The 72,089-nt window shown below is 34.6% G+C and overlaps 1 long non-coding RNA gene across 1 annotated transcript; it reads left to right on the top strand.

Moving 5' to 3' along the window:
• The first annotated feature begins 44,854 nt into the window (after positions 1-44,854).
• On the top strand, positions 44,855-70,313 carry LOC129227659 (uncharacterized). Its single transcript, XR_008580863.1, has 5 exons — positions 44,855-45,079; positions 50,297-50,329; positions 62,946-62,969; positions 67,180-67,200; positions 70,149-70,313. It is a non-coding gene; the product is annotated as an uncharacterized LOC129227659 (long non-coding RNA).
• Positions 70,314-72,089: the final 1,776 nt, after the last annotated feature.

Below are 72,089 nucleotides of genomic sequence, written 5' to 3'. Positions count from 1 at the left end.
ATTGAAAAGGACAGGTGTGGATGTGGCGATGTTCTCGTTTGGGGAGGCATCATGCTTGGTAGTCCTACAGACCTTCACGTCTTCGACGCAGGTTCAGTCAACGGGAACCGTTTTTGTAACGAGATTCTTCTTCCATATGTGCGTCTTTTTAGAGGCGCTATGAGTCCGCAGTTTCTTTTCATGGACGACAATGCACCATGTTATCGCACAGTAGCTGCCGAACAGCTCTTAGAGAGTGAGGATATTGAACGTATGGATTGGCCGGCACGATCTCCGGATCTCAATCCCATCGAGCATGTATGGGATTTTCTAGGCAGACGCTTGGCAGCTCGTACGTTACCACCAGTAACGATTCGGGAGCTTCGATTGGCGCTGCAAGACGAATGGGCAGCAATGCCTCAACAACTCATTGATACCGTCATTCTCAGCATGGGCAGACGCTGTGAAACCTGCCTAGCAGTCGGGGGAGATCATATCCCCTACTAAAGACCGGTTATTTCTTGCTAGACACCCATCACAGGGATGTTTCGGCCTTCAGTCGCATTGCGCTTCATGCTACTTTTTTAATAAAGATTATTTTTATCCCTCTGATTTCTCTTTTAGTAAGTGTTGCTTACATTACACATGTCCTTACGTATTGGGGATCTTACGGTATTAAATGTGTTGATTTGGAATGCTTTTGTACAAAGTTATATTGAAAAAAACCGTCTCGTCCTTAATTTTTGCACACCAGTGTAGATACGAAATGGCCTTTAGCGTATTAATGACCTTCAAGAATGCAATGTGTAAGAGCAATAAAAATTAACTCTATAATAGTTGTATAGATTCTAAATAAACTATCATCGGAATTCTATCAAATGCATATTAACAATCAAAATACATTTGTATATTAACATATACAAATATATTCAACAGCACTTACATGTGACCAGCGATACTAAATGTATCTCCATTGCATCTGGATACAACTAATCCAATAGGCTTTATTTTAAATTGATAACACGAGATCCTAAAATGTTAGTTAGGGAACCTGGGGCCCGTGTAAAAAGTTAAATTTTGTATTTTTTGACTCATTTTTATTTTTGCTTCAAACTGTCAATATCTTAACTCTTCATCTGATTTTGAACATTTTTGCAACTGGAAGTATACATCTAGGACTAACGGTTGCAAAAATAAAGGTCTTGCTGGTTAAAGCGGAACACCCTGTATATTCTTTGATTATACTTGCAAATATGTTTACTTTATGTAAAAGTTTTCTTTTTTCCTGGTTTTTGGTTTGTTAGGGGTCATTAAGTCCAACTTCCGGAAGTAGCAATGCATAAGATCGTATTGTTGGACATAAGGGTGACTGACGGGGCCTCGGTAGCGCAGTGGGGTGCGCGTCGTTCTAATAATGGCGAGGTGGCAGGCTCTAGCTTCAATCTGCATGTGGGTGGTAAGAAATAAACAAAAAAACATTCTCTAGAAATAGTTATAGAGCATTGAATTTAGCGTCAGGTGTAAGAAGGAAACAAATCCCGTTTTTACTCTAAGTTAACCAATAGAGAAAACTAGTTTGAATGTAATAAACTCTGATCGTTCGTTGTTGGTTTACAAAACGTTTATTTTTTTCAGTGCGTCAAAGTCTATATCGTTATTTCCATCGAAGCATGATCAATTTATTATTTATTATTAACTTATTTACTACTTTTAGTCACTGAAATTGATAGAACAAGCAAAAAAAAAAAAAAAAAACATGGACCCAGAAAATACTTTTATAGCGTTGTAAGCTGGTTCCGTGGGAAATTTTACATCAGTTCTTGTCTTTTGCAAAGAGGTAACTTATTTTGACAGGGCCATCAATGAACTCACAAGTAGGTACATATCCTGCAGTTGAAGATTCATATATTAAATGTCTGTATTTCGAAATTGCTAATGTCTCCGTTTCATCAACATTACGAACACCTCTGTTTCGTTGTGGAAAACCTCTAACATCAATGTCATCGGGAGATTCCGATAAAGTGCCTGTTGTAGTAAATAAGTTAATAATAAATAATAAATTGATCATGCTTCGATGGAAATAACGATATAGACTTTGACGCACTGAAAAAAACAAACGTTTTGTAAACCAACAACGAACGATCACAGTTTATTACATTCAAACTAGTTTTCTCTATTGGTTAACTTGGAGTAAAAACGGGATTTGTTTCCTTCTTACACCTGACGCTAAATTCAATGCTCTATAACTATTTCTAGAGAATGTTTTTTTGTTTATTTCTTACCACCCACGTGCAGATTGAAGCTAGGAGATATTTTAGATTGCAAAAAAAATATTTGACATTATTACCTTTTTATACCTGCCGATTCAATTAAGGATTAAGGTAACCGAAAACGTTAAAGTTCTTCTTTAGAAAACTATTTTAAGACGATACTTGTGTTTTTTGATGTAATTTCATTCAAAAGGGGAAAAACTAGTAGTAAAAAAGATATTTCTACGTTTTGTGAAAAGGAAAGAAGAAAAATGTTTGAGCTTTTATTATTTGCTTTTCTAAATCTTATAAAATGAGATAGAAAAATTGCCAGTCATACCATTATAAAAGAAAATTCAAATTAAGCCTTATATTTGTTATTACGAAAAGTGCACAGAACTTGAGCATGTGCTGAAAATTAAAAATTATAGAGAACAGTCGATAAACTATCTGCATTAGGATCACACTATTTCCCAACATATATATATATATATATATATATATATATATATATATATATATATATATATATATATATATATATATATATATACACATACACTGGTGTGCAAAAATTAAGGACGATGTCGAAAAATTAGCATATCAGCTGAACGAAGAGGCAGAGCGGACAGAAAGACCAATCAGGAGATAAAGTAAGGTGATGTACGGTAGCACATGCGCAGATATGCAGGCAGACGTAATGGAGGAGTGTCTGAGTAGTATAAAGCATGTTGTCGGTGTAAGATCAGTATTTCTGGCAAAGAGATTGCACGCCGTATAGCAGTTAAAATCACACCGAGTTGCTGCCTCAGCGAGAAATGGCGAATAATCAATCTGTTAGACGACATCTGGATGCTTTTACCCCAGGTCGAATCATTGGGAAGTTGGAGGAAGGCCGCAGTGTGACAAGTGTGGCTGCAGAGTTCGGAATTGCTCACAGCATCGTTTCACGACTTTGGAGACAATTTCAAACTACAGGAACAGCTATCCGGGGGTTCAGTAGTGGTCGTCCACGAGGAACCACACCCGCAGATGACCGGTATATTGTCTTACAGGCCAGAAGAAACAGGCGGTAGACAGCGGGAGAAATCGCTAGACACACGACACAGGCGACTGGACGACCGATATCGCGTTTTGCCGTGGCCAGAAGACTGCACGGTGGTGGTCTGTTTGCACGACGCCCTATACGGTGTGTACCTCTAACGCCTGTCCATCGGAGAAGGCGTTGTCTGTGGTGCCGGGAACACCGGAATCGGAGAGACAATGAATGGGGACGAGTACTCTTTACAGATGAGAGCAGATTCAGTCTGAGTAACGATTCTCATCGCGTACTCATCTGGAGAGAGCGGGGAAGCCGCAATCATCCCTCGAACATCATTGAAAGGGACAGGTATGGAGGTCGCGGTGTTCTCGTTTGGGGAGGCATCATGCTTGGTAGTCGTACAGACCTTCACATCTTCATTCATTTGGGTAAATTTCTTTGTGTAAATTGTGAAAATCATTGTTATTAAAAATAATAATGTCATCAATATATCTAAATGCTTCTATATTGTTGTTTATTAAAAAAATATATTCATAAAAATGCAAAAATAGGTTTGCAAATGCACTAGAAAAAGATGTGCCCATCGGTATTACATTGATCTGTCTGTAGAAATTGGAATCATTGTATAAGTAATTCTCAAAAATACAAAATTTAACAAGGGTATTTTGCGATTTTTTCATTTTTTCCTTCTTTTAAAAGAAATTTTCGTTCTTGTTCAATCCTTATATTGCTATCAAATATATATATATATATATATATATATATATATATATATATATATATATATATATATATATATATATATATATATATATATATATATACTTACAAGGTATGTGCAAATACAAGAAAATTTAAGATTCTTATCTTGTAGTATAACAAACACAATATGAATTTTATTATTACAAAGTGATAACATTATTTTTAAAAACATTTTAGATAGAATTTGAGATGTACTGATGTTTAACACAGTATTTATTTATTTAATCTTTCACATATTATGATTTTAAATGTTGAATTTAATTTGCGAAGTGCATGCGTAGAAAACTAATTGTACAAAACGAACTATTTTTTAAAAATTTCCTTGTTGATTCACTCACTTATTTTGTTGTTCATTCGCTATTTTCAAATACATTGTTCTTTGGTTATGTATTGTAATTTTCAAAACAAATTACCAATTTGTTCATTTTGAGAGATGTAAGCTATCTAAACTATTTCACTTTGTCTCCACATTAATCAGGCTCCGACGATACTCGTTAAGGCAAACGTGAGTTGTGACACTGAACACGTTTTAGCATAACTCCAATATATTGACTCTAAATATTAATCAAGCTTAGGCAAAGAAACACGTCATATGTTTCCTTCATTCATCAATAAAACATGCTGAGAGCTTTTTAAACCTAGAGTACTTCGTTTCGAACTCAATGGTTGTCATGGAATTTTTATTAGGGGTTCTTGGAAAAGTGAAATTTTTCCACTCCTGCGTATTGTGATTCTTTATTTTTTACTCCCCCCTGAAGTACAGGTGGACCAAGAATATTTATTGAGCGCATTTTATGCTTTGATGAAGAAACTATGAATTAAAAAACGACCAGTTTTTTTTTTTGGATTGTAAATACAGAAAAAAATAATTCTTTACAACTCAACTTTACTTATTAAAAAGCTCTCATATTAACCTGTACATTGCGTTCTAGCATTTATAGCGGAAATTTTCTGGATGACCCAATCTGCTAATGACTACTGTACAAGAAAAGGCCATGCGCGTTCATGGTGTCATGAAGGCTAATCTATTGTAACCAAATGTAGGCAACTCCAGTGTTGGAAATCGATCAGTTAAATACAATGAATCATTCAAGACTTTGGAGGAATACCCCTGAAATTCAGCAAAACACTTGGCGAGGGAATTGAATTTCGACTTTATATTTCGCGTGCCACTTCATAATCTTTAAAATTTCGTTACATAAAACTATTCGATGTTGTCTTTCCAATAAAGAACGAAACATGATCGTACCTCAGCTTTTTCCTTTTTAGAATACTTTTCCGTAAAAGTAGAAGAAAGGAGAATCAAATTAGTTTGAATTTTTAGATCTTAAATTTAAATTATGTTTTTCGCAATCATGAATTGCGATAGGACCGTACTCGTTTTTTTTTCTTGTTTCTACCAATGGTTTTTATCGCAACCCTAGTTTGAATTCAAGGCGTCAAAATTCAAATGAATGCCAGGGGCAGGATGTTGTGTGCTAGATACTGTTTTCGCATAAAAAGGATTGTGTACAGTCGAGAAAGGTCGTTTATAAATAATTCGATTCAGAGACACATGGATACCTGCATCTACAGTGGCTCCCAAAAGTGTTCGTACACCTACGACTTTCAATGAAATATGCCCTTATCGATTGGTTAGAATTAATATTTCCGAATAGGTATTTTATTATAAGATCTATGATCTATTTTTAACAAAACTACATGAAAATTTTTAATAAAACATTAAAACTTAATTTTTAAAAAATCAAAAACCAAAAAGTGCCGGAAATTTTATCTCACAAAAGTCTTCGTACACTTTGAAAAAACGTCAAAAAATTAGTAAATAATCTAACTTTTTAGTAAGTTATTATTTAGTAGAATATCATGCAGTAACAGCAACAGCTTTTAAACGTCTGGGAATAGATTTCATTGTTTTTTCTTTCTTTTTTTTGCGCAATGTCTGAGTAAGTGTTCAGCCGCACTACGAGTCTTACTGTTTCTAGTTCGCTTTTCGTTTCAACGGTGTATTTTCATAATCTAGCCATCAGATATCTCCAAATATGTTCCATTTAGTTTAAATTTGGTGATTGAGGAGATATTTCTAAGCTTAAAGACAAATTTTGAGGCACCAAATGCGAACGTGTACTTCTTATCGTTATTTTGACAAAAAACAAAGTTGTTTCCGATTACCAAATTTTGGGCTAATAGTTTAAAATTGCTTTTTAAAATATTTAAATGAACAGCATAATTCATTATTTCGCCAAAAAATTCCAAATTTCCAAGTCCTGATGCTGAGATGCACCCTCACACAAGAACACCTTCACCATCCTGGTTAACTGATCCAACTAAGTTCTTAAGATTAAATTCCTCATTTTTTTCTTCCATTTACAATTATACAACAATTTAACCCAAAATGTTGAATTTATTTTCATCTATAATTAAGACGTTGTTCGAAAACGTTTTGAGCTTATTTATCATTGATTTTACGACGGAAAGCGTAAGCTTACTGTTTTTCGCACGAACAAGAATATTTCTGCGGTAAGAGCTCTCATTTAATCCAGCTAATCAGAAACCATGGCGAACAATTTTAGGTAAAAATTAAACGTAAAATGTTTCATTCAATTCTGCAGAAACTTTTTCTGTTCTGAAATGTGTATTTTTCATGTTTTTTTTAACTGTAAACCTCCGATCACGCTTTGTTAACTTTGCCAGTTGACCTTTTCTTACCTTGTTTTCGATCCGATTTCTATCTCAAAAGCATTTTATCAAGCACTTCACTATAGAATGGTATAAATTACCAATTTAGAGACATTTCAAACCAATTTACCGCTACTGTGAGGGAAAAAATCAAATTTCCAATCGTGTTTGTTGTTTTCTACGCATACTTGCCATTTTTAAATAATAAGCAGAATATTAGGGAATAAATACACAAAAGATTAAAGGCAAATGACTTTATAGTATCATTACAATGCAAAAATAATAAAAAAACACATATGATAATTTTAATTATGAATTTATTTGAAAATATTTCAGTGTACGATGACTTTTGTGGCGTATCTCTTCTCTGTCTCTTCGTTTTTTGACAAATTTCAAAAATAAAATCTGGTAATATTTTGAAAAAAACTACTGGGTTTTATTAAGAATGGCATAGGAATGGTGTGAAAAAAAATTGGACTTCATATTCGAATTCATTTTTGCGTTATTTTGGTTTTACTACAAAATTTCAAGGTGTACGAACACTTTTGGGAGCCACTGTATATATATAAAAATAAACGTTTGTCTGTATGTCATCCATGAACTCAAAAACTACCCGGCAGATTTGGCTGAAACTTTCACCGTTTGTTATTCTTGGTACTGGGAATGTTTATAGACCAGTTCGAAAAAAATCCGATCGATAGTTTCTTTTTTATTCCAATTTAAGTCACAATCCATTGGATAAATACGAATAAAATTATCGGCTGCAGAAATTAATTCGCGTGAAAGATCTCATTGATAAGAAGTTAGCTGTTGCCATTTTTCTTGAGTTTGAACAAATAAATTCTTTCTTTATTGTTTTATGGCTTTTCATGCAACGGGGGGATTTAAAACTTTTTCTATTTGATATTTTTAGCGATTGATTGATCTTGCAAACTGCGTGAGTACAAAATTTGAGTATAGTCACGGCTTCACTTGATACCTGGACCGATTATAATGAAAATTGCTATATATATGTATTTTTCCATGGAGAAGGTGCATAATATGCTCATTGAAGCCACTCGCCACCAGGTGGCACTGCAGAGTAGCAACTTCTGCCCCGTTCAACCGATTGTCATGAAAATCAGTGTAATGATGTTTTTTTTTTTGTTGGCGTAGCAACGCGCGTCAGGTACAGCTAGTTATACATAAAAAATAAAATCAATGGACGCGGAAGTCATTCAACGGTCAAGTGAAAACAATAAGCAATTCGCGATTGCTCAAAAACCATGGAAGAAGGCTTAATGCATCATCATCTTCATTTTATAAGTTATAAATATAGAGACTGCATCTACTGTAGAGTACTAGTATTATAGTGCAGAATTTGTTTATTCTGTAGACTACTCATATCGTACTGCTGTATTTTTTTCTGTTTCCCATTGATCATTGATTTTGTGCATCTTGACAGTATTTTCTTTAGTTGAATAATACTGTTTTTTTTTTTTTTTTTGAATAAGCATTGAAAAAATTTAATCTGCGCGAGGTGTCGTCTAAAGCATCCCGTGCGTAAGTCGAAAACCGACTCTACTAAATTTCTTGATATAGACACTTATTTTTCCGAGACAGCCATTATTTCAGCATTGTTAAATCTGTACCTCAGAGTGAGACTAGTGTAAGTGACATTATTGCTTCTTTGCAGGAGAGTGAAAAACTTTCTTCTGGTGCATACCTTATACCATTAATTAGTAACTGGAGGGAGCAAGGCCAATCAGTGGCTTAGGAAGTATTGAACCAAAAATGCTCAAGTCACGTGGTTTAACTTCGACTAATTAGAGATGCGCTTTACGTGAAACGAGTGGGAGAAACCTGATTTCTTCCCCCCAATACTTCACTTTCAAATATATCACGTGACTTAGGATCAAGAATTGAAATTTCATTCTCTCCACTTTTTATTCTTTCTCAATGATGCATACGAATGATAGGGCTTGGACAAATTTACACTTGTAAATAATTATAAAAAAAGTTTTTTTTCGCAGAATTACAATGTGATGACTCGATGCGGAATGAGATTCTACATATTGTCGCTTGAAAAGAAAGTGACCCAACTAAAAAAATACCGAAAATGAGATTTTTAATGGATACCACTATTAAAAAAAATTGCTTTTTTTATATGGATTAAAGACAAAAGTCGTAGATAGCGAAGTTGCCGGTCGATGGCAACTTTGATTAAAACCTAATTTTACCGAAATTTGATTACGACTTCTAAGAACCAGAAAAGGCTAGTCCAAAAACTGCCTGAAATAAACAAAAATAATAGTATTAACCCTCTTTAAAGGGCGTTACAATAATTAGGAATTGTTACGAATAAAACAACAATAAATTACAAACCACAACAATTTCAAAAATGGTCTAGTGAAAAAATTGCTTTTTTGAGTTGTGTTGCTATTTTTTTCATATACAGTCTGTTATAAAAAGCAGTAATAACCTAAAAATTGCCATTTTTAAACTTAGGTTAGTCTGGTTGTGAGGCGCAGGAATATGCGCTGCACTTACTATATTTAATTTAAAATACAATTTATTGTGAAAAAACTTATGCAGCAACTATATAAAAATATCATTAATTTCGTACGCTCAGAGTTAGCAATAGTATAAAAGTAAAAATGAGGCAAAATTGAGGAATAGCTGCAATCTGGAATATAATCCGCACAAAAAGAGAACTAATTTTATTCCCAATAAAATGAGATATTTCATTAATTCTTAACTATTCACTTCAGAAATATAAAATAAGTCAAATGACTTATCATTGACTTATTTTAAAAGCTTTTTAGAAACAAATTTAGTTATAGCGACTTATGATTCGTTTTTAAGCATAAAAAAATTGACATTGTAAGTAATTTCATTTCAAATACGCTTAGATCCAATCTAATTTGAGCGACTGCTGTTTACAGTAGAAAAAATAGGCATATGCTTTCCAACAGACGGAAGGTGATAAAAATAGCTGAACGCTATTTTAGAGAATACATTTCATTAAAAAGAAAAATCTTTACGATTTGATTTATTTTTTAAAATCTTTCATCCTTTAGGTAACTATATTCCTGAAGATATGTCTTTTAAAGATAAATTCAATTTTTAGTTTTATCAAGGAAAGCTAAAGAATATATGCCATTAAATTGAATCTTTATTTATCTGAGAAAAAATAGGCAACTGCCAAAAAGTGATTTTTGCTGATACAAGTGAACTAAACGGAATGCATACACATGTAGCGACACCCCGGATAGAAATATAGAGAGAAAATGTTTTCCTCAAATCAATAGAAGGAATAAATTTCTAAATTTACACATATAAGTTGAAAAATAGATGGATACAGAGAAAAAGATTGATCGAGAGAGAGAGGGAGATAAATAGATATACAGATGGAAAGACAAAAAATGTTTTTTTTTCTTTTTTAAATTAATATATCATACAGTAGACCCTCGTTTTACGCGGGGGTTACGCTCCACGGAAATGGCGCGTAAATCGAAACCGCGTAAATTGGGACTTAATAGTAGTGTTAAAATAGGGGTTAGGTTCCGTAGATAAAAAAACTACTTCATTCTAGTGATGACTAATTGTATAATAAGTTTAATGTGTAATTATATCTATTTTTATGCACAACATGCATAAAGAAAACATAAATTAATTTCGTGTTCTGTTTATAAAGAGGAGTTGGGCAATGATAGTCTTTTGGCAGTCATTAAGAATTTTTCTCTGTAGAGCTCTGCAAAGCATAACCACATCCATTATCACTTGCGTCATTTCCATGATAAAATCTTCCTTCACTAACAAATCAGAAAGATCATTTCTATTGTCTAGGAATGGCAAAAAAATTTCAGTTTGAACGTTTTTGGTTGTGTGTCAACGATGTCGGTATCCTCGTTGGTTTTGGACGCCTTTGTCACTCCTAAATGCTCTTCTTCCAGTGATATCTGAACTGTGTTAGTTAAATAACTTTTCTTTTCGAAAGAGCTTTGGAACCAATTACATGAAATGTCTCCGGTAGCCCAAGCTCGATTATTAGCACCCCAAAATGCAGTTTATTACGTGTAACCTACAATCTTTAGGAGTTTGGATTTTGAAAGAGGGGAAATTTTTGTCTGTTCGCATTGCCGCATCCGCGTAAAACCGAAACTCATCCGCGTAAAATAAAATAAAGGTGTCAAATCTTAAACCGCGTATAATAGAAACCGCGTAAAATAAATCCGCGTAAAACTAGGGTCTACTATTAATTTATACAGAACAGTAGAAAAATAGATAGATACAGAAAAAGAGATAGACCGATAGCTAGATAAATAAATAGGGAAAAGGGGGGCACACATGCGAACATTTCGTTTTATTTGTTAATTTCTCAAAAAAATATTATAAATTTCTCAGAGAAAAAACGTCTCCATGATTGAATAGTCATTTCTTTGAGCCCTGGAATGTTTTCAGAGTGTCCTGGATCTCATATGGACACGATTGAAAACTGCCGGAGAGGCATCATCTTTCAACGAAAAATTCTTTAATTTGAAACATATGTATAGAAGCTGTTCCGTTTTAACCTACAATACCTCTATTTTCGCGACTGTTAATCCTAGATGCATACTTTCAATTGTAAAAATGTTCTAAATCTGATGCGGAATTAAGATATTGAAAGTTTGAAGCAAAATCAAAATGAGTCAAAAATACAAAATTTAACTTTTTATACGGGCCCTAGGTCTCCTTACTTATATTTAGAGAAATAATCTCCATTGAACACTGTTACTGACACAAAAAAACTTGACATTTTTCCGACCAAACCTCAAGGAGATATTCCAGTTCAACGTTTTAAGGGACCATACAGAAGATGAGATTGGAACTTTTCGCCCTTTCAGAAGAATGAAAGGTTGTCAAAGTAAAAAAAAAAAAGTCAAGTTACCTTGACTATTTATAGTATCCTTATTAATATTGCCTTTATTTCTATGATTAATATAATGTCTTGACAATTGCACGCCAACATAAAAATATCTACGTCCTCTTGGAAATCTGAGCGAACACTTAGTGCTTGTATGAGCATTGCATAAATAGAACCTGTCAGTATTACGTTCCATTAGGAGTATTCTAAATCGTAGATTATTTCGTACGAATCCAATTTGCCTGCGCTAATCGGCCAGCAGATTTCATAGGCGATAATAGTACACAGGATAACAATTATATATAATTTAAAAAAAAAAAAGAAGTTGACTTAAGCATTTCTAAGTAAAGGGTTAGCAGTGTAAATGTTCCATTTTTCATTGGTTATATCATTTTTGGCGACTTAAATGCCTGAAATAGGAAAATGTTCTTAATTCTTCTGTCGTAATGTAACCGTGCGAATGCCAAGTCATTATATTAATTATAAGAATAAAGGAATTCAAAATTAATACGGATACTATAAATGGTCAAAGTAACTTGTTAGGAAACAGTTTAGACGAAATTGTTAAATAGGTGCTTTCCCAAAGTACTAACTAAAACGACTGACTTGGTTTTATATGAGATCTTACAACCTTTTACGGTAGAAGCGAGACTTGTACATTTTATGTGTTTGATGGCATTTTATTAGCAAAATTTCAGAAGGTATGTACAAAGTTAAACGCTATCTTTATTTACAGCGAGAATAAATTGTTTTCGGTTTTAGAACAGAGGTCAAAAACGCATTTTAACGGTTATTTCAAAATAGTTTTTTTTTTTTAATTTATTTTATTTTTTATTTTACGTCATTCTTATTACATAACTTCTGGATTTTCTTTGAATTCATTTAATTTTAAGGGTGCACTAAACATTTAAATAATTTTTAGTCAAGAACATTTCGACGAAACATTCTAAGCTACGTTTAGCAATTTATGTTTAAAGTTACATTTAGAGCAGCTTTTATATTTATTACTGCCTGTTTTACATTTCGTCCTTAAGTTTCAGAAGAGAAATACCTAGTTCTTATATGCATATATCTTCACACTACGGTATTTGAACCGCTAAGAGATTTTGAAATAGCAAACATTTTCATGAACAAATATTTCATTAAAAACAGGCAAATTTGCGGACCAGAACTAAACCGATTATTTCCACGAAACAAACATCTAGGGATGTGAAACAGAAAATCATTTCAAAAGAGCGTGCATCCGTAAAATTACGGAAAATGTAATTTCTATTTTATGCCACACATTTTGCATGCCTTGTTAAATCGATATTTTTAGCATTCCTTTTTCCACATTTTATTGTAAAATTTTTCATTTGTATGCATGATGTTTCCGAGTAAATGAAAAAAGAATCAGTTTTACTGCTTTATTTATTTTTATAAGCACAACAAACGAATTGCTTTCAACTGATTAACTAGGAAGTTTTAAAATTCTGCTGTAAAGATAAGTCAAATTTAACGCATTTCAACCATTTGGAATTAAGTTAGTGTGAAATCGTCTCGCTTCAAATAAAAAATTTTTTTGCTCTTTGAAGTATCACACTGCGCCTTAGCACATCGTATTAAGCCATACAGTTATTAAGCAAACAAAGCACACATAAGGGATCATAAAATATCATGCCTTAGTGAAAATTGGTTAAAACTGAAATTGTTGTAATAGTTTTTGCGTTATTAATAATGTAATAACTTCGATGTCAATTTAGGCTAAACCTATAATTTATAATAAATGGTTGGGGCCAAAATGTGAAGTTGTTTCATTATGGTGGAAAACTTTTATAGGAAAAAGTATCATAATGTATTTTACATCATATTACATACATTATACATTAAAGAAAAACTCTTCAATGTGAACCATATACATATGTTACCAATTACACTGAAGGATTTGTTATCTAAACTGCGTCAATGTAAAACTTTATTTTTATTAAAATGAAAATTGTCTGTGTCTTTTAATTTCCTGTAAGTATTATAACACCAAATTGTTAATCAATTATTTAGCAATAAAAGGATTTAAAATAAAAAATATAATTTAAATAATATTTAGGTATATTAATAATAATTAACAGTAACTTTGCTAACTGATTATGGAAAAAAAATGATACAAATTTTTACACATTTTTTAACATTCTGGCAGCACAAATACTGGAACTACTTCTTTCTCTGCCATTAGTCTCTCTTCACTGGGTCAAGGGGCATTCGGGTAATGTTGGGAACGTTCGAGATGATGATTTAGACCGAACGGCAGCCAACAATCCTCAGCATGATAACATCTTGCATCTTCCCTTTCCTTAAGCCACTTTACATACTTATCTCCGCTGTCAACTACTGAAAGACTGGCAGTACCGCTGGAATGAATGGACAACAGGTCGTCGAGTTAATAAGTTTTGTCCCTCGGGTTTATCCGACCGGGAACATGTCGTCGTGTTTATAAGTTTTTTCCCTCGTATTTGGCTAACCGGAAACATGTCGTCGTGTTTATAAGTTTTTTCCCCCGTGTTTGTCTAACCGGAAACAGGTCGTCGTGCTTATAAGTTTTATCCCTCGTATTTGTCTATCCGGAAACAGGTCGTCGTGTTTATAAGTTTTTCCCTCGTGTTTGTCTAACCGGAAAGAGGTCGTCGTGTTTATGAGTTTTCCCCCGTGTTTATCTAACCGGAAACAGGTCGTCGTGTTTATAAGTTTTGTCCCTCGTATTTGTCTAACCGGAAACAGGTCGTCGTGTTTATAAGTTTTGTCCCTCGTATTTGTCTAACCGGAAACAGGTCGTCGTGTTTATAAGTTTTTCCCCCGTGTTTGTCTAACCGGAAACAGGTCGTCGTGCTTATAAGTTTTATCCCTCGTATTTATCTAACCGGAAACAGGTCGTCGTGTTTATAAGTTTTTCCCTCGTGTTTGTCTAACCAGAAAGAGGTCGTCGTGTTTATAAGTTTTGTCCCTCGTATTTGTCTAACCGAAAACAGGTCGTCGTGTTGATAAGTTTTTCCCTCGTGTTTGTCTAACCGGAAACAGGTCCTCGTGTTTATAAGTTTCCCACGTGTTTGTCTAACCGGAAACAGGTTGTCGTGCTTATAAGTTTTATCCCTCGTGTTTGTCTAACCAGAAAGAGGTCGTCGTGTTTATAAGTTTTAACTCGTGTTTGTCAAATCTGAAACAGGTCGTCGTGTTTATAAGTTTTTCCCTCGTGTTTGTCTAACCAGAAAGAGGTCGTCGTGTTTATAAGTTTTGTCCCTCGTATTTGTCTAACCGAAAACAGGTCGTCGTGTTGATAAGTTTTTCCCTCGTGTTTATCTAACCGGAAACAGGTCGTCGTGTTTATAAGTTTTGTCCCTCGTATTTGTCTAACCGGAAACAGGTCGTCGTGTTTATAAGTTTTTCCCCCGTGTTTGTCTAACCAGAAAGAGGTCGTCGTGTTTATAAGTTTTGTCCCTCGTATTTGTCTAACCGAAAACAGGTCGTCGTGTTGATAAGTTTTTCCCTCGTGTTTGTCTAACCGGAAACAGGTCCTCGTGTTTATAAGTTTCCCACGTGTTTGTCTAACCGGAAACAGGTTGTCGTGCTTATAAGTTTTATCCCTCGTGTTTGTCTAACCAGAAAGAGGTTGTGGTGTTTATAAGTTTTGTCCCTCGTATTTGTCTAACCGAAAACAGGTCGTCGTGTTGATAAGTTTTTCCCTCGTGTTTGTCTAACCGGAAACAGGTCGTCGAGTTTGTCAGTTTTTCCCTCGTGTTTGTCTAACCCCAATAATTAAGAATAGATAGGAAATTATTTTCCTCTCTGGTGATGGACTTTTCCCTCACTATTTACCTTGCTTTTTACTAGCAGATTCTCCTCTTTGTTCTTGGAGAGAAATGGGTTATCCCGAACATCTTCTCTTTTATCATATGTATTAAATAACATCACTCATTCACGTACGGAGATATCCTTTTAATAAATTCTGTCTAGACAAATTTAAAAGCTTTATCTCAAAAGTTCACGAGTTCTTTAATTGAAAATCTGTTTTTTAAACTTTCTAATAAGGGTTTCCTTTTTCACATAACACAATAAAATTCCTTATACCTTTGCATATTTTCATTAATAATTAATACGAATTAAATATGTTCTCCTTCATTTTTGCGTATCTTCTTTTAATTAACAATTCTAAGTTTTGTTTGCATTATGTTTTTATTATGTATGGTATATGTTGAACAATAATTTATTTCATGTATCATATGTTTTATAGCTGTGTTTTTGTTTGTGTGTACCCTGTTAGAATCACAATTCTTCATTGCAAAGAAAAAATTATAATTTGTTGTAAAATTGTTTTATGTAAATACATATTTCAGAGACCCATTTTAAACTGGTAACTTCAAGCAATATGGAAGGTTTAGGGGTCCCTGAGAAGGTACTAAAGCTAATTTTTAAATTGAAAAACTAGCATTTATACAGGTTTATACAGTCAAAGTTTGATTTCAAGATTTAAAGTATTTACAAATTTCAGAAAGTTAAAGTTTTTATTCATAGAAATTACTGGTTTCTTCCGCTTGAACTTTTTTATTTACGTAAAGTTAGTCCACTTTGTCTTCAGAGACACAACGTTTTTAAAACTTTCCATTTTGTTTTCTTATTTTATAACTTAAAAGTAGTAACACTTTTCTCCCTCTTGTCTGCTTGTCTTAATAGGAAAACAAGTAAAGTATAATTAGACGTGGAATTTAAAAAAAAAAAAAGCGCAGTAGAAGAAATGCTTAAAGAAAAAACTAACCGGTACGTTTAAAGACAATTATCACTGCTTTTTTTCTTACTCATTCACTATGTTATTCACTCATTGATTTTTTCACATACATTAATTTATTTATTCGCTTATTGCTTCTATATTTCATTATTTATCCATTTATTTGTTTCTTTAGTCATTCTTTCGCTGAAAAATAATTTTAGTAATCAAATAAAAATATTTTATTAGAAAAATATTATATTTTTCACTTTACTTCATGAAAAAAAAGAGTGAAAATGTCAAATTATTTTAAGGTACAAATTTACTGCCAAAAAATCAGAATATTTCAATATCAGTTTTTGTACAAAACAAAATTTTCTTTCTTTGTGTACTGTATTTTTCAGAAAAAAATCATAATTTGTTCGTTTTGAAAAAGTTATGTTATCTTCACCATCACCCTTTGCGATTTTAATTCGATTTTTAAAAATTTATTGTTATTTCTTTTTGAGCAATCACGATTGCTTATTGCTTTCATTTGACTGTTTTTGGCGTCCTATCATTTTATTTTCCCACCGCCACCCTCCGCACCATCACCGTCGACCTCACGATGCTGCTCCTATAGCGAAAGCCGTCTTCAGTTTGCATCCATCACACACGCGCATACATACACAACTGCACACACACACACATACACACACAAACACATGCACACACATACACCTACACACATGCACAAACACATACACACGCGCATACATACAGACACCTACACATACACACACATAAAAACATACACACACACATAAACACAACTACCCACACATTCATGCCTGCACACTGACACAAACACATAAACCCACCCCCACACACATTCATACACACAACTACCCACACACTTATGCCAGCACACAGACACAAACACCCATGCCTACACACACATACACATACCACATACCCCCGACACACATACACATATCCCCTGCACACAAACACACATACCCCCACACACAAACATACACACATGATTGCGAAAAACATAATTTGAATTCAAGATGTCAAAATTCAAATTATTATTAATTTTTTTGTGTGTGTATGGTTATCGTAAATAAAGTCTGTGTGGGCAGGATTAAACACAGTTGCTAAGCACAAACATTTATTGATAGTTACACATCACAATTACACATAGATGAAAACTACAGACTACTCTGATCTACATACTACAGCCATCACTACATATACAAGAAGAGACATCTCCGCGCTTGATGAAGCACAAAGGTTTCTGGGAGGAGATATGACGCAATATTGACATGCGCATTTAGAACAGAAATAAGGATTGAATCCTAACAGTCTGTTTGGCGATATTACTTCGCATGACAGTGAAAAGTACTGAATAATTTGCTATTTAGGGTATTCCATATGTTATATATAGTATACCGATCGACCTGGAAAATAAAAATTGTGTCAAGTGACGTATATTCGACAATCAGGCTTAAATAAAAGAAAAAAAAATATCATGCAAAATTTCCCTTCCAAACAATGGCAACACATATTTAAATACTTTTAAGAAATTAAATGAGAAAGGGAGAAATAAACGATGGATTTAAAAAGCGTAAACATGGAAACATAAAATAAAATAAGTTTAAGTAATTAAAATGAAACAATGGATTCAAAAAGCGAAAATAAAACGTTAAACAACTTGAATGGAGATGATATTTTTAGAACTTGTTTTAAAACGGCTTGTAACTCCCCCCCCCCCCTTTGGAGATAGAAGCTTTGTTTTTCGACCACAGGTCAAGAGAAATCTGCAGTAAAAAAGGACGCTTCTTTCAATGATATATAATATTAATATATGTGCAAGTAATTTTTCCCCCCTGTGCCCGGCTAGTGGAGTCGAGACGGCCTGTGGAGAAATGTTCCCTCTTTTTTCCTGCTAACCAGTTCTCTCTCCATTTGGGGTGTGCTCGTACCTCAACAGTCGGTTCGCGCTTGCGGCCGAACCGGTTTTAGTCGCTTTTTTCGGTGTTCTCCCATTTGGTTCAAAAATTCATATACGGGGGCTTCCGCCCAACTGACCGGAAACACGATTGACCAATCTACGTCTTCCAACTCTACGTAGGGTTTGAAGGGAGGGGCTTAGGTGCTCGGACATTCAAGGCTGTTTTGAAGAGTAAATTTCTAAGCTTAACAATCTGGCGCCCTAGCTTGGCGCAATTTTTAGCACCATTCGGAGTTCAGGGCGTGGGTTGCCATTGAAAAGTTCAACGTGGTATAGAAGAGAGCAACCGGGATAGCACCATTTGGGAATTGGGGGGGGGGGGGGGGAGAGGGGGTCCTTTTGAAAAGTTCCACGTGGTGAAACTAGTTGCACGTGCCTATGCAAAATGGGAAAGTTCATTGAGAGCAACCGTCAGGGTAGCAGACTAGAAATAACATTCGGCTCAGGCATCCAGTTCCAGGGAAAACCGGCGTCTTCAATTAATTAAAAAACCACCCTAGTAATAAAATATTAATTAATTCTAAGGGAAATAATAAATATTTATAGCTTATTTTCAATTGAAAAATTAAATATAATGACTTTATTAATGATTTGTTCAAACTAAAAAATCAAATGCTAATTTAAATAATAATCTACTTTATTAAAACCGATAAATAATATTTTGTTAAAAAAGAGCAAATAATCGCTTTTTTAAAATAGCTAATTTTAGCGTTCATTGAATGATTGATCAGGAACTAGAAAGCTATTTTCTCTAAATTTTTCTGTATAACAGTTGTAAATAATTGATAATTAGTTTGTAATAATTGATAATTAGTATTATGCAAATAATCAGTTGTGCATTTAAGTCAAATTCAGCGGGGGAGGAGGGGGGTGAGTCGTATTTGACGACTTTGCCAACTAACTTTAAAATATATTTTCATCTCGAAAACCGCGTTTCTCATCTCATATGCTTCTAAGTTCCAAATAAAGTTCAGTATTATTAGCCGATCGGATCAAAATATTCACTTTTGAATGTAGCAGAGAATACTTGTGCGTTTAGCGATGAACACCCCTGCAAAAGTCCCTCATTTGTGTTTGACTTTTTTTAAAAATTCAGTAAAAAGAAAAAATGATCTTAAAAAAAATTGTATTGTACTTTTTGTAGAATGTGCAGAAAGAAGTTTACAACTCGTATTAATTTATAAACACAAGCGTTTAGCAAGCCGCACTTACATTGTATGAATCTCAATAATTTTATTTATATTTTTGCACAAGGGCAAAAATTGGTGGGGTGCATGGGTTCAAATCCCATTTTTTTTTTCAAACATATAGTAACTTTTTTCAAACAAAACACTCTCTCTCCCACTCATCAAAGCAGCTCCAGCTTCCACTTTCGGAGAGGTCATTATTAGCATATGACAAAATAAAAATGGAAAAATCAGGAGAATTGCGTTACATTAAATGACTAACTATGGGCATGGTTTAGGGGTTTTTTTTAAACTTAGATTGTTTTTGAACTGTGATGTTACAGTTCTGGTTCTTGGTAAAAACTAATTCTCATGGTATTAGAGCTTTGCACTCTTAGAGCTGTGAAATTTTCATTAATTTTCAACAACGATTCATACATTTTTCTGATATAAATTGAAATGCACTGGTTCGACCAGTTACCAGTTATGGTCACTTTAGCTTAGTAATGGTTACGCCATACACAGAAATTTTTGGGTCCGTCACACATAACTTTTACGGTCCCCCCTTCCATATTGTTAACTCTTATGGTGCTAAATATATCTCAACCCCCTTTTAAAAATCTCGAGCCCCCCCCCCCGCCCTGTGCACGCTCCTGAGTTACGGGCCAGGGCCATTCTAAAAACTAAAACTGGTCATGCTCGCTGAGTTCAATTATTTTCAGGAAATACACAAAAAGTATGTTAAAACTTATTTTTTAGCAACATCATCAAATTTCAAGCAACTAATTCCAGCGTATTTAAATTAAAAATTGGATAAATAACCCCCATTTTTATTAAGCACTTTTATTACTTGGCCTGGTTGCCACGGAAAAATCTGAGGCCTGCTTTCGCTTATATCTCAGCAACTAAACCACTGTGGGATTTTGGGATTTCACTTAATGATTTGCTTAATTTAAAGGTACAGCTTGACGCTGAAAAATTAAAATTCTAAAATAAAATTATTTTTTCGGTGACTATACAAAACAGCAAATTTCGTGCACTTTCCCCCATTAAATATTTGAATATAAAATCCATTCTCACAAATTTTGTTGCCTTGCAACAGTATTGTTAATAGTAATCATAAAGACTATTTTGAATCAAGGCTTCACTGGAGCAAGAATGAAATTTATTCACTGTCGTTGCTTTTTTAGAGTTTTTATCCTCATCTATGCCAATAATCGATAACAGGGAGAAGTAAAGAGATACTAGGTTCTTTATCACAAAACGTATGTTATGAACCATTCTTTTGCTTATGTCTCAGCAACTAGACCACTTCGAGACTTCGGAATTTCACTAAATGATTTGTTTAATCTTGAGGTACAACTTAACGCTAAATAAAAATTTTATTTAAAAACGAAAATCTTCAAAATAACGGATTTAAAAAAAAAAATACTAAGTACTTCACATGATGCACTCAAAAGGACAAAAAAACTTTTTTGGTTCAGAAAGGCAATTATATAAGAAAGGACAAAGTATAAAGACTTTACTAACGAAGAAAAGCGCGCTCAAGTCATTACAAATCAAACTTTCCCATTAAGAAAAATATGCATGTTTCAACCCTCAAATTTATGATTGAAAGCTAGAAAATGATAAAACAATCTCTACAGGACTTGAGTCGTACTTCTCTTCGTTTGTGAAGCCTTTTTCTTAGAATAACGGAAAACTACACGGATACTTAAATTGTATTTTCTGACCCGGAAAAGTTATTTTGTCCTTTTGAGTGCATTATGAAAAGTGCTTAGCATTTAAAAAAAAATCTGTTATTAATCGCATTTTTCAAAAGCGATTTTTGACAAATCGCTTTCAAAAGGTTCGCTTGAACCAGGGCTGCAGAGTCGGAGGGAAAATGGCCGACTCCGACTCCTAGATTTTTTTAAATCTATTTATTTATTATTATTTTTTCTTCAATCCACTCCCCCTAATGGGAAGAGGGAAAACCTCAAAACATAGATTGAAATACTAATTCCTTTTTATGAAAATTTAGCTTGTATTTCATTGCTAACCTAAGATGCATAACAACGTTGGAAACTAAACTTGAATATCAAGTTTTCCAATGGTTCGGATTTTATAAGTAAGAATACTTTAAAATCCCATGCTTTAAAATAATTGAAAAGAATTAATTTGCTGTCTCATAATATATATTTGTGTCATAAATAATCCTGCATTTATCTTACTCACAAATACAAACCCCAGTTGCTTAAAATATCATTACAAATTAGAATTTATTGAGGTGATTTGCTGCTACTCATCGGTAACTTATAAGCAATTCTATCGATAAAATTGTGAAATGAAGTTTGAAACATTGTCAAATTGCTTTCATTTTTTGTTATTAAGTTCAAATTAAACTTTGATTACAAAGACTAATTCTTAATAGGTTGTGTTTTTAATCAACATTTAATATTTCATAAGATGTAAAAATTAGAAATTAAAATGCTACAAAATTTAAAACGCAAGTGCTTTTCTTTTTACATTACATCCATGATTTTATGTAAAAAAAGTAGCAGTTAATGTAAACTAGCAATAAATTAATGTTTTACATTTATTACTAATTAACATTATGGATTTTTTTTCTCTTTATAGTGTCATATTTGTTTACAATAGTAAAACTAATGTAATGTGTCAGAAGATTTAATAAACATTGAAAAGCAACAAGATTTAAATTTAAGGTCTAAGCATTTTTTTAAAACATTTAAATTAATTTAAATGAGAAAAAAATAATAAGTAAGAATTTTATTTAATACTAGTGGTACCCGCACGGCTTTGCCCGTAATAGAAAAATTAAAAAGTCTTTTGGTTCGCCTGTATATTTACAAATAATGTATGGTGAATCTTCTCTCCAATTGGCTTGTGCCCATGTTACGGTTCCACGTTATGATAATTTCGCAATTCACTCGTCCATCTTATATTTTTGTTCTTAAAATTGGAATAGAAAACGAACCACATCGAATTTTCGAAAAATCGCTTCGAGGTGCACACCCCCATGCTACAAACTAACTTTGTGCCAAATTTCATGAAAATCGGCCGAACGGTCTAGGCGCCATGCGCGTCACAGACATCCTACAGACATCCAGACATCCTCCGGACAGAAAGACTTTCAGCTTTATTATTAGTAAAGAAGATAAAAATAAAGATTCTTTCCCATTTTATTAAATTTCTGTGAAAAATGGGCTTAAAATTGGAATAGAAAAAGAACAAAATCGAATTTTCGAAAAATCGCTTCGAGGTGCACACCCCCATGCTACAAACTAACTTTGTGCCAAATTTCATGAAAATCGGCCGAACGGTCTAGACGCTATGCGCGTCACAGACATCCTACAGACATCCTCCGGACAGAGAGACTTTCAGCTTTATTATTAGTAAAGATTGTGACATGGCAATATACTGATACTTTCATTCATTGCATAAAAAATTTTTCTTTGGGAATTTTCGAAGTTTTAAATTTGTTCACTATGCGGTTGTCGAATGTTGAAGTAGGGGAATGTGGGACAAAGTGAATAAGCGGGGAAAAGTGAAATGGTGAAATATTTACTATGCTGTTAGCGCCACCTATCTAGTAATATTTTAACTATGTAGTAAAAAACGTAGCCTATTCTAGCTAAGAAAAAAATAACTCTGAAAATCATAGAATGTGATAACACTAGCAATTTTCGAAAAATGATTCTCATATTGTAATATTTTATTGTAAGTCGAAAATTAGGCTAGGTATTATTAAATGATAAATTTCTTGTAATTATCATTTGAAATATTAATTGAGACCTAATATTCGATGCAACATTTATTTAGTTAATATTAAGCCTATTAATATTTTAATTATTTTGCACTGTCAGACAAGTACATGCGGGAAAAGTGAAAAAATAATTTCGTTTAATTATTCAATCATTTATTAAATCTTTTACGCATTTTATTAATTACTTTATAAACATACCTTAATTTGGTGATTCAATTATTTATTCATTCATAGACTTATTTTCTTATTCATTCACTGTTTTACTCACTCGTTTATTTGTCCCCATACATTAATTAATTTATATAATTCATTATTCGTTTATTTCTTTTAGCATCTTTTCATTTATTCATTCAACCTTTTATTTACTGATTCCTTTGATCAAAAATATTTTTTATAATCCAGCAGAAAATATTTTATTTCAAACATATTTCATTTTTCACTTTGAATTGCAGTTACAACTCCAGTTGGATTATTTGAGTTTTTCTTTTCTCCCTTTTGTTTGTATAATGCAAAGCAAACTCATCCAAGATACTTACATATACATCAACTGTTAAATGAACTTGAGTCTCCTACATACCCTATCTAGACGACATGATGACATTATCATCGAATCATTCGATGAGGGTAAGAGAATCGACTAAGGCAGTTGCTTGATCGGTCATGGAACACGAGTTAAAACTAAATTCAACTAAATGTGTCCTTGAAAAAACTTCTCATTTTTAGAATGTCTCATAACTTCTTTCGATTTGAAAAAAATTCCTCAAAAACACCAAAGCAAAGCCAAAGTCCCCAAAACCCAAAGCTACTGCGGAATTAAGTCGTTTTTTCTTTTTTTTTTTTTTTTTTTTGTCTATGACCAATTTTTATCAGCTGTGCATTAAACACACTGAAAAAAATCAAGCTTCATTTAATGATTTGCTTAAACATGTCTTAAAATATGATAAGCAACTCGTTCCTTGAGATGATATAACAAGCATTTAAATCCTTTAGCAAGATCTTAACAATGCGGCAACTTCAGCTTATCACATTATTCGTGCGACTATTAGTTGTTCTTATTGCTTTTGAAATGGCTATCGGGTCTGTATTGAACGTCATAAATAAATGCAATGTAGTGTCTCTTCGCCTTTGTTTCACTCAAATTTATTATTATTCAGTGAAACTACAGCGTTTATGGCGAGCAATTGTTCAGAATACGCACGGCACATACGGCACGGTAAAACTCGTCAAAGTGGACTCAGTGATGGCGAAAATGCGTATTTTGGTTTTCCACACCTTCGTCATACGCACAGATGTCATGAAAGAACTTATCCAACAGTTATTCATTGGTAAACAAAGTGGGAATGAAGGTTGAAATTTGAGTGAGAAATTTCTCATGAACAGGGCTTTTTTTTTTTTTTTTGCTTCGTGCACAGAATTAAAAATAGTTAACTTCACAACAATAATAACATTTTCACATATAATTATTCGAATTTTTATAAAACGAGCTGATGTGTGCATCACATGACTTCCTTTTACTATAATTTAATGTCATTTTCTTATTATTGGCAGTTTTAATCTGATTCAATTGTTTACTTTCTAAATATCATCAACAGTAGCCAAATTGAAACCAGATTTAAAAAAAAAAAAATTAAATCGCCAAATTTGTTGCCATGCTGGCGACAAAACTTGGCGACCAAAAGACTGGCGATATTTCGCCAACTGTTCGCCAAATTGTAACACTACTTGAGTTCACATCGAAGTTAACAATGATTTCCACCCAGAAAGGGGCAAAAGACCCCCTTTGGAGCATCGAAATGCAACCACAAAAGGAGGTGCACAACTAGACCCTACTAGGAGTCTAAGTACCAAATTTCAGCTTTCTAGGACATTCCGTTCTTGAGTTATGCGACATACATACACACATACACACATACGCACATACACACATACGTACATACAGACGTCACGAGAAAACTCGTTGTAATTAACTCGGGGATCTTTAAAATAGATATTTCGGGTGTCTGTACGTTCCTAGGCATATATCCACGTGTGTTCGGGTTGAAAAATAAACTCAACATGGGGGGTGAGCAAAATGGAAATTAAGGCCGATTTTTGAGTGAAATTTTTTTCGCGAATGCAATACTTCCTTTTTTTGTAAAAGGAAGTGAAAAGGAAAAAAAAACTATCCAAGTTATTGTATGCCCCTGAGAGTGGTTACTCTGGTGGAGGGTCGGAGTGGAGGACGTCACTAGGTGGAAACCGGACTATACAAATTCCAAACTTTCTAGAAAATGCCACGTGCGACTAACCTGGTGACCGAAAACGTGTTTTTCTTTTTGAAGTCTCTTGTATACACAAAAACAGCTCTCTGGATCACACAAATTGAGGTTGCCCCAAAATAACTTTTTACGATGCAGACGAGTTCTAACTAAACAGATTAATCCTGTGCTTGCGCAGGTACCCGGTGGCGATATCTCTGATCTATTCTGTTCCATATGCATGACAACGAAGAAGATTCCTTCCCCCCCCCCCTCACGGAGAGGGAATGCACTTCCAGAAACGTTCTCTTCCAAGAATCTGATTAGCACGGCAATCGAATGATGACGACATCAACACTAGGGTGGAGTGAAAGTATAGGCAAAAAAATTTTTTTTTCGAAATTAAACTTCTAATAGCGCGGAAAAGTTGTGGTTTGGTTCTACAAAGAAAGGGCTAAAATATTTTTGCTCTACCTTTCCATCTTGAGGGTCCGCTTTGACCTTGAAGTTTACAAAATTTACACTTTTTTCCTAAAATTCCACTTTTAATGCAAGTAATTTTTATTTTAGATGCTCAATTTTTGGTGGAGGGAAAGAATTGTGACTGGGTATCATAAAGAATACGGAAAAAATATTTTAATTTTACTTTTTAGTTCTGTGGGTCGCTTTGACCTTGCATTTCAAAAACTTGCTTTTGTTTTATAGTGAATTAATCGCAACTTCGTTTTTTCTGTACTTAATTTAATAAGTTAAAAAATTGTTATTTGATACTATAAACTTAGAATTCATATATTTATACCCTAGATTTCATTTTAAATATCTGCTTTTACTTTTTTTTCCTTGAAAAATCTTACTTTTTCAACTACGGTTTTCATAAGTCATTTCTCTCTTCCGTAAATCAACTGTAAATGTCACGAAAGAATTCCAATATCACTATATGAGGGAAAACACTTTTATCTTACCTATTTATTTACTTCAAGGGAGGCCCTTGAAAGCCTTTACTTTTAGTCTCTGCGTATAGGGGTACTTCGCCTCCCTCTCATTCTTAGCTTGAGGAATGAATTCGTCCAAAGCCATGTGGCAACTGTTTCGCATGTCATCTGAGAAAAAATAAGCAATCACATTGCTTAGCTAAGATTATGCCTTGCTTACATAGTCGAACATTTGTTTTTCTCGAATGAGTGTATGTGAGCAGTTGAGTGTCGAATTGTTAGTAACGAGAACTAAATTAAAGTGTCCTGTGTTTGGAATACCCAAAGAGTTGAGTAAGCTAGTTTTGCCCACGTATGAAGACATGATAAAATACTATTTGCATGTTAGGAACCATTTAAAGACAGATGAAACAACGAAAGAAGCCACGGTAGCTGATGTCTCAGAGGCAGTAGCTTTACAAATCGAAGAACTGTGGAGGAAATCTTTAACACCTACAGTTACTCACACTCGTGTTCTTCAACTCATTCGTTCATACAATACCAAGTACAAAGAATTATTAAAATCTATACGAAAACAGAAAAATGAACATCATCTGGTCAAAATAAAAGCATTTGCTAAGGATGCAAAGCAAAAATTGTTTGATATCTCGTCTTGTAAATGTAAATTTTCCTCTTGTGGTTGTGAAAAGTCCCGCAAAGTTCCTGTGGAAGAACAGGCGTTTCTTCATGACCAGAGAACTGAAAGAAAAATGATCATGAGCACTGTTGACTTAACTGCAACAAAAAGACTTCGACGGAAGGCAGAGAGAAAATCAAAAGACTGCTCGCCTTTCTAAAGTTGCAAAACAAACTGAAAGTGAAACACCTATGATTTTAGAATCAACTTCAAGTTCATCAGAAATGGACATAAATGACGAAATTTGCTAGGCTTCTACTTCAAATTTTAGAGCAAAAGTAAAGGAGACACCATGTTCCACGAAGCAAGCTACCACCCAACTCTCAGCAAATGCGAGTTCCTTTACCAGCATTGGCAAGGGAATGTGAACGATATGGTGTATCAGATAGAGCTGCAGCATCAATAGCAAGTGCTGTTCTTCAAGATGTGGGTTTGATTACAGAACAAGATTCTTCATGCGTGATTGATTGCAGCAAAATCATTCGAGAGAAACAGAAGAAAAGGAGAAAGGTACTGGTACAAGAGACGGAAACTTCGAGAAGTCTTCGTGCTTTGTATTTCGATAGCAGAAAGGATAAAACGTTACAACTTGCAAGCTTAGATGGCAAAAAATACCGTAAAACTGTAGTTGAAGAACATGTTACTTTGCTTCGAGAACCTGGATCTAAGTACCTTAGCCATGTGATTCCAGCCAGTGGCACAGCGATAAACATCACCAGAAGTATAACTGACTATATAACATGCAATAACATTTTAGTTGATAACTGTGTAGCTGTTGGATGTGATGGAACCAGCGTAAACACTGGAAGAAAGGGAGGTGTAATACGGCTTCTCGAAGTTCATTTCAAGAAACCGTTGCAATGGTTAGTATGCCAACTTCATTCTAACGAACTTCCCTTACGACATCTTTTGAAACACTTAGATGGTAAAACAGAAGGTCCACGTGCATTCTGTGGAATCATTGGTAAGCATGGATGTGAACAGTTGCCAGTTGTAACGTTTCGACCGATTCAGGTTAATCTTCCGAATATAAACAGAAATGAGTTGAGCACTGATCAACAGTACTTATTTGATGTTTGTAAAGCTGTACCTAGCGGTCAGTGCTCTGAAAATTTGTCTAAACGAGAACCTGGAACATTAGTACACTCACGGTGGTTAACGACGGCAAATAGAATTTTACGACTGCACATGACAACTGACAGTCCGCCGCAGAACTTATACACATTAGCAGAATATGTTATGAAAGTGTATGCACCAATGTGGTTTACCATTAAGATTAACCACTCTTGCAAAGATGGTTCTAAAAACCTCTTTGAAACAATCAAAAAATCACGTTATCTCTCTTCTGAATTAAAAGCTGTAATCGATCCTGTGATTCAGCGCAATGGTTACTTTGGGAGCCGGAAAACATATTGATAGCGATGATCACAGATGATCGACACTGTGTCAGAGAACTTGGTTTGCGTCGAATTATGAATGCAAGATCTATGACACCGATTGAATTGCGAAAATTTACAATTCCAGAGTTTAATTTTGATGCTGAAGACTACCATGAACTCATCGATTGGCAAAATTGGGAACACAAGAGCCGCCACTTACAAGTAGAATTCTAGACAAGAATTTGAAAGAAATGGTGCTTGATGGCATACCTTCTGAATTATTTGATTTCCATAGCCTCCCATGTCACACTCAAGCAGTGGAACGATGCGTTAAATTAGTCACAGAAGCATCGTCTACGGTTTGTGGTGTAAGCAAGACAGAAGGATTAATTAGAGTAAGATTAGAATCCAGAAAACTTATGCCGCAATATAACACTAAGTCTGAATATTGTCAGTCATAAAACTGATCTCCAAGCCAACTTTTCCGCCAAACTATGCTTCATTGTTTGTAGTGTGCGGATTATAGTTTGAATTTGAAGGAACAACAATTTGAGAGTTCATTTAGCAACTTCTTTAGTTTTGCTGTGTTATTTCTGTGATTGTAAAAAAATGGATTGATAATTTCATACTTTTATGTTTAAATTTTGTAATCAATCATATGTAAAAATCACATTTTGGTGCAAAGTCAGATTTGTCAAGCAGAGAATCTTTTACGCCAAAAATGCTTTTACTTGTTAGTTTTTTATAATTTTTAGTTTTATATAAATAATAATTGATGCATATTAAAGCTAATTTTTTTAAAGGAATAACATTTTTCTCAGTGTGCTAAGTATTGTTATGTTACTTAATTTTAACTCGATATTGGGTGATTTTAAGGTATATAATATTTAGTATATTTTATTCTTTAAATATTTGAGTTTGGTATGTAAGTTACACAAACGGTCAACTTTGAAGTGCTTTTTCATCATATAGGAAAAATTTTGGCTTTAATGGAATCATTAGACTTTGTATCATCAGTTTTGATGCAATAATGGCCAATTTCAAGGTCCAAGTTGACCCTCAAAATATTTTTTGTTATAAAAATGCTTTTGCATGACAAAATATCTATACAAGAGGAAACTTTTCAGCACTATTACTTAGCTTTAATCAAATTTTGATTTTTTATGAAACTATTACAACTTTTGTCAGTTTAGATGAAATAATGATCAATTTCAAGACGCGAGCGGACCCTCAAAATATTATTTGTCATAAAACTGTTTTTGCATGACCGAATATCTATACAAAAGGCAAATTTTCCGCGGTATTGCTTAGCTTTTAAAAAGTTTTGATTTTTGAGGAAATTTTTATAACTTTTGTCAGTTTTGATGCAATAATGGTCAATTTCAAAGCAAAAGCGGACCCTCAAGATATTTTTTGCTTTAAAAATGCTTTTGCATGACTAAATATCTGTACAAAACACAACTTTTTCGCACTATTACTTAGCTTTTATCCAATTTTAATTTTTTCTCTCCACCCTAATCAACACGTCCCGACCTTTTGTCACAGTATTGAAACGGAAAAATCAGCAGCAACTTGAATGACAAGATGATCGACTAACTACTTTTCGCTTAGTTAAGCGACCAAAAAGAAAAAAAAGTTAAACTTCTCAAACGATATTTGCTAAAAAATTGAATATGCCATTTCTGGAAATTTTCTTCAAAATGACCTCTTTTTATATTAAGCCTTAAGTTCATTTAACCAGAATTTACCTCAAAGATATCTCACATTTCTATTCCATTTCAATAATTTTAATAAATTGCTTATCTAAAATTTATAATAAGCCTAGCAAATTAAGGCTGTTCCAGTAGAAAACCATGCTAAACTTGACTCTCTGGAAACAGCGATAAAAAAAAAAATCTAATCACCGGATCGCAATGAAACTTTTTACTATGTCAGATGAATGTGTAAGGAACAACGTGCATCAAGTAAATTGGTGCTGAGTTACCTACATTTATTACAAAATGATATTAAAAAGTACTTTTTGTCAAATATGAAATATTTCTCTTACACACATTCATGAAACATCAGCTAAACACAGAGATTCGAGATTTTTCCCCCTGAACCATAGAAACAATGTAGACGCATTGTAATTGAAATATTTTGTAAATATCATTAAAAAAAATTTTAATGCTCACGTGTTTTGAAACTTACTCAATTCTGTTCAGTAATCTTATAGTTGCTTAAAGTGCTAATAGATGGCGTCAAAAACTCGAATAAGTTAGGATAAGTGAAATTAAGGTCTATTTTAATAATAGCTCGGCTTTTTTTCTCATTTTTATGCTAATAAATGATTCCATATGAACCATAAACTTTCTGTAACAAGTTTCATTCCTTCGTATTCATCATAAAGCAGTCTAGATTTTTTTTTTCTCTAAAACCAATTGTTCGTGATCACGTGGGGATCCCGCCGGACAAATATCGCTATCCGTCAGTTTTGCAGAAGGAATTAGATTTTTGCGAAAAATTGAGATTTTCCATGCGTGTGCCTGAAGTGATGGCCAGTGGTATCGGATGTCAGTGCTTGTAGTTGTACTCGAGGCGGCGGCAGTGAGTGTCGTCGAGGAAAGAGAAAGGGGGGAGGGAGGACGTCCCTGTGTGTATTTTTCGTATTGTTAGAAATGGGTGGGTGAACAAGGAGGGTTGGCCAACAAGTGCTCGCCGAGGAGTGAATCTTTCCTAATCCGGAATGAATATCTTTCTAAATTGACGCAACAAAGATCAATTAAATTTCGCGATATTTTATTTCAACAACGATTTTAACTATTTTTCAAGAAGTAATTAATATTTCCTAATGTTAACGAAGGACAAAGATCATCTGAATAAAAAACCTTGCTCAATCCATTTGCGCAGGTGTGACATTTTTGTGCATATATTTGCCCTTTATATCAAAGAGCAAATGTATTATGCATGATAATTTTATATGAACTTTCTAAAAAAAATTTTGAACTTGAAATATAAAGATTTTTTACATATTGTGTGTGTACCCGCAATACGCTCAAATCATTACCTTTTAGACACAAAACTTTTTTTAGAAAGTAATTACTTCGTATATTATATAACGTTGAAAGGTTTTTATATCTGAATGTATCGAAATTTAAAGACAAAGCTTAAAATTCTGGGAATAAATTCCAAATATAAGCGTAAAAATGTCAAATTTGTGCAAATGGATTAAGTAAATCTGCATTTCAATTTTATACTTTAAAGTTTTAGACTTGGAAAAGTAACAGATTAAGTAAACAGATTAAGTTGCAAAGTGTGATCTGCGAGCTACTGACCATCAGCCAGTATCTAGAACTAACTTGTAACAAAGGTTTTGATTGCACATTATGAAGCTTACGTACGATACATCATTACAGATTACAGAGACATCTAGAAATTTTCAAGAAAGTCACTTTTCTTACTTGGTGCAAATTGTTATCAGATAAAAAGCTGAATCGCATTTTTCTTTTCTAGGTTAAATTTAATTTTACAGGTTCATTTATTGAGATATGCTGATCATCCATGCGTATTCTAAGTGAAGAAAAAAAATGCATTCAATAACTACCCATTTATGCTGTTATTAAAGGTTGGTCAATAACATGCATTGATCTAAAATGCTCTCAACGCCAGTAATTGACAAAAACGATCTGGTAATGAACATATGGTTAAATGTTAGTTTTAAAGCTTTTTTCTTTATACCAAAGTAATTACAAACATTTTTATGCTGAAGATATATATGTGTATAGTACAACTTTTGTTCAGAAAAAAAAATATTTTAACCATTAATTGACTAGTTTGGTTAATTACTAATGCTCTATATCAGTGGTTCACAACCTGTGGGTTGCGACCTCCAAGGTAGTCGCGAAGAATTTGTTATAAGGGAACACATTCAAAAACATATCATTGCACAGTTTAAAAACCAAAACATGTAGAGAAAAATTGCATCATTTTAGAGAAGCATCAATACTTGAGCGTAGTGGCGAATTTAAGAGAAGGGCGGCTATATGGGGTTGCTGTAACCACCCGCCCCGTCATAACAGGGTACCTGATCCCTCAGCATTATTACATTTTGGTTTATGGACTTGCATTTCTACAAATTGCCGCGAAAGAATCTCGAAAAAACCTCCCTGTAACATCATCTAAAACTGTCTAAAAGTTCGTTTGGAGCTTCAATATCAAGTATTTTTTGTGGGAGATTCTTTTAACCCCAACCCTCATACTGAAAGATGTCTTGTAATTGCGTTTTCAGGACTTAATTTTCAAATATTTCGAGAAGTGCCTAGAACCTTATCCCATTCCCTAAAAATAGCAAAGAAATGGATTTTTAAGTTTTCAATTTCGAAAATATTTCACAAAAGTGCCTTTTGATCCTTTCGCATAATTAAAGACCGTAAAAACATTCATTTTCAAACTTAAATTTAAAAAAAATTCTGAGTGAGGGTCTCCGATTGTTTTGCCTTGCCATCAAAGATAATCTGCTATTCTATTTTCGAAACTTAAATTTCCAAAAATTTCCTTCATAGTACCCCCAATCATCCCCCCCCCCAAATCACTAAAACTTGTTTAAAATTCGTTTTTAGAACTTCAATTCCGGGAAAATTCCGGGGGAGAGGCTACCTATCCAAACATTTACCTAATATTTACGAAGATGGTTTAGCATTTTTAGAACCTCAAATTCAAAAACTCTCCGGGGAAACGTTATCCGAACCCAGGGGCACACCCAGAATTATTTTGTGGAAGGGGATAGAAGTTACGCGAGAAATTTCGATAAGTGAAGAGAAGGGTAAGATCATTTAAGTTTCAAAAGCCCCCCCCCCCCCTTCCGAAAAAAATACAATTTACTGCACTTCATTCCTGCACTTCATCGTTGACATTTAAAATATGAAAAACAAAACAGAAAAAAAAGATATGATTCTTTTTTTCCCTCAATGCACCGGTGGGAATCGAACCCACGACCTCCGGCAAAAGGAAGCGAAGTTTCTACCACAGAGCCACGAGGGCACTAATGAGTGAAACATCATTGCTTATTGTGGTCACGTTTCTCAATGTCTTACGTGAGATCTACATTCTTTGCGATTGGTAAATAGCAAAGTAACGTGATTCTTTGCTACGTTCAAAATTCATTCGTTCGAATTATTTGCATGCACAAATATAGGGATTATTTTTATTAATTATTTTTACTGTGTTTATTAATATATTTTTAGACGATAAATCTAAATAGATCTAAGTTTAGTGATTTATTTCTTTGCTTTTTTTTATTGGCAGTTTCTTTCAGATTGAAGAGTTACAAGTTATTATCATAATTTTTAACTTTCAACGCTTTTCTACGGTGATTTTGAATGATTCTAAGCGTATTTAAACTAGATGCTATTTTCTTTGAAACAGTAGTCATTATGTCAGGTTTTTTTAAAAATTACTTTATGGAATATGCTTGGAACTTAGACAAAACTACGTGTGCACATTTCAATTAACGAAACAGAATCTTTCTTCTAATTTCGGAGTGGGAATGGAAATTTACATTGGCCCTAAGAGCTTTTTAATAAATTTTATAGCCAGGGCGGATACAAAAAAATATTTTGGAGAGGGCACGGGAAGTTTACCCTCCCCCCCCCCTCCAGTCTTCGATATTTCATAACAAAGTTTTGACGACTTTATTTTTAAATGTGCGTGTTTTTTATTTATTTATTTATTTTTTTTTAGGATTCCTTAAGGTCAATGAATCTACTTCTAAGTACATGAATATTATGCACTAATATACTTTGAATGTGTACGGAATACATCTTTAACGTTTCAAGCCATTTAAATACTAAACCCAATATAATGTCACCATGATGCTAGACCATGAGCGGCGGCTTTACCTAGGAACATTGTCATAATGATTATAACACGATAGGGCAAGGTTATTAAATAAACCCATACCTCTCTTGAGTTTTTTAAAATTAATTTAATCAAAACCTCATAACATATATAAGTTTCACTAAAGAATTCAGAAACTATTTCTGTGTGAATTTCAAAACAATAGCTGATTTGTTCTTAAAGCCATGATACAGTTGAGATAACATATTGATACTACATGCCGTTTCTATTAAAAATCATGGTTTTTCTAAGAAACTACCACATGATTTCTTTCATTTCGCATCTTTTATTGCCTGTAAAAGAAATCTATTATTTCACAAGTAGGTTCCTAGATCAAAATGACTCTTTTAGGTGCGCCTACACATTTAAAAAAAATTTTAATTATTGATTCCATCAAAGAAGAATTCATGGACGAATCGCGATAATGCGGTCTCTTAAATTTGAGGCCAATGAGTTAAATGTATTCTGCAACTCTGGGCTTCTGACTCCAGTAATACTTCTTTCGCAAATACAAAGGCTTTTATTCAAAATATGCTGTGTGCGTGTGTTTTGTGTTCTTTTTAAATAGTTACGTAAAAAAGTGCAAAGGAAAGGTCAGTTAAAAAGTAATAACAGTGAAAGTAATTAATCCTTTTGGGGGGGGGGCACGTGCCCCCTCTAAAATCCACTACTGTTTATAGCCCGAGCAGAGCCGTGCGGGTACAGCTAGTAAAGCAATAAATGAGCACTCAACACACAATTCTTCATGTTGCGTCGTAAAATGTATAGAGAATCAAAAGTGATAACATTTGACTGTCATATTATATAGATCTCTTTTCGTAGGAAATTTTTCAGTCAATGAAATAACCTTAATAAGGCAACCAGATACAGATAAGACATAATAGATGAAAATAGTAATCCCTAATCCCGCCCCCATTTTCTTTTCTAAAAAAATAAATAAATAAATAATAAGTAGGAGTTCGGGTTTAAATCGAAGGTGCACCCGATTTTGTGACCATTTTATGTAGGCTACAGAATTGTACGCAATGGGGGCGGTATTTCTACAGAACATATTAAATACAAAATAAAATACATGTTAAATTTCATTTGCTATCTTAGTTATCTTTCTGAGTGTAACGTGAATAAATATGAATAATTCGCAAAGTTTCTTTACTGAAGATCTGCAATGCAACATGAGATGCTTCCAAGATTTTTTAAACTTTTTTTTAACAACGTGATTTTTTTTTCGGATACTGGTCGCATAGGAATGTAATTTTTACATCGAAAAATTAGAGAAAAAGCTTAGGCCCGTTATTTCAAAATTTTCCAGGGGAGGGGGAAGGGAGGGTAGTGTTTTTGTTCACCACATTTTATAGGGAACAACCAACAAAATACGAACAAAAAGACTTTTTTTTATATTTCTAAAGCGGCCGAGTCACACCTCATGATTCAATCAGGCCGGATGCTTCATTTAATCCCTTCTTTGTAGTGCGGTTTTTACTACAGAGAAAAAAAACCCCAAAAGATTTGTGAACCATTTTTAATTTATCATGAATTAGGAATTACAACCAAACTTCGAGTTTTCAGTATTTATGCCAGAAACGTCTCCCTTCAGTAATGTACGCATTCATTTAAATGCAAATTTTACTGATGTTTATAACAATGAAATTTTGAAAATTTTTGCTACAAGAAACAAGAAAAATTTTGAATTTTAAGAACTTAAATTATTAAATTTTAGTGCATTTTTGGTCACTATTCTTGCAAGCCAAAAGATAATCAAAGAACGAAATTAAGATATTTCTTCTATGGTGGAGAGAGATAGAGAATCCAGAATCCTCTCTCTTCAGTTGTCATATATCTTAGACGTTATGTAATGCATTAGAAAAATATGGATAAAATATTGTATGTTGTGAACTGTTAATAAATAGTAAAATACTTTTATTTTCATGTTGTAGTCGAAAATTTATACTATTAATAGCGCAATATCATTATTTTCGTCTGAAATGTTCTTCTATTAACTTAGATCGTAGAAATTTGATGAAAACTATGAAAAATAAAAATGAAATACCGAAAACTTTCTTATAATATTCGCTTTTTCGACAAAGGCTTATGGTTCATGTTTAGGCTAAGAGAAAACATAAGAAAAAAATATCCGATGCCAATTTGGACCCTAGTAGCGATGGCGCTAAAAGAATCGAAGCCCCCCCCCCTAAAGGGAAAAGAAATTTGAGAGGTATTTTTCTAATGAGGGCGTCTTCAAATATTTTTTGAGAGAACCTCCAATAGCTGTACATAGTTATGTCTTTTTCAACGAAAAAAAGAGAACAATACTTACCATAAAAAAATTAAAATTTGCCTTGAATTTTTGGAGAAGTTGAAAATGATGGTTAATTCGAATTACAGAATTTTTTGGTTTGAAGTTTGCTGTTCACACAGCTGCGTTTGGATAGAAAATAACATACACTTTTTGCAGGGGACACATTAGACCTTGATCTCAATTCTAAGAAAACATTTTCTTCTAAGACCATGTGATCAAGGGAAGGAAACACGAAAAAATGGTCGGAAAGATGGTGGGGGGATTCGATTGTTGGATCGTCGTTTTAATGAGTTTTGTTAGTAGGAGGTGGGGAGTAATAAGATACAGGAAATAAGAACAAGAAGTAGAGGACAAAAAAGGCAAGTAAGCGGACAGCGAACAGTGTGGGAATCAACTGACTTTCAAATGGTTCCTCAAATGTTATAGACAAGGCAGTTTTTGCTGGACAAGGGGTGTCATTTTCTGTTCGTTTTCGTGGTAGATCAGCAGCTCTATTTTGGTCCCAAATCCTTTCTTCTTCTTCTTTTTTTTTTGTCACAAATGAGTAAAACCGGATTTTTTTTGTAAGCGCATTTATTATTTTCAAATATTGAGGGGGACTTTTGGCGAGTTCAAAATATTGAGGGGGACTTTTGGCGAGTTCAAAATATTGAGGGGGACTTTTGGCGAGTTCAAAATATTGAGGGGGACGTGTCCCCCCGTCCCCCGTGCCAACGACGCCCGTGCCCCTCCCCTTCACCCTGATTTCCCAAACGACGGACCTGAAATAAACTCTGAAACGAAATCCAGGAAGGATAGATCGTTTTACTGATTTTTAAAATATTTTTGGGTGAATACCCCCTTGGATCTCCCTTCTTGCACACATATTTTCTTGCTTTTCAAGTTTTCACCTCTCCAGCTCTTCAGAAGAATGCTCGTAGTCATAGTTAATATAATATTCCATTCTCCTCCAAATAAAAATGATGACAATCAAATGACTACTCATCATCGAAGGGGGGGGGGGAGTTCACTAATCTTGCTAAAACAAAAGAAAACGAGCTGATGTGTGCATCACATGACTTCCTTTTACTCCAATTTAATGTAATTTCCTCATTATTGGCAGTTTTAATGTGATTCAATAGTTTACTCTCTAAATATCACCAACAGTGGCCAAATTGAAAACAGATTAAAATAAATAAATAAATAAATAAAATAAAATAAAATCGCCAAATTTGTCGCCATACTGGCGACAAAACTTAGCGACCAAAAGACAGGCGATATATCGCCAAGTGTCCGCCAAACTATAACACCACTTGAGTTTACATCGAAATTAACAATGATTTCCCCCCAAAAAGGGGCAAAAGACCCCCTTTGGAGCATTCGAATGCAACCAAAAAGGGAGGTGCACAACTAGACCCCACTACGAGTCTAAGTGCCAAATTTCAACTTTCTACGACATTCCGTTCTTGAGTTATGCGACATACATACACACATATACACATACGCACATACGCACATACATACGTACATACAGACGTCACGAGAAAACTCGTTGTAATTAATTTGGGGATCGTTAAAATGGATATTTCGGGTGTCTGTATGTTCCTAGACATATATCCACGTGTGGTCGGGTTGAAAAAACTCAACATTCATTCGGGGGTGAGCAAAATGGAAATTAAGGCCGATTTTTGAGTGAAATTTTTTTCGCGAATACAATACTTCCTTTTTTGTAAAGGTAAGTAAAAAAAAAACAGTATTTAGTTAAAATTTCATTACGTTTGGGACGCAGAGAAGTGCTTGAACTAAATCCAATAAGTTACTTTGCTAACTTGGTTGTCTGTTTTCTGCTCAAGTCATTGTGGCAAAACAAGACGCATGTTTTATTCTGATCAATGTTCTGAATACAACCAACTTAAACTATAATACTCGAAAATATACTGTCGTGAATTGTATGATAAATTTAGTTTTTTCGGAATCAAAATTGAACACTTATATCTCTTATACACAGTTGGCTCCCGCTCCAACGCGATTCATCTTACGCCAAATGCCTATAACGCGAGTTTTTCTCGAGTAACGAATGTTAGAGCTAACGCGAATTCCTCACCCACAACACGAAAACTTTTGGAAAGGAATCGTGGCGCAAAGTGACGGCTTCGCTATTTACTACTAAATATTAGTTTCGTGAATATACTTTCATCCTTTTAGCATCACTGACTGCTCTAGTTCCCATTCATCACTAGTCAAAACATCACTTTGTTAGTGTGTATAAATCACAACGTCACAATTTTCTTTTAGTATTTTAAATTCTAAATATGAAAGGTGATGAAATATTCTGCACCAAAGCACGCTGTTTCATGCTAAGTTTTTGAACATGGAAGGAAAAAGTGAAAGGTTGTGACAAGATAACGAATTCTTGAATGCTTGAAACACTAAAAAATGGATCGAAGGCAGTGACGAATTTACTAGGAAGGGGGGGGGGGGGACCGCCCCCTCCATAACCGTCATTTTCTAAAACCAATAATATAGAATTGAAGGAATTACTAGCTTTCGCTTTTTATTTCAATTAAGTACATTCCACAAATTTGCTTTAAATTAAGTTTAGACAGTATAGTAAAGGATGGACAGCATTACCCACTTTTTAATTTGAACCGAAGCTCCCCCCTTCTCCTTTTTTTGAACTTTAATAATTTTTATATTTCTGTATGTATCTTCCAACCTTTTTCTTCCATGGACTATACTACATATACTGGTATGATGATACATTTTGCTATTACTTAGAACAGTGGTTTCTAACCCTCGGGGTTTTCAACCGCCACCCCCTTGAAAAGAATGTAAATCCCTCCCTTGATCGAAGGTAGCACAACAATACTAGTAGTATATACTGTATAGTACTATTAGAGAGTGTAGTGCTTTATTATTACTGCATACTGTATGTACCGTACTGGTTTTTTTCATGTCTCTCTCTCCCATTGATAATTGATTTTGTGCATCGTAACAATATTTGTTGAATACTGCTGTTTTTTTTTTGAAGTACGGTAAAAATTCAGCCGTTTATGTAAGAAACGGTAATATGTTGTTAAGAAATGGTCTGAAACAGTTTGAGGGGTGTTTAAAAATGTCTAAAATAATTGAGTATGTTAATAAAAAAATCGTATATTGTCCGTTTTCCACGAGAAGGCACTTGACTCCTCCTTCGTCACGTGGTATCCGATGATTCTAATTCGCTGTTTTCGACAGAAGGTGTATTCGGATCATAGCATTTTGTTGTAAACGCAGCAGCTTTTAAAATGCAAGGACAACTAAAATGACAATAGACAAGTGATGTAAAGGACACTAAGACATTTTTACACATTAAAATGCACGTCAATTTAAAATCCCCAGTGAGGATCAATGGCCCTCTTAAAACTACTTACTCCCTTGCTCATTACCACCTCTTCCGGTAAGCTGTTCCAAGGTTATACTACCCTGCTAAAATAATAATTTTTCCTAATATCCGTGTCAGCCTGAGATTTAAATAGCTTAAAACAATGACCCTTTGTCCTGTTTTTCAGTGCTAAACTTTAGCCTCGTAACATCTTTCATTCTAATAAATTTAAACAACTGAATCATGTCCCCTTGGTCTCTTCTTTGCTCAAGACTGTACATTTTTAGCATTCTAAGCCTGGAATCGTAGTCTAAATGAGAAAGTCCATTTATTAGCCTTGTAGCCCGCCTTTGAATCTTTTCCAATACATTAATATCTTTCTTAAGATAAGGAGACCAAAACTGAACAGCACACTCCAAATGAGGTCTTACCAAGCTTCTATATAAGGGCAGAAGAACTTCTTTAGATTTGTTTGAAATAGATCTATTGATAAATCCAAGCATCTAATTGGCTTTGTTACTATCTATGCTGCACTGTTGATTAAACTTTAAATCCTGACTTATTAATTGAAAATCGTCTAAATCATCTTCGAACTAAGAACTGTACACTCGTAGAAGTATATAAACTTTTTGAGATAAAATTAAAAGTAATTTCTAAAAAATTTTTTTAATCTGCAGTTTTTCTTTTTTTTATGATATTTCAATTTAAATCAGCTCAAGACTTTTTTTCTTATGTCTAACCCTTACAAGAACCCTAAAGGGAAAAACGAGAAAGGAAACACAACTAAAGTTCTATAAGGTTATGGTGGTACCAACCTTACTATACGGCTCTGAAACATGTACTTTGAACAGTCAAGAAACTAGTAGAATTCAAGCAGCAGAGATGAAATATTTGCGATCAATGAAGAACTGCACTATCCTAGACAAAATAAGGAATTAATCTATTCGTAGGGAATTAACAGATATTCAGCCTCAATGAAAAAATTACGGAACATCGCAACGATTGGAAAAACCATGTTCGACGTATGGCACGAGGGAGACTTCCAAGAGCTGCCTTTTATTATAGACCAAGGCGCAAACGAGACCGTGGTAGGCCCAGGAAGCGGTGGGGCGACCAAGAAGCCGGAACAGGCTATATGCCTAATCCTTGAGGGAGAAGAAGAAGAAGAAGACAAGACTTTATAAACACTAGGGGTGCCCGTCATCACCTCCCAAAATTTTCTTTATCCGGCAAATCTTGTCTAACGATTCGGCAAATTTTGCGACATAATTATAACAATGCAATTTTAGAATACCCGAATGCCCCTATTAATTAGATGTATTTTTAGAGCAAACTAGTATTTTATCATTCGGCAAATTAACATTTCCACCCTCTCAAAAATTTTCGTTCGGGGCGCTCCTGAGAAACATCGGGTATAACAGATATCTTGTTGATCAATTGTAAGAAGTAAGTACATTTAAATTTTCACAACAGGGAAAGGCATGCCAATAATCTCTGCTTCAAGTTCCTACAGGTTTGTAAACTTAAGAAGAATCATTAGGGCAAATATTAATAAAATTTCAATTTTAATTTACATCCTTTGCTAACTCTTAAATGTATTGAGAGATAAATTATTGTGAATTGTATGTGAGATTACATTAGCTGTCAATAACTGTTCATGAAAAACTTGACTTGATGGCTAGTTGCTAACAAACATAATCCTGTTTCCACTTACCTTAGCGTGTTTTCATTAACCCTAGAAAGTAGGCAGTAAACGGAAGTAATAATTTTCTTCTCCATGAGGTTGATGTAGGTAGGAAACATCAAGCTACACAGCTTAGAGGCCTAGAACAATCATACGCAACCTGTGGTCTATGTGGCATATTCGATCTGAAAATGTAACATATAATCATTTAATGCGAAATGGAACAAAAAAAAAAAAGAATGAATGAAAGATAATCCCCGATATATTTATGCAGAACATGCAAAAGTGCAAAAGAGCCTAATTTGCATCAAAATCTAAAATATGTTGTCTTCTGAGAAGATAGGAAGTGTAGCAAACTGAATTGTTTTCATTTATCCCAGGATGCAATACGTAAAGGGGAAATAATTAACTTGTACAGCAAAAATATCAAAAAAAAAAAAAAAAGGTGAAATTCATAACCCCTTGTTTTTAGTGACGTTCCACATGACAGACTAGTATGTTGTGGCCATCACGAAACTTTCTTCTATATTTTTCTTTTTTTTTCTGATCCCTCCCCATGCTTGACGAGGAAGCAATATTCCAAACAAAAACGAAATTACACATGCAAAAACTTGACGACCATCCCAATGTCTGAATTATTGCAAAAGCAAAGCAAAGAGCGAAAATTGAAAGTTATTTTAAAAGCCTTGCTTGAATTAATTACAAATATTTTATTTGTTAACAAACAAAAGATGACAACAGTTAAAAATTTTAAATCATTGAGATAATATTTCCGATCATTTCCATACAATTAAAATCACGAGAAATACGCAGACGACAATCTATTACGATTTATCTTTCTTATTGTTGCATTAATAAAACTATTTTTATTCGCTAAAAAATAATGATAATAAAATAAATCAGCACCTCTTGGCGCGATTGGCGCCAAAATTGAACCAAAGCCTGTTTACATATGGATTCACATATATTCCAAATTTCAACCAGAACGTAGCATTACTTCTTGAGATAGGGCACTCACAATGGAAAAAAAGAACGAGCGATTGCGCTACCCCCTTTTTAGCTGTTGACACCAAAATAAAATCAGCTCTTATACCCACTAAGGGCTACTTGCCGATAAATTTTTCTTTCATTCCGTTCATTATTTCTTGAGATACAGCAGTCACAATTGACGACAAAAAACGTTCTATAGCTCAACCCCCGTTTGAGTTATTGACACCAAAATTGAATCAGCACCTGTTCCTGTTAATGGCAACATATGGACCAAATTTTGTTTGATTCCGCCAGTTACTTCCTGAGGAATAGCAATCACGCGTAACTCAAAAAACGCCCCATTGCTCCCCCCCTTGGAGGAATTCGCGCCAAAAACCAATGGGCACAAGTTCACATAGGGGCACATATGTGTACCAAGTTTCGTTCGACTTCATGCGGTAGTTTTTGCTGTAGAGTGACCACAAAAAACTGGTCACACACAGACGTGACACACATACACACATACACACACATACACACACACACACACACATACACACTGGCAGACAGACAGACATTTTCCAAAAATAGTCGAAATGGACTCAGCACACCTCAAAACGTTCGAATCCGTCAAAATTCAAAATTCGAAAATTTGCACGAATCTAATACTTTCTTCTATATATTAGATATAGAAGAAAGTAAAAATAGTTAAAAACACTCACTTCGCCTTCGTAAACTGGAAGAAATAGGATGATATCCCTAAACTTAAACAAACATTTTTTTTTTTTTTTTTTGGGCAGTGACATCTACAATTATGTGGAAGCACTGAAAATTCTTTGAATGTCCTCTCTAAGTTTCACAGACGTCACATAGGTCAAGTTTTAAAAATCACCGCAAGAATGGTTATGGTTTGTTTCCATCTATGTTTCCAACTAAACCAAATTGATCCTGCCGGTTTTTCAGAGTAATCAGGGTTGACAAAAGAGGTCACATCAGCCAGGTCGTAAACTATGGTCCTGACTTTGGATCGGAGTAGTTTAACAATTTTTATGGAGGGAGGGGGGCCCGGCGACCAAACTGACAAGAGGTCATCCTTGGCTCTCAGCGGCCATGTGAGTAACGACAAGTAGACCTCCACTTCATAATGTATCAAAAGGATCTGCGTAAAAAATACTCTTTAAACGGTTTTAAGGCTAGGAGAAAGTAGTAATTAGTTGCATTTGAAACACTAGTAGTATGATTATTAGTTAATGTTGCATAACCATCATTGAAGCTCAAGTCGCGCGTCAATAAACATTCAAGCATTCGTTTTAACGGTTGAACTAACAAATTGGATAAAAAGTAGTTTTTATCTTCTCCGCTTCATCCTCACATAAATAATAGATGATGATCGAGAAACCCGCGTGTTTCAACAATGAAACTCACGCCACGGCATGATAACTTAATAATATGTTTTGGCAATGTTTAACATACAGGGAAAGGCTTTATCGTGACAAGGCTGAACTCGATCCGACAACTTAACTGTTTTACTGGTAAGACTGATTTCAGGGAAATGAAGAAACGAAAAAATGCTCAACAATGAACGCTGCCTAAGCGAGCCATCAGCGAGTTTAGGGTTAATCCACTGGAGTTTGGTGATATTTTGATAGTTGAAATTGTAACCCCGAACATTCAATGGATTCGTTAAAATGTAGAAGTAATTTTCACCCGTCATAACTTGAAGAGCGACTTTCTAATTTGTAAATGTTGTCTGACATGTAAATAAGCATGTTTATACCAAGTTTCGTTGAAGTTGCGCTCCACTCGTGGCAGATAAAAGCATTGACCCACGCCAGTTAGTTCCAGTCACTGTCATTATCAGTCGGGAAACGAAGTTTCTCCATTCAATCACCTACTCTCAACAAAAGATACTGTGTTTCAAATTATTTATGCTTTATTTTCGAAAGCGCAGGTGATTCACACAATGTATCTGCAATCAGAAGATTCGGTCCTCACGCCTCGAATTACGCAAACCACACCTAGCGTGTTACATCGTCACCGGTGCCACGTGATTACATTCCTTGAATCAGGCCGCTGTCGCCCAACATTTTTTATCACCATTTTTTATCACCACCGGGTTGTCACAGGCATGCGCCTGTGCCAACCCGTCGGGCGGCTGCGCAAACACCAAGCCATCAGCACTTGCGGAAAGATATCGTCACATCCATGGATTTTGGAATTAATGAGGACGGAAGCTCTTCTTATGGTTTTTCTGGCGCGTATATATGAGGAGGCGCGTACCAGCAAATGATATTCGCTACCTTACGGAACCGACTGGATCCTCGAAAAACCATATCTTTTGTGACAATCACAACCTCTGAAACGCCAAGATGAAACTCATCGCCTACATCTTCGCAGTCCTCATGGCTCTGCTCGTAGTACTCTCGTGCTCACCTCTGGGTAAGATTCGACAACTGTTTCCTCATGCTGGACATTTTGGCGCAATTTTGGAGCCAACAGGATGGTTACTCGTTTAATTATGTATATCCTAATTATTTATTTGCACCAATTCTGTGATTCGTTATATATTCTTAATTTATTACATTAGCTTCTAGGAGAAAGCTGACTTTGTGTCCTCCCAATGTACGAAATGTTGGCTCACTTTGCCATTTCTTCAACTGCTGGACTTTCTCTGCTCAAATTTACACAATTCTTACTACAACATTTACCCTCACTTGTCTGGATTCCAACTCTCTTCTAAACGAGCCAAAAAAAGCTTACCCGAATGAACAATGTCCTAAAACGGAAGAACATGGAGTCAGTAATCTCTCCAGTGATCATTCAGTTCTACAGAGCTTGCTCACAGCAACCAGACCATCGTCAATACTTTCCTCCGAAGGAAGCTATTAGCTGCCAAATGAACTTCAGTTATTCTGCTTAATTAGAGAAAAACTCGACTACTGCATCACAGTCATCACCCCATTCACATCAACTGTTTCCTAAAATATCTGCATACTTCGGCACAGAACCGTATTCGCCCAGAAGGAGATTTTAAGTTTTCTAGAACAATAATTACTTTCCAACAAACATTTGAATTCATTTATCATTATAATTGCCCACTGACTCCCATGTGGACCGTTGCCATCCTGTTTTTCTTTGAATGGTTTACCTTAGTCTTTAGTTCTCCCATCAACCCACAGAAAATTACTAACGTCGCATTAGATCATTTCAATGTAACTATTGTTCATGAACTATTTAGGTTTTATGGATATTCTTTCTTCCTGAAACAAATTTTAAGCTTTCAAGACTAGTCACTAATTTCAAATTATTTGCATTCCTACGTCGCTATAATTTATCAGATATCTCGCACTTTTATGACGATCTTCAGCCATGTTCGTAACAAGTTTAAATTTTCAATGCTTCGCGTTAATAGATGAAAAAGCCGCAATGGGACGGAACTTTTTCTCAATTCCCAATCCAAACATTTTTTTTTTTTTTTTTTGCCCAAACCATAACCACTCGAATCTACCACCACGAGACCGGACAGTCAGCTTTCTTCATCGACACAATGTGAAAATTAAAAATAAAACCAACAGGTTTTTGGTCAAGGTATTTGTTTTTGCCCAAGTCATAACCATTTGAATCTGACCACCACGAGACCGGACAGTCAGTGTTATTCATCGACATAGCATGAAAATAAAAATAAAACCAACATATTTTTTGGTCCTAAAGAGAAAGAATTTGGATCCAAAGGTTTCCCATATTTTAGACGTCACTAAGTTTTCATTTAAAATGAATGCCTCTCAAGTTTCTGGAGCATGGGTTTCTGAGCTCTTGGTCTAGAGAGAAAATCAGAGCTGTCTTCAGGGCTCCATCCATCCGGTTTAACCGTATGTAGGGAGCAGGTATAGGAGAATCTGGAATGTGGAGTAGTGTTGGAGTCGCTCACAACTACCAAACCTGAAGCTCGCTTGAAGTTCACTCAGTCCCATTCCCTTCACGGCGCTTATAACAGAGCTTTGTTCAGTTGGTAACAAAAATCATAATGTTCACTCTCTTGGAAGATCTGTAAATGAGATTTCGGTCGACTAACTTAGTCTGGCTTCACTTAGCCCGATTCATTTACTTCTTGTGATTCAGGGCCTTAGAATTTGTTTTCTAACCATGGGAAAACATGAAAAATAAAAGGAAACTAAGAGCCAAGAATCGTCAGTGTCATTACTAGATGCTTATTTTATTAATCGTATCTGTTTTCCAGAAACCAATTTCTGAATGCTTGACTCGAAATTTGTGACATTTTGGCTAATCGAGGTCTTCGATTTTTAAATTAAAAAAAAAAAAAAAAAAAATGCGCCACACGGTTAAGTTTTGTAGACTGCATGAGGCTCACAGGCCGTAGGTTAGAAACCACTATCCTTCACGAACGCAGTTACATAAAGTTTAGGTTTTGGACACACACAGCTCATCCTTTTGACACTGATACTCGTGTCTGCACTATTTTTGTATTTTCATGGGGCCTCCGTGCTTCTCTGCGTGCAATTGCAGAAGCGGAGGTCGTGAGTTCGATTCCTATTGGAGCCCTAGTTGTAATTTCTTTCTTTGAGCTTTAATCTTACCTGAGTAGTCAATATACAGGGTGTTTCGAAAAGAATGACCTGATTTCAAAAAAGCAAATCTATTCTGATTAATCCGTTTCATTAAATAAAGGCACCGTTAGAATGGGAAAAATCGATTTTCACGGAGTTGCCAACAGGCTGTGCAAACTCTCTTTCTTTGCCCGCCATTTCAGTGTTCTTGAAAATGGCGACTGCGCGACAAAAATCGTATTGTGTTGTGTGTTCTACGCTTAACGAAATTCGAGTCCGTAACAACTGTTCAGCGTGATTTTTGTCGAGAATACCCTGGTGTTGAACCTCCTGCCCCCGAAGAGCATATTAGAAGATGATATAAACAATTCAAAGGCACGGGTTGTTTGTGCAAGCAGGATAAGCAGCTGATGCAGACATCCTTGCAAAAGTTTGGGACGAATTTGACTACCGTGTAGACATAAGCCGTGCATCCAAAGGTGGACATATTGAGCACCTTTATTTTGTATGTGAAAAGACTTTATTATTATCCATGTAATATTAAATTAATCTGAAGTGTCTATTTTCAATAGTTTTCATAATATACGCATTTCAAATCGAGTGATTCTTTTTGAAACACACTGTATAGTGAAAATTTGGAAATATTGTCGTTATCACGAGTACAAACGGAGACGAGGCAATGTACTCATAGGAAAAGAAATGAAATTTTTTGGAATTTCCACTTAAGTGTTGCTTTGTTTAAATTATTTTTTTTAAATATATCTACAGTGAAACTCCGTTACAATGAATACTAATAGAACGAAACTTCCGTTTCAACGAAACAAATTTTCAGTCCTGATTCCATTTCCAATACATTGCTTGGATTCCGTTACAACAAAATTATCGTTACAACGAGTAAAACTTGCGGTCCCTTGAAGTTCGTTGTAACGGGATTTCACTGCGTAAACATTTTAAGGGGAATTTGCAGCCAAAAACCTTTAAAAAAAATAACAATAATTTTCCAGTTCTGTATTTTCAAAATGTTCAAATCAATAGCTTACAATGGACACAAAAATCATGTCTCTATGTAGATTAAAAGCATTTCATTTTAACTATTAATGGAGCAGGAATGTATAAAAATGTAAGTACAATTTTACTTTCAAACGCGATTCTCTCAAAACATCAATTTTAAAAGCGCATGTTTTCCGTTCTAGAAAACCACTTCACATATCATACTTAAAAATGTTCACCACCATTTTATTTATATATTCAAAACTATACCGAAGTGAAATTTTTGCTTTAGGATTCATTTTTTTTCTGAGCAATTTCTGTGGTCAAATATGGTGGGTTTTTTTAGCCTACTTTCCCAGTAAAAGTCAGAGAAAGGAGGAAAAAGCATGAAAAAAGGCTAGATGCATATTTAAAAAAAAAAAAAAAAAAAAAAAAAACACGGAGGAAAAATGACTGACTCCGACTCTTGGGTATTCGACTGCGACTCTTTTATCTCAAAATAAGTCCGGCTCCGGCTCCGACTCCGCGAGCATCGGCAAAGTTGCGGACTTTAAGGGAAAATGACCGATTTCGACGCCGAGTCTTTGAATTAAAAACCTTCTACTCCCGAATATGACACCTTTGTCCCAAAATGAGATTGACTCGGACTCTGGCTCCGCAGTTATGGATTTTACTGTGAAGTAATTATTTTTTTATTTTCACTCTAAAGTTTTATTTTATGTATTCAGTTTTTGGCGGAGAATTTCGAGTCTTTTATGTTTCTACATAAACATTTCATTGTTTTTATTTGTTTTTGAAAGTAAATTAATTCATTTTTAAAATAATTTTTTGGCAACAGGGGAAAAACAAACGAATTTTTTTTGATATGATGTAAACTTTTTAATAAGCTTATTAATTTTAATTCTTTTTTTTTCTTTTTGAAAGCGATTAAAGATTTTTTTTTAATGGTAAAAATGTATTAGCTGCTTTGTTTAAAAGGTGTTGCTACTTTATTCGTTCATTTATTTATTTTTTACTCATCTAACTCTTTAGATGAGTAAGGCCTATTTTATTCCTAGAAATCAGCTTAAAATATTTAAAAATGTGATTGAAATTATTTGCGATTTTAGCTAAATTTGAGAATATTGATCTGATACTAGAAAGTCGATTTTGATATGCGGAAAGTTGGCTCGTTTAGTTCTGGACGGAACTTCTTGTTTTAAATTTAAAAACTTATTATCGATTAAAATTTAATGTATCATGAAATAAACAGAATCGCCTTAAAACTTCAGTAGAATCTTAAATATCCCCTGAAAGCACTGTGAAAATTGTAAGTTTCTGTCAAATTTTTTGAGAAAAAGGTACAGAAATTTTAGCAATTTAACATTGCGAGTGTACAAGGAATCGACTCCCCTTAAAGTGTTCAGATTTGTTAAAGTTCTAGCCCAAAATATCCTTTTTTTTTTTTTTTTTTTTTGACCAATCACGATTGCTTATTGTTCTCATTTGACTGTTTTGGTGTCCTATCATTTTATTTTCCCATCGTCACCCTCCGCACCATCACCGTCGACCGACTCCTCACAATGCTGCTCCTATAGCGAAAGACGTCTCCAGGTTGCATCCATGTCCTACACACACGCGCATGCATACACAACTACACACGCACACACACACACACACACATACCCCTACATACATACACAAAAACATACACACACACATACACCTACACACACAAACACATACACACAACTACCCACACATTCTTGCCTGCACACAGACACAAACACATATGCCTACACACACATACACATCCCCCCCCCCACACACACAGAGACACATTCATATACACAACTACCCACACACTTATGCCAGCACACAGACACAAACACACATGCCTACACACACATACACATACGCTCTACACACAAACACGCATACCCCCCACACACAAACACACACGCCTACATACACACACTCGTGATTGCGAAAAACATAATTTGAATTCAAGATGTCAAAATTCAAATTTTTTTTTTTTTTTTTTTTGCTTTTCCTTTACATATATTTAATAGTGAATGCATCAAGTGATTTTTTTCTCACATATGTGTTCTCTTCTTCCCAGCTCTTGTGATGGCAGGAAGAGCCAGGAATGGAAGTAAGTTATTTTTCCACCTCCTAAAAGCCGCGTTCACAACACACTTTTCGACCCGGTAAATCCCCGCTTTGGCTCCACAAAAAACCGATTGAAAAATTCCCCGTTTCCATGTAAAGAGAGGTTCTCCCATTATACCAGAGAAAGTGGTTTTTACTCGCGGCTAGCGACAGCCCCAAAAATTTATCACAAATGCTCTTTCTTCACTGCGCATTCATACTGCGCATTGCGGATGTCCGAGTTTCGGACTTCCGGCATCCATGTTGTTTGTTTACAGTTGTCATAGAAGTTGTCATTTATTGCATAAGACAAACCCGTTGTCGCAAAAAATAAGTGTTTAGTTTCAAACTGCTTGATTCTGATCGTATAAACAAAAATATAAATTATTTCTTCTTACGCAAAATAGATTATCGATCTGATGTTAACACACAAAAATGTCATTATTATTGCACTTAAAAATGATCTATCATCATTTGCGCTATATATATTCACGATCCACGACAAAATAAAAATGCTTGTAATGATGTTTTTGTTTTTTAGATATCTGCTGAAATTTACCTTCAGACCAGACTTATGCTAAAAATATTAAGATTAAGAATATTCTTGATTATAATACTGAGGCGTTTTTCAGAGAGTTGTTTTTGAAGATTATGGTAGAAAAGCGATTCTGAAAAATAAACTCCACTATTGTTGGCAATTTGACTTCACTTATTAGCAGGATTGCCAAACGTCCCAGATTTTAAGGTTCTGTCCCGTATAATGAAAAGCTCCAAGAGAACTCCTACAGAAGATCGTAGATTCTCGCTTTCTAATTGACCTACAGGGCCGGGGTTTTTTGTAAACAACATCTGATAACATGAAATAAATTAACGTATTAATTACAAATTGAAATTAATGCATTAATTTTTTTTTCACGTTCTCTCCGGGATACGAGCCCTCGGTCTCATAGTACTTTCGTAATGAGACCTCGGCTCGCCGGCCCTGCCTCGGTCTCATAACGAAAGTACTATGAGACCTCTGGCTCGCCAGGACCTCGCTCCGCTCGGTCCGTTATCCCTCCGACTGTTTATATACATCACAGTCGGATATAAGTCACAGTTTTTTATGCATTTGAGGAGACACCACAAGGGTGGCTCCTTCTGTTCAATGTACAATAATGACAAGTAATATGTATAAATTGACACCATTTTTGTGCCGGTTTATTAAATTTATATGTGACAAGATGAAACAGCACGTGCGAAAAAATCAACAACGCTAAAATGAATGAGCGAGCGCGGTTCGGCAATACGGCTACAGTTAAGCAAGTCTGCGCATGCGCATGTGAATCGGAGCATTTGTGATAAGTTTTTAGAGCTGCGGCTAGACGCCCGTGTGGTTTTTACCCAGCATCCTTAGCGGCTAGTAGGCGAACTTGTTTCGCGCAATGCCTTCTGGGTAAAAACGCCGCTTTCACTCCAGAAGCTAGCAGGAGTAGAAAGATTCCGCATAAACCCCGCAAGTAACCGGAATGCTGTGAAAAGCAGGTTTTTTCCACTTAACGTTAAATCCCGGTTATCACAAATTTGCCATTTCAACTGCGCTTGCGCGCGGACTTAGCTTTTTGGGCTTTCTGTTTTAAGATTTCGTGTTGCTTGTTTATATTTAAGCTGAGCAAGAGTCCCACCAAATTAATGAATGCGATTAGAATATTTTCGCAACGACTTCGTGACATATTTTATGAAACCACGGATATGATTAACTGATAATCTTAAGAGAAAAATGACACTTCAATATTTATTAGTTTGGAAATATTTATTTAACATAAAAAACATTTTTATTTAGGTTGAGGTTTCGGCTTTGTATTAGAAGTGATGCTGAAATTCTAGTACGCTCTTCTGAGGTTAAAAATTTGGTCCTGAAAAAGGACAGACGATTCAGACACCGAATGCATTAATAATTAACCTCTTTACTGTGAGAACTTCTTCGCCAAAAAAGGTCATTTTATGCGTAAACATTTTGAAGAGAAATGTTCACTTCCCAGCACACGTTGTGTACTTCAAAAATGATTGGAATATTAGTGCAGAAATCCGTCTTTTGCGGATATTTTACGTTAGGCGTAAACAACTTAGTATTATACATTTTTATTTAGGTTGAGGTTTCGGCTTTGTATTAGAAGTGATGCTGAAATTCTAGTACGCTCTTCTGAGGTTAAAAATTTGGTCCTGAAAAAGGACAGACGATTCAGACACCGAATCCATTAATAATTAAGACGCAAAATTCAATCTTTACCGAGGCCTAAAAACTAAATCAGAAAAAACTTTGTGATTTCTAATTTTTATCTTTTGCCATCTCATATTTATTACCAAATTTAAAATGTTTGTAATTAATTTAGCAAGAGTTTTGAAATCAGCTAAGTCCGCGCGCAAGCGCAGTTGGAATGGCAAATTTGTGATAACCGGGATTTAACGTCGAATGTTTTTTCCGGGCTCGAAAGTGTCCATGGATACGGCCCTAATAGTAACAGTTTTTCTCGAGATCTAGTTTTTTTTTTTTTTTTTCTGTTTGATTTTATGATTTTGCTTTCTGTTATGAAACGGTTTACACAAAGTGAGTAACATAAGCTGTCGACATATCTTGGAAAAACTCGATGATGAAATTTACACAACTGTGAATCGTTTTTGATCATACAACATTGTTGAAGTGTGTGATCAGCGCTTTTCCTAATCATTTCAGCAAACACATCTATATGAATAAAACAAAAAATATATGTATATGTATGTATATTTATATGTGTGTATGTTCCCTATACAAATCCAGCTTTCCTCGGATCTGGACCAAATTTGACGGGGAGGTACTTGGGCACCCGAGAAAGAACGTAGGGGGGGGGGGGGGGGGTGAACGCCAAAAAAGTACCGAACTGTTCGAATTTTAGATTTAGGGTCCGTAAATGTTATTTAATGGCTCTTTCTACCCGAAATAATTATCCAATCAGTTTAAATTTAGCACCACTCGAAAGTCTGCGAAAAATACCCCTGATATTGAATTAACTCCTTTGAATTTCCAAAAAAACTAAATCTGTAAAATCACCGGAAAAAAAATTAAAAGCATTGTTAAGCCTAATGGAACAGAAATTTTATACCGGAAATTTATCGTACTCATTTTAAATTAGCGTAAATAAAACCATTCAGAAGGTTGCCACTTTTTTTTTCTCGACTGTGACCAAAATTATTCTGTATTAGTTCCTCCTGTCATAATCATTATGAAAATGTCCCTCATTAAAACCGCTCATTTTACAGCATCTCGGTGAAATTATATTGCATTTACTGCTTAATTGGCTTGAAATGTTAAAGATGTTTTACATCCACATTTAAAGTAGAAAAGTGCATAGTACTGATGTACTTAAAAGTACAGATTAATTGACTTTAAAGGAAAACCTGGAAGAAGAGAAAGAACATTTCAAAATAAAGTCATACAAACTTTGCTATGAAAAATTGAAATTGGAAGGGGTTAGGGTGAACTTTTCAATTTCTCGCGACCCTCCAAAAGTTATTTTCTGTATCCACTCCTGAATGCTAGAAAGTCGCCGCAAAAGAGATTACATTGTTTGCCTTCAATGTCAACATTTTGATATATGTCATTGTATCAAGTTAGAACTAAATTTAATACAATGCATGTAACAAACGTATGGTTTCTAGTGAGCCGAATATGTCAATAGCAGATGCGAATCTTCGTTTTATTTATTTACTTGTTATGGGCTAACTCAAGAAAGCATTGTTTTACTTGAACCCAAATTTATGTGGAACTGAATTGCAGCACATGTCGTTTCACGCTTACTGGTTAACTCGCTAAAATTACACGTGTTTCAAATACAATTAAAATTGTTCGTTTGAGAAGTGACCACGTATGATATCCAAAGTAACTATAGTCGAGCTCGTTTATAACAAGCCCTGATTTAATGAGAACCCGGATTTAGCGTGGAAATAAGAATTAATTGTTTGGTACAATGTCAAATCTAAGGGAGCCCAACTCGCTTTTAACGAGCAAACCCCGCTTAAAACGAGCAATATTTTTGCGACTCATAAAACTTCTTTTAACTACCAGCTCAGCCTGCATCTTTTTTTTTTTTGTTTTTAGTGAATTTTCCTCTACATTCCAAAGTCAAACGATAGTTGGTGATAAGTCATAAATCCTGAAAACAAGTGATGGCAGTTTTTTTTTTAATTTGTGGAGTAACGAAGTATTTAAAATTTCTATAGGGTGTGTATTCATCAAAAACAATGACACAAGAAACACATTCAGACAGCTCAAAGCAAATTAACCAGTTTCTTTGGTGCTGTACAGAGATTTAAAAAAGGAAGCAAAAAAACAACGGTGATGATTTTTTATGATTTTTTTTTCATGAACTCGTTTTTTACGAGAACTCGGTTACAACGAGCAAATATTGCGGCCCCTTTGCACTTCTTATAAGCGAGTTGAACTGTACAAACCCAATCAATAAGACACACACAGCGCTGGGGCTTGCACAGAAATTTTGGGGCTCGTCACGAATGAACTTTACGGGCGCCCCTCCATTTTGCTTACCCTTACGTCTTTAATTGTATTTCACTCTCATTTAAATAATTTTGGGGCCCCTTCAGGCTCGGGCCCGGACCAAGAGGTGTCCCTTCTCCCCCCACCCTGTTCACGCACCTAACACAACATTCATCATAGATAAATTGGTGTGAGTAAAACATTTAGTTAAAATTAATGACTTTACATTAACTGCATTTACTTTCAATAATTATTAGTGTTAGTATTTTATCAATAAGAAAGTATGGTAAATGATTAGTTATGGGCGTGGTTAAAGGTTTTTCTTTCTTAATTTGGACTGCTGTTGAACGGTGATGCTGCAGTTCTAGTTCATGGGGGAAAACTACTTACGGTGTTACAGCTTATTGCGCTTTTATAGCTGTGAAACTTTCATTAATTCTCAACTATGATTTGTTAATTTTTTTGATATCAATTTAAATACGTGTAGTTATGATCACATTCGCTTAGTTATGGACATATTAAAAACTGTAGTAATGGTCATGCTAACTGAATTCAATTATTTTCAGCAAATACACAAAAAAGTATTTTGACAAAAACAGCCAAACCGCCAGTCGAAGCCTTCTTCTAAAGATTAGCGATCGCTATTCGCCACATGGAGACTAAATTAAAAAAGTGGCGACCAAAGTTATTACTATCAGTTCTCAAATGGTCGCCACTTGCCACTCTCCCAGCCCCACCTAAGCTACCAGCATTTATAAATTGTCAGAAAGCATTGCTTAATGTAAGGTGATTTCTTCCTAAAAAGGAGTATAGGGTTGCACGTATGCTTTAATATGCCTCAGAGGATCATAGCAAAATTTAATATGGTAATTCTGAGGCCACAAACAGTCGAATTCAATTTACGATTCGAATTTTTACACGATTAGGTTAGACAGCCAAACCGCCAGTCGAAGCCTTCTTCTAGAGATTAGCGATCGCTATTCGCCACATGGAGACTAAATTAAAAAAGTGGCGACCAAAGTTATTACTATCAGTTCTCACCTGGTCGCCACTTGCCACTCTCCCAGCCGCACCTGAACTACCAGCATTTATAAATTGTCAGAAAGCATAGTTTAATATAAAGTGATTTCTTCCTAAAAACGAGTATAGGGTTGCACGTATGCTTTAATATGCCTCAGAGGATCATGGCAAAATTTAATATGGTCCTTCTGAGGCCACAAACAGTCGAATTCAATTTACGATTCGAATTTTTACACGATTAGGTTAGACAGCAAAACCGCCAGTCGAAGCCTTCTTCTAAAGATTAGCGATCGCTATTTGCCACATGGAGACTAAATGAAAAAAGTGGCGACCAAAGTTAGTACTATCAGTCCTCACCTGGTCGCCACTTACCACTCTCTCAGCCCCACCTGAGCTACAAGCATTTATAAGTTGTCAGAAAGCATAGCTTAATGTAAGGTGATTTATTCCTAAAAAGGAGTATAGGGTTGCACGTATGCTTTAATATGCCTCAGAGGATCATGGCAAAATTTAATATGGTAATTCTGAGGCCACAAACAGTCGAATTCAATTTACGATTCGAATTTTTACACGATTTGGTTAGACAGCAAAACTGCCAGTCGAAGCCTTCTTCTAAAGATTAGCGATTGCTATTTGACACATGGAGACTAAATGAAAAAAGTGGCGACCAAAGTTATTACTATCAGTCCTCACCTGGTCGCCACTTGCCACTCTCCCAGCCCCACCTGAGCTACCAGCATTTATAAATTGTCAGAAAGCATAGCTTAATGTAAAGTGATTTCTTCCCAAAAAGGAGTATAGGGTTGCACGTATGCTTTAATATGCCTCAGAGGATCACAGCAAAATTTAATATGGTCCTCCTGAGACCACAAACAGTCGAATACAATTGACAATTCGACTCTTTTCACGATTAGGTTAGATAGCCAAACCGCCAGTCGAAGCCTTATTCTAGAGATTAGCGATCGCTATTTGCCACATGGAGACTAAATGAAAAAAGTGGCGACCAAAGTTTTTACTATCAGTCCTCACCTGGTCGCCACTTGCCACTCTCCCAGCCCCACCTGAGCTACCAGCATTTATAAATTGTCAGAAAGCATACCTTAATGTAAAGTGATTTCTTACGAAAAAGGAGTATAGGGTTGCACGTATGCTTTAATATGCCTCATAGGATCATTGCAAAATTTAATACGGTAATTCTGAGGCCACAAACAGTCGAATTCAATTGACGATTCGAATCTTTACACGATTTGGTTAGACAGCAAAACCGCCAGTCGAAGCCTTCTTCTAAATATTAGAGATCGCTATTTGCCACATGGAGACTAAATGAAAAAAGTGGCGACCAAAGTTATTGCTATCAGTTCTCAAATGGTCGCCACTTGCCACTCTCCCAGCCCCACCTGAGCTACCAGCATTTATAAATTGTCAGAAAGCATAGCTTAATGTAAAGTGATTTCTTCCCAAAAAGGAGTATAGGGTTGCACGTATGCTTTAATATGCCTCAGAGGATCACGGCAAAATTTAATATGGTCCTCCTGAGGCCACAAACAGTCGAATTCAATTGACGATTCGACTCTTTACACGATTAGGTTAGACAGCCAAACCGCCAGTCGAAGCCTTCTTCTAGAGATTAGCGATCGCTATTCGCCACATGGAGACTAAATGAAAAAAAAGTGGCGTCTAAAATTATTACTATCAGTCCTTACCTGGTCGGCATTCGCCAATCTTCCAGCCCCAACTGAGCTACTAGCATATATAAGTTGTAAGAAAGCATACTTCTTAAAACGAATTAATGTCCGTCAATAATTAAAGCTGAAACAGTTATTAACTGTATACAAACAGTTTGTTTCGCGCTCTTGACTCCCTTAAGAGATTTTTCGCCTCCAGCTCATGTGATTCCTATTCCGGGCTGATGAGTGCTAAAAAGCACGAAACTGCAGTCCTCGGATGAAATAACTGAGCTGGCGGTGTATTTTAAGTAGTTATTAACTGTGTTAAGTTAAATAATTCTGCTGTTTCAAGTTGAATAAGTTGTGTTAATTAACTGTGTTGATTTAAACAATTCAGTATTTGCAAAATTTTTCTTCACGATTATGCAATTAAAGTTACTACCGCTAATTAGCTGGATTAATATGTATTGAAACAGATTAGTTTTACGTTTCAGTAGTGATTTAACAGTAGCTGACTTAGAAATAATAAGTGCTTATAATTAAATTTGCTTTTACTATCTTTAACTTCTGGGGTGCCCGACCGGTGCTCGAATCGTCTAGTGAATACGACCGTAGAAAGTTCTAAATTAACTTTGAGAAATTTTTAAAGCAAACTTTGTATTAAAGCTAAATTTAAAGCAGTAGCATTACCCTGTTTGTAAATGTAAGGTATACTTTTTTCTGTTATACTAATTCTCATTTCTTTTCGTTTCTTTTTAGTACTTGCTCGTAAGTATATGAATACATTTTCTTTGATTTTCATTCAATCACAAAGTGAAAAAAAAATGCAAAGATTTATACAGTGGACGCCGGTTAATTGAATTAGTGGTTAATTGAATCAACCGCTTTAAAGAATCAAATCGTCGAAAACGGAACAAAATCCAGCTTTATTGTATTAGCCGCTTTATGGAATCAAAACTGTTTAGTACAAACGTAATTCATATAAGCGGCGGCCACTGTAATTAATTTTATTTTAATTCTGTCATGAATATTATTTCAAGAGGGAACATGGACTATTTTAGGCTATGAATTTAATTAATTTCATATTGCATGTTTTTTTTATTATTATTATTCAAGGTACTTGATTTTTGTAGGATATTGTTAATTGACCCTCAAAACTAAAAAATTCACCATCGCCGAATTTTAAAACACCGTGATTGATTTTTAATGAATTTTTAAAAATCCACGCTCAAAAGTGCGCTCTTCTGAAACGTCATGAGCTTACGTCACAGGGCACTAATGGGCAGCCTTCCGCCGAAGATCACTTGTTTTCGCTACGGACATTTTGAGCGCGCCGATATTTTTATTTTTTAGAAATTCAATAAACCTTTTGAACACACTATGGAGGCCAGTTTCGTTAAAGCACAATCTAATAATCTTCCTCAAGTAACATCAATGATGGTATTCGAATATTTCCGAGAGGATGAGAGGTTTAATGTTCCAGAAGCGCGAGGAGTTAAATGCGAGGAGATAAGCATTACGTTTTGTCTTCGAAGCCAACTGCACGTCCTTCGGCTTCTCCCGCGGCGGAAGAGCGCATGACGCCACTTCCTGTGCCATTTGACGTCATAATCGCCCTAACTTTAAAACTTTATCATATAAAAATAAAAGTGAAAAATCGAAAACTTCCCTATTACAGCCATTTGTTTCTTAACGTCATAAAAAGTTCACCCAGATCAATACTAAGACACGTTAAAAAAATCTGTTTAGAGAAGAACGCATGTAAACATTTTTTTCCTGCTCTGTTATTCAAGAAATAAGAACTGGAATTCAACATATCTCAATGTTGAACTCTAGTTAGGGCAAAGCTAATTTGGCAACACACACAATGATCAGATTCTTGCAGCTTTCGTGACGCTGACAAGTTAGATTTGCTCTATCTGGTAAATAAAGTATAAATTACTCTATATATTGATGTAGAAATTACAAACCCACTTTTTTAAAGATGCCATAGTATTGAACTAGAACAGTGCTATGCTGGAGTTGTGGTTATTCCTTAATGACGATAACATTATTTCGGCAATGATAGCAATGAAAAAAATAAATACCTTGTTTTTTTTTTTCTCTCTTTCGTTTACGACCTGTCATTCTTCTGAAACGGCGATAAGTTCCAATCTTATCTTCTGTATGCTCCCTTAAAATTTTGAACTGAAATATCTCCTTGAGTTTTGGTCGCACAAATGTCAAGTTTTTGTGTCAGTAATGGTTTCCGATGGAGATTGTATCTTTAAATATAAGTTACGGGACCTAGGGCCCTTATAAAATGTTAAATTTTGTAGGGTCCGTCGGGGTAATTTGGGTAGTCGGGGTAATTTGGGCATAAGTTATATTTTATTGAATAAAATCCAAACTATTCATTTGATACACCTACAAAAAATCAGTTATAAACATCATCCTTACTTATGAATATATGCTGGAAAATGTTGCCAACACTCTTTTTGAAATTGATAAAAAATAAATTAAACTTTTTGGTGATATTGATGCAATGCAAACCAACTACTTCGAAATAGTGCTTCAAATTAACCTGCCACTCTATGATTTTTAAGTTCATGTTTGTAGACATTACATATGTTTACTTTAATTGGGCATTAAATTGAAACATTTGACCTAATTAGTTTTAAAGTAATTAATGATTTGAAAACATGGGGTAATTTGGGTATACATTACAATATACTAATCAGAAGGACAAATAATAATTTTATTGGACTTCAAACATAGGATGTACAGTCGAGTCCCGACTTACGCGAGAGATGCGTTCCAAGACTCCTAGCGCAAGTCGAAATTTCGGGTTGTGGAAAAATATATGCTTTGAATTTTTTTAGAAGCATACCAAATTCTTTTACACACTTATAAACACCCCCAAACTGCTTTAAAGCATTCCTCAACTTTACACTACAGTTTCCTACGCAAAGAAATGAACTTTTACTGTATTTAAAAAAAAAAGAACTGTTTAACATGAAGTACCAGGTGCATAAAATGAATGATCAATAGGAGGAAAAGACATAAAATAAAACAACACGGCACGCACAGTATGAAGAAAAAAAATACTGCACTATAATATTACTGTACAGTAAATACAGTACCAATATTTATGAGTTAAAAAATGAAGATAATGTTGATTTAAGCTCCATCATAAGATCGTTATTCTTATCAAATACATTTTTAAATACGGTTGCTACGTTTCAATTTGTGGCAACAGCCCTTCCTTCTGATCTATTTAATCCACAATACAAGAGCAGCTTCCATTTTAATTTTTACTTTGCTAGACTGCTGTGCAAGCTTCAGTATTGAAACTGAGTTCTGAAATTTTAAGGAAATCTTTTTGTTTTGACTTTTAATTGTACTTATGGAAGATTCACTCGTACTTATTGCCGCACTACCCCTACCGTCGATTTTTTTTTTTTTTTTTTGTTTAATTTGTAGTTGCAGCATATCGAGACTCTTGGTTTTTTTTTTTTTTTAAATCAGAAACTTTTTTTTTTCTTACCTTCTTCACTAACTTTAGATGAAGGTACCACTAAGGTGCCATTATATTTAAACTTTTAGACTAATTTGGTGTGGGAACTTTCGCTGTCACGCTGTCAGTGATACTTAAAGGGATATGTAATAACATTCACGAAATCAATATATAGTAGCCAATAACGAAGCCGATACTTCCTTCCAAAAAAATTCGTGTTGTGAACTAAAAATTCGCGTTCACTCTAAAATTCGTTACTTGTGAAAAATTCGCGTTATAGCCATTTCGCGTAAGTCGAATCGCGTTGTAGCGGGAGTCGACTGTATGTGCATCCTCACTACCCAAGGTAATATATGCTAAAAATGAATTGGAAGGTTGTTTAAATTTTCTTAAATGTTCTGTAACAAAAAGCTACTTCGCGTTCATTAGCGGTTTGTCTTATTGTTCTATTTTCAGTCTAAAATCTATTTTAATACTTAGACAAATTAGTATTCATACTACCCATTATTTCTATTGTACCTGCATTCAACCTAAGTTTGAAAGCACTGAGTGAGATTGTTATTAAAACCATGCTTAGCTCTTTAACCATCACTATACCCAAATTCCCCCATCCACGGGGTAATTTGGGTATAGTGAAACTTATGTTTACCATTTATATGCAAATGGGTCTATTAATATGTAATTTGTAGAAAAATATTCTGGAAAGTCATAATGTTAAGCTGAAATAAGAAAAAGAAGAAAAAATGTATACATAAATTTATTACAGAACTGGAAAGTTTAAAGTAGGCCATTTTTATACCCAAATTACCCCAACAGACCCTATTCTTTGATTCAGTTTTAATTTTTGCTTCAAACTTTCAATATCTTATTTTTGCATCTGATTTTGAACATTTTTGCAATTAGAAGTATGCATCTAGGACTAACGGTTGCGAAAATAGAGGTTTTGCAGGTTAAAACAGAACACCCTGTATACTTTGACTTAAAAAAAAAGGCACAGATAAGAAGTGTATGCACGAAGTTTTCCAGTGCGAGCGAGGGGAACTATGAGATAAAAAAAAAGACTGTGTCTAAATTTGTTGCTTAAATTCATACTAGGGTAGCCGAAGATCTATCCCTGCTCAGTTAACTGTTTTGCAGATGGCGATACAGAAACACTGTACGACAATGTGTTTCGAAAGAGCCATCTTTTAGATTCCAACCTGATGAGAGAGGTTACTCACCTAAAGAAATAAAACTTGACGAAAAAACCACAGAACCGTTATAAAAAGGAGAAATATTAAATCCTAGAAACTTGAAGCTAGGACAAAAGTGTGTCAAATTTGCGACGAAAGCAACGAGTAGAAGCTGAATCCGTAACATAATTGGACAGATTATTTAATCAGATCTGATGCAATTTATTCAATGGTACAATGTTCCCTACAGATATTTTTATTGTCAACATCAACAAACGAAAATAGTGCACCAAAAATAAGCTGAACGAAATACGCGCATCAACTTTTTTGTTTTCTCCCTCACCCTCATTCAGTTAGAATCGTCTCAACAAAACGCTTGAAAATTCCACAGCATATATGATTAGACAGTATTATTCTAACGATAGCTTCATGTGGAGACTTTTGGTTATGAAACCTTATGCAGCATTCGGAATCTTGAAAAAAAAAAAAAAAAAAAGGTGATACTCCGAAATGTCACCAAAAACTTTCAGAACTGCAAGCCTCTTATCTAGTGTTTTATAATTCTGATATGTTTTTCTCTGATGCATATTTTTGATGCTTGCAACCTATTTCCTTCTTTCTCTTTCTAAGCTGCTGACGGTAAGTAGTCGTTTTCTAATGTTTTGCATGGTTGTTTGTTAATTTAATTCGTATTTCAAATTACTTAAATAGTAGTAGTGAACCACTTTCAATATTTATCTTTCCTCCATTTTTAGGCCCTTCAACTGCTCACACCGGAAGTAAGTCAATTTTATTGATTGATCTCAAAATGACATTTAATGAAATTTAAAACTTACGGTTCGGCCACAAATCTATAAAATTACTTATTAGAAATGAAGGGGAACTTTCGGTCGAGATCACTAATTTTTGGTGCTAACCTTTCAACATTGCAAATTATGTTTGGTCAGCATTCTTATTTTCGTTAAAGGATGTGTTTGCCTGTAGTTTGGGCAAACTTAACCTGGAAGCGTCATAATGTTGTGATTAAGGAGGTCCGGGACACATTTTGAACAGCAATTTTACTAAACTAGCGGTACCGCGCGACTTTGCCCGTAGTAGAAAAATTAAAAGGTGATTTGGTTCGCCTGTATATTTACAAATAATTTATGATGAATTTCTCCCCAATTTGCTATATTCATTTGCTCACCCATGTTACGGTTCCACGTTACGATAATTTCGTAATTTATTCGTCCACGTTGTGATAATTTGCTCGGTACAATTTTCTTAAAATTGGAATAGAAAAAGGACTAATTTGAATTTTTGAAAAATCGCTTCGAGGTACACACTCCTATGCTACAAACTAATTTTGTACAAAATTTCATGAAAATCGGCCGAACGTCTAGGCGCTATGCGCGTCACAGAGATCCTGACAGAGAGAGATTCAGACATCCCGACAGAGAGAGATCCAGACAGACTTTCAGCTTTATTAGCAGTAAAATTTTTGAGTTTTGAAAATTTTTGCACTGATTCACCATCTATTTAATAAGTAAAATCATAGCATAAATATAAAAAAAATATTTAAATTTTATTAATTTTCTTTAAAAAAAGGATTGTTTTAAATCACAAAAACTCAAAATTTTCTTGGTCAATTTTCAAATTATTTTCAAGAAATTATGCACAAATATCTAAGCTTTAATTTTTATTTAACGATTTAAAAAATATCAATTCAATAAAAAGTAAAAAAAAATATTTGAAGAAAAATTTCGAAAAAATCAAAGATCAATATTTTTTTGCAGTAATGTTTTTTTTTTTTTTTAATTTTCCGAATAAAAATCAAAGTAAACTGTTTGAAAAAGATATGCTCCAAATTTCATTACTTTATCAGTTCTCGCCGTATAAGAGTTTGAATACAAAACATTGGAAAAACTGCATCATGGAAAAAAACGCTTTTGAAGTTTTCAAGTTACAAATAATATTAGTTAAATGCCTCTAACAAAAATAAATATGTCCTTCGTTCTAACTAAGATAAAAACAAGATTCAAACGTCCTTTTAAGCAAAAAAGGACGGAGAAGTTTTTTTAAATGGTAAAAAAAAAATTTGCAAAATTTGACGATTTTTGTGTCTCGTTCCCCCTTAAGCACTGCGTAATTTTCTCAAAGCTGCCAGGTTAAGTTTGTTCCAACTGTAGTTGCCGATTTGACCAAACATGGCTGCTATATTTGGACCATTTTCTTTGTGGTTGGCGGGGGGAAATTATTAAAATCACTGAGCGAAAATTTATCGGAAAATGTTCGCGGCCTTTGTAAAAACTTCCCTTGCCGAGAGGGCCTCTTTATCGCAATTCTCGTGTTTACATTTTTATCTCTCTCTCTCTCTTTTTAAAGTTCATAAGACGGATTACAAAGTGTCGAGAATCACTAGCAGGCAAAAATATTTTACGTAAAAAATTACATTTAGTGTATACCGCTATGAAATTTTTATTTCTTACCAACTAGAATGTCACCTGTCAAGGTATGTTGGGTGAAAATTGCTTCTACATTTGAACGAAACCATTGCCTGTTTGGTGATACTATATTTGAAATTTTGTCCCTAACTCCAGTGGATTAACTCTAAACTCCAGTAGGTTGCGTTCATTGTTGACCATTCTTTTGTTTCTTCATTCCTCTGAAATGAGTCTTACCAGTAAAACAGTTAAGTGACCGAATCGAGTTCAGCCTTCTCACAGCCTTTCTTTGCATGTTAAACATTACCAAAACATACTATCAAGTTATCATGGCGTGGCGCGAGTTTCATTGTTGAAACACGCGAGTTACTCGATCATCGGCTATTATTTACATGAGGATTTTAAATGATGGGAATTAGTAATCTGGTAGTATTGTTTTTAGATGAAAGTTTGACATTTAAGTTTATCTGTATAGAATTTTTGTTTTGTTTTTATTTATTTATTTATTGGAAAAATGTGAGTTTACACACACACACACACAAAAAGAAAAAAAAAAGTTTTTAAATACATAATTTGCTTGAGTTGAGCCTCAGAAAAAAAAAGAACGAAAAAAAAAAGAATGACTGCAAACCACAGACGTTTTGTAACCACGACGACAAAAATTAGTTTTTCTATAAAAATATTAAGAACAATGAGCTAGACTTGTTCTTGTCATCATGGTAATCTGTCAAAATCAGAGAAACATCCAGAACGGTCAAGTGAGGATAATAAACAATTCGTGATATCTCAAAATATAAATATTGTTTCGATTTCGGTGTTTGGCGAGAAATAGTTAGGAGTAAAATGGTCGAATAAGGTTTTTTAAATAGAGGATCAGGAAACAGTTACGTCACAAATGGTTGGTGGATTCCATCTCTTCTTTCTTCGATGCATTATTTCGGTAAAATAGTTCAACTGCGTTAATTAATGAGATTTAAAATTCTTTGTTCTTACATAACACATAAAAAAGTATTTTTTTTTTCTAAAAGAGCATGCTTAAAAACATAGGATCTGAACATTTTTTAAATAATTTGACTAAGTTTAATATTTTTAAAGAATTATTTTAATCGGTGCGCTTTTATTGTTTACGCTTCTGCCGATGACATCACAAATGATGAACTGCCATTCACAGAGTACTATATTCAATTCGCTTCTTGATTATCATAACGTGGGAAGGCGGTAGGTAGATGCGCCAAAGTGCGTCATTTGTGACATCATAAAGACCACGCCTTATTTTCAAAATAAGACATTTAAGGAAATTAATTAAAATTAAGCGTTGGGAAAATGAAGGTTTTTTTTCTGCCTCCATATTTTTTTTTTGCTTATTCTATCAACTTTAGTGACTAAAAATAGTACTTTTGACTGAAGGAAACAACCCCATTACGAGTTTTTTTTCTTTAAATAATTCTATTAATAATAAAAATGTATGAAACATAGTTTTAAAAAAAATTACGTTTCGCTTATTGCTTTTTTAAAAATGCAAGCATTTTTGTTTCATCCAGAAACTCAATCTTTTTTTTTTCTTTTCTTTTTTTTTGCATTGAGAAAGGGATTCCTTTCCCTCCGAAACATCTCAGTATGTGAAAATTTGTGCTTTTTTTAACGCTGTTATACATTTTTATTTTTTTACACAAAGGTATTAATCCCGTTGTAACTATTTTCAAATCTTCAATTCTGTAAAATCTATTCACCTGCACACTGTTTTGCAAAAAATATCAGAAAAACGAAGACACACTCAATAGTACAAAACTGACGAAAAATCACAAAAGTTGATGCAGAACTTATAGTAAATGAACCTGAACGCCTGGAAATGCTGAGGAATGCATACACCAAAAGATTATTTTCTTTTCTTTAACTAAACACCATGCGTTCAACTTTTTATGAAGATACAAACTGCGTCCCCCGGCTTTGCACGGTTTACCTCTAAAATAAGTTATGTCAGGTGACGCGTGATCAACAATCAGGATTGAACAAAAAAAAAAAAAAAAAAAAAAAAAATCAGCAAAATTTTGCGGCAGATTGCGGAAAAATAACCAAAAAGGAAACACTTTAAATCTTCTGATTACAAGAAAAGCCTCAAAACAAAACCCAGATTTTTATCTATTCGTATTCGAGAAAAAAATCGCAACAGATCTTTCTCCTCAATGACTTTACGCTACAAGTTTTAATAAAAGCATTGTTACGGAAAGTTGAGAGGAAGCACTGAATAATAATTTGAATGGAGGAAAATCTTCGAAAAATAGGGATTTTATGTCGAAATCTAAGTATTAGAATCAATATATAGTTTCTAATTTCTCTCTCCGCTAATTATTATTGGAGTATTATGTTAAATAGCCAACCATAAAGACGGGAAAACTTCGAATCTATCCATACCTGCTTCGATGGTTAATTCACTGGCGTTCGGGAGAAGTAACTCGAACATAGGTACATACATAAATACATACGCTCAGTTTTTAATTACATAAGATATTATCTAACTAATATAATATTTATCAAGCTAATAATTTGCATATTATTTATTTTTCAGGAAGTGCAACATAAAACATGCGTAAGTAATTGTTTCTTATTCTTGCAATAAGATTTTTGTTCTTTATACACTGAATCATAACTGATGTTACATTCAGTAACCCGATGTTTTCCAGACAGGAAGGTCTGGCTTGTAGAGAATGCGGGACTTTGACGGAAGGGAGGAGGGGAAGCAATAGCAAATATTATGCTGTAAAACAAACCTCAAAAAACACATTTAATAAAATGGTATGCTGTATGAAACACGTACCTTTTGTCATTACTTAAGACTTGTGAGATTTGGGGAGTTGCAGAAAATATTAATACATCATGACGAATGCTTTTTGACGTAAAAGAAAAATGAAGTGATTTTCTGCAGAAGAAAGCCACAGGATGCAAAAGTTGAGTTAAAAAAACCGTCGCATACGACGAAGGTTGTAAAACAGGTTTTATGAAGAAATAAGTATGCACTTTTCAGTATGATGTAAAATATCAAATACAGGATTTTAACACTATCAGCTTTCTCTTACATAACAATTATTCGACTCGTATATCGCTCACTGATGACACTAGAACACCGTATTTTGAAAAAAGAAACAAAAAAGCAGCACTGAAGGAAATGAAGAGTTTTGTTTAAATATTGCAACATACTCGAAAAATGTATGGCGTGTTACGATAAATAATGGATTTTTTCAGTGAAAAATAATGAATTCAAACTTTAATTTTACATTACGAATGTACACAACCACGCAGCGCTATGTAAATCAACTTTGTGACAGCATTGTGGAATGAAAGAACAGATTCAGACTTTAAAATGACAATTATTTGAAGCTTTGAATGTTTTGTGGTGGTCCCCTATACTGAATGCGGTCACCAGTGAGCTATGAAAAGCATGGTTAATTTTCATGCTTTAGATTTATTTTCCGTTAGTTCATATCAGGGTTCTTGACTGAAAAATGCTAAGATCCACATTAGTCCCCGGTGACTAACACTGACTTTTCCATTAATTGCACTCCAGTTTTAAGTGATCGACAATTAACTTTCCGTTCAAGACGCTTCAGTGTTCAGTGATCGACACTAAACTTTCCATTCAGATCCCTTCAGTGTTCAGTGATCGACACTAAACTTTCCATTCAGGTCCCTTCAGTCTTCAGTGATCGAGACTAAACTTTCCGCTCTGGTAGTGTTATTTAGTGATTGGCACTAAATTTTCCGTTCATTTCGCGCTAGTCTTCAGTGATCGGCACAAAACTTTCCGTTCAGGTCACTTCAGTCTTCAGTGATCGAGACTAAACTTTCTGTTCTGGTAGTGTTAGTCTTCAGTGATTGGCACTAAACTTTCCGTTCATTTCGCGCTAGTCTTCAGTGATCGGCACAAAACTTTCCGTTAAGGTCGCTTCAGTCTTCAGGGATTGACACTCAACTTTCCACTTTGGTCTCTTCAGTCATCGATGATTGACAGTATAAATGCAATACGAGGCTAAAAAATTGCATTGTTATTTTTAATTCAGCTACACTTGTGGCTAAGTATCATTGATTAATATCGTTTTCTACTAATTGCTGTGGAAGGTACAAGCTTTGCAGAATTGAGTAAAAATTATTACATTAAATACAACTGTCATACAATCACCAATGAATTAGAAACCAAGATCAATATTTTATTGGACTACCTTTTGCACGGATAACTGATCTGATTTGCTTGGGCATCGAGTCTAGAACCTTCTGGAGTGCATTTATATTCAGAGAATATAATGCATTGGCTATGGAGCTTTTTGGATCTTGTAAATTGGATAGAAATTGGATAGAAGAGGAAAGTGCTGTCAGATGCGTCTTTCCACCATGTCCCACATTTTCTATGGGCTTAAGATCCGGGCTATGCGGTGGCCAAGGAGGGTGTTGGAAGCCAGACTGATGCTTATCGAGCCAGTTTTTCACACCTCCGACACGATGTATAAGTGCATATTTTGGGGGGAGCTCGGGGGGGGGGGCATGTGCCCCTCCCCCCCAAAAATCAATTAATTTAAGTATTTTTTAAATTATTTTTTAACTGATTTCTCCATCGAATTTTTTTATATAATTATTTAAAAAGAACACAAAACACACACAGCATATTTTGAATAAAAGTATTTTTGCAAAATCAGAAGCACTGGAGTCGTTGGCCAAAGTGGAAGAATACATTTAACTCGCTGGTTTTGAATTCAAGGGAACGTAATATCATGATTCGTCCATTAGTTCTTCTATGATGAAACCAATTATTAACATTTTTATTAAAAATGTTAATTATTGGTTAACTATGGTTTTCTTTATCGTATAATAGTAAAATGTAAATTAATTTAAAACACTCAAATGAGGTATGGGATTATTTAATAACCTTGCCCTCGTGCTATAATCATAATGACAATTTTCCTAATTAAAACTGCTCATTGCATAGCACCTCGGTAACATTATATACAGGATTCAGTTCTTTATTGGCTTGAAACGTTTAAGATGTTTTACATCCATATTAAAAGTATATTGGTGTATGTTATTTATGTACTTGGAAAATTACATTCATGGGCCTGAAGGGATCCAATAATAATAATAATAATAATAATAATAATAATAATAAATAAAGTCATGAAAACTTTCTTATGAAACATCGTATTTGGGGGGGGGGCATTCAATTTCCAGGGCCCCCTCCAAAAGATTTTTCTGTATCCGCTCCTGCATGAAGTATCCGTCGCCACAAGGATAAAAATGCAACATTGCAGGGTGCACTTGCTCTGCCTATCTAGGTATCGCATGGCTGTTTGTTTACCCTCAAAGAATACCAGGGCACTACTTTCATGCCAGCAGAACATGCTCCATATCATGATACTCCTTCCAGACCCTTGCACACTGCACGCATCTAAATGCAAATCTGAAATAATTCTAATTCATTGGTCATTGAGTGAAATGATTGTGATAATTAGTAGACTTTCATGCTAACCGTTCTTCATTTTAACTTTCCAGGCTGAACGAATAATGAGACCGAGGGGTAACTATCCTGTTGGTGGTGTTGCTTTCTTCCGGGCAAAATCAGAACTCAAAATAGAAGAATCCTGTCGAGGTTCTCTCTGCTATAAGCTGATTTTAATGTAAATTATAAAATAATCTAATAAAAATGTAAGCTATCGATTCTTATTTCAATTTTTCTTGACACTTTGTTCCACTACAACATCACCCCCCAGGGTCCACTACAACACCTCACTGTCCATAATCACAGGAATCGAATGCTCAAAAGTTACAGCATATTCGATAGAGAAAAATTCTCCATGGATGATAATTCAAATAAAAAAAAACTCTAAAACCGTTGATAAAAACCACCGCTGTAAGAATTGATTGGCGAGGCATTCAAATTAATCAGCACTAATAAAACCTAATATGAATCAACCAGCCTACATTGATACTAAACGTAAATATATGTAGGGGTAAGTGGTGTACCTCGGACATATGTGTACCTTGGACCTAGGTTGATTATAGCTCTGCTTCTTAAAATATTTGAATAGTAACATGTGTAATTAAAGTATTTCCCACTAGAGGTCTCAGTGCATATATTTTTGTTTTGTTGAAAGCTCATCTGATTGAAGTATTATTGAAAAAGGAAATCCACCATTTAAAAGTAAGTTTTTCCAGATACTTTTATGTATTTTTATTATGAAATATATATTGTTTATTCTAAAATGAAGGTTATACATTATACAGTCCTGTTTTAGCTATAACACCATGTGCTTGAAACAAAGTTAGACCTAACTTTATCATAATGGTCAGCTACTTTGTTTTTTATAACCACGTGGTGTACCTCGAACCCAATGCAAGTGGTGTACCTTGGACTGGTCCAAGGTACACACTTCTGCATCGCTATTACAACTCCTAAAATTTTACTGGGTGATGGTTTTACTGGGTTTTTACTTTATGATGTTACTGGTGTATCAATATTTGAAGCTAGTAGGAACTTCTTTGCCAAGCATCGTCTTATCTGAAGAAATAGGCCATATCCAAGGGCACTACCGAGAAAACAATTCTGTAGGGGGAAGACCTAAAAGAAAGGCTTGTATTTTGACCCATACACCCGAGAAAGAGCGTCTTGAAATAGAAAACGCTAACAGGGCAATGAAAAAAGTAAAGCAAACTAAGACAGTAAAACCCCCTAGCAAGCCAGCTAAGAGAAAACTTGATTATTCCTCAGAGTCTGAACTGGAGAATATTGAAGATTTATATGAGGAATCCGATATTTCACAGGAAGATTTTCATGAGAAGATCCAGATAACGTCAATATTCAGATTGCACTGTAAAAACGATTCAGAAACGTTCCTGGAAAATAATAGGCAGCTGATGTGCCCAATTTCAACCAGTAACATATCTTACAAAAACCAGGAACTTTTCCGATAAAAGTCAGTAACCTTTCTGAAATATTAGGAAATCTCCCCTGTTAAAACCAGTCGTGAACCTTCTAGAAAAATGAAATAGATTTAATTTACTTGATTAGATCCTTCCTGATTTACCAAGCTAGTCCCAACCACTGACAAAGCTACGCGAAAATTGCAAGGAAGAACGAAGCATATTCCTTGCTTGAAATTTCTGCCTCGCAAAGCTGTAGCTATCCAGTGACTTATTTGCTCTCATTGGAAGCTTAGTCAGTCCGGATGGGCCATAACCATTCTAAAGCCGATACACTTAATAAACACGCTCAGCCAATATTTAAACTGGTAGCAAAAAAATATTTTTCACACCACTCACTGTAAAAACGATTCAGAAACATTCCTGGAAAATAATAGGCAGCTGATGGGCCCAATTTCTGCCAGTAACATATCTCGCAAAAATCAGAAACGTTTTCCGATAAAACTCAGTAACCTTCCTGAAAAATCCAGAAATCTTCCCATTTAAAGGCAGTACTGTCCCCGGGACTTCAGA

Source organism: Uloborus diversus, chromosome 1, assembly GCF_026930045.1.
Source record: "Uloborus diversus isolate 005 chromosome 1, Udiv.v.3.1, whole genome shotgun sequence".
NCBI lineage: Eukaryota > Metazoa > Arthropoda > Arachnida > Araneae > Uloboridae > Uloborus > Uloborus diversus.
Note: the sequence above shows the minus strand (reverse complement) of the source record. Positions and strands in the feature narration are given on the sequence as shown.